Source organism: Dermacentor albipictus, chromosome 7 (assembly GCF_038994185.2).
Source record: "Dermacentor albipictus isolate Rhodes 1998 colony chromosome 7, USDA_Dalb.pri_finalv2, whole genome shotgun sequence".
NCBI lineage: Eukaryota > Metazoa > Arthropoda > Arachnida > Ixodida > Ixodidae > Dermacentor > Dermacentor albipictus.
In genome coordinates this window covers 96,329,882-96,401,970 of record NC_091827.1, presented here as the reverse complement: position 1 = coordinate 96,401,970, position 72,089 = coordinate 96,329,882, and the positions used below count along the sequence as shown (strand labels likewise).

General features: G+C 46.5%; 1 long non-coding RNA gene across 2 annotated transcripts; it reads left to right on the top strand.

The window, feature by feature from the left end:
* The first annotated feature begins 35,235 nt into the window (after positions 1–35,235).
* LOC135897112 (uncharacterized) lies at positions 35,236–68,084 on the top strand. Of its 2 annotated transcripts, none has more exons than XR_010562915.2 (5): positions 35,236–35,363; positions 40,245–40,387; positions 40,473–40,558; positions 43,617–43,703; positions 67,676–68,084. It is a non-coding gene; the product is annotated as an uncharacterized lncRNA (long non-coding RNA). The 2 variants fall into 2 exon arrangements; XR_011507497.1 differs by lacking the exon at positions 67,676–68,084 and adding an exon at positions 62,563–63,389.
* The last annotated feature ends 4,005 nt before the right edge of the window (positions 68,085–72,089 follow it).

Below are 72,089 nucleotides of genomic sequence, written 5' to 3'. Positions count from 1 at the left end.
CATCATTAAACAGCATTGCACTTGTATCAATACAAGCAGGGGGCTTGTAAATCTGCATATAGACACTTACATTTAATAAGAAACAAGCAGTGCAATAGAGTGAGAGGTGTATTTTCTTTCATATTGTAGCAGACGGCTATCCTGACTCCCTTTAGGATAGGATGCATACTCATACTGTCACGAGTGTGACCTAGCTGATCCTCGGGCAACAATCACGATGGTTGTCAGTAATTTGCAGATAGTTGCTGTTGCCTTGCTGCAGTGTGCCTGTACTCTATCCCAATTTACACCTCTGGAATATTAAGAAAACATGGATGCCTGTTGAGAAAATGTAGAGCAGAAAAACATGGACAGACAAAAGAAACTAGATGACAAACAAGCATTCGTATCATTCTTTCTGTCTGTGTTTTCTCTGCTCAGTTTGTCAACATGTGGAACAACAAGCCCAAACAGCCACAAGCTGAAGAACGCCTGGCTTTCGTCATTCCATCTAATACCTGGTGTCACAGAGCCACTTTCGATTGCAATCAAGCCTGATATGGATCAAATTTGATTGCAATTGACAGTGACAGCTGATAACACTGTCCAATTAAGTGATCCTCATGGAGTTTCAGGTGTTGCAGGTCCAAGGGACTTGTCAAATTTGTCTAATGTGCTGTAAAAATTTCAACATAAAACATTTTTTAAAGGAAAATATTTCGTTTGTCATTGTGAACAGGGCCGTTATCATCAGCTGATTGTATGACACTGTTCTCGACCTATTCTTGCTCCTCATTATTATTCGCTCTATTATGCTATTCCTTCATTCTCTTAGTTTTCTGTTTCATTTCTATATTTATGATTTCAGTAGTCTTCAGTATGTAAACAATTGTCCTAAAAAAATTCAATGCTACTTATAGTGCTTGGATCCACACTAACCTTTGGCTAAGCATCGAGACACTGTATCAAACAAATGGTAGTCAGCCTATGATCGCGATAAAGAGGCTCGAACGCGATGCGCGTATTATTGATCCTAATGGAGCAAGATCACGATTGAAAGTGACCATGTGGTACCGGTGTAATCGCAACGTGAAAATACAACGAGAAATCAATTGGAAAGCATTCAACGGAAAAATCATTGGCAGTGCACAACGGAAATTCCGTTGAACTCTCGTTGTGGTGAGTCAACTGGTGTTGAAATTCCATGTACTTTGACTTGACTCAATTATAGTACAACAAATCGACAATGGAAATTCAACACCCATTTTCGTAAGGGTGACACCTTGTTCAAACCATGCTGTACCTGTCTCTCGCAGACGGCGAGGTTACAGGACTTGAAAGCTATTTGAATGTCATCGACGTAGACAGAGTAAAAGATGGCGGGTGGTAATGAAGCACGAAGCGTGTTCATCTTCACGATAAAGAGTGTGCAGCTGAGAACGCCTCCTTGGGGTACACCCGTTTCTTGCGTAAAAGGCCGTGAGAGTGCATTGCCGACTTTTACCCGGAAGGTACGATTTGACAAATAGCTTTTTATTATATTAAGCATATTACCGTGGATGCCCATTTCTGACAGGTCTCTTAAGATTCCGTAACGCCACGTCGTGTCATACGCCTTTTCCATATCGAGAAATATCGATAGGAAGAACTGTTTATGTATAAATGCGTCCCGGATATTTCCTTCAACACGTACGAGATGATCGGTTGTGGACCGCCCTTCTCGGAAGCCGCACTGATGCGGATCAAGCATTTTGCTCATTTCAAGGAAATGGATGAGTCGCCGATTAATCATTTTTTCAAATACCTTACAAAGGCAACTCGTGAGGGCGATCGGGCGGTAACTTGCCACTAAGGAAGGATCTTTGCCTTGTTTTAAAACAGGAACCACAATGGCTTCTTTCCATGCAGTTGGGAGGTATCCTGCAGCCCAAATGGTGTTGAAAAGTGTGAGTAGTGTAACTTGGGTATCACTGGGTAGGTTTTTGATCATTTCATACATGAGTCTGTCTGATCCAGGTGCAAAGCTCTTGCATGAGCTCAAGGCAGCTCTGAACTCGGCAATACTGAAAGGGCAGTTGTACGATTAATTTTGTAGACATTTTCCTTTGAGTGGCTTACATTCTTCTATTTGTTTATACTTTAGGAAGGATTTCGAATAATGTTTTGAACTTGACACACTCTCAAAGTGTTCGCCAAGTGAGTCTGCCTGATGTTGCAGCGTATCACCCTGTGTGTTTACGAGAGGGAGTGAATATGTTTGTCTGCCTCTAATTCTATTTACGCGGTTCCAGACTTTCGCCTCATCTGTAAACGAGTTGATGTTCGATAAAAACTTTTGCCAACTCTCTCTTCTGGCCTGTCGGCGGGTTCTCCTGCCTTGAGACTTAACTTTCTTGAAGTTAACAAGATTCTCTGCAGTGGGCGAAGCACGTAGCAACCCCCACGCCTTGTTTTGATTCCTACGTGCGACTCTACATTCATCGTTCCACCACGGGACATGCCGTTTGCATGCCGAGCCACTTACTTCACGTATGCATTTACATGCGGCATCCATTATAAAGGCTGTGAAGTATTCCACAGCAGCATCGATTTCTAAAGAACACATGTCATCCCATGATATACTAGTTAAATTTCGGAATTCCTCCCAGTCTGCTGTGTCAATCTTCCACCTAGGAGCCTGTGGTAGATATTCATTTTCTTTAAGTGTTCTTAATAGTATGGGGAAGTGGTCGCTTCCGTAGGGATTATTTGTAACTTCCCATTCGAGTTCGGGCAGTATAGACGCGGAAACTATACTAAGATCTATTGACGAAAAGGTTCTGTTTGCAAGAGAGTAATATGTGGGTTCTTTCTTATTAAGAAGGCACGCTCCAGAAGAAAAAAGGAACTGCTCAACGAGACGACCTCGCGCATCAATACGAGAGTCTCCCCACAAGCTGCTGTGTGCATTGAAATCGCCAAGAACAAGATAAGGTTCTGGCAATTGATCTATCAAGGACTGAAATTTATGTTTGTTTAGTTGGTAATGCGGGGGTACGTAAATCGAACAAATAGTGATGAGTTTGTTCAGCAGGACAACTCGAACCGCTACTGCTTCGAGGGCCGTTCGTAGCTGTAAACATTGACACGCTATGCTTTTTTGAGTTACAATGGCAACACCGCCAGATGATGCCATAGCATCATCGCGATCTTTGCGGAAAGTAATGTGCTGTCGAAGAAAATTAGTGTGTTTTGGTTTTAAGTGTGTTTCCTGTAGACACAGCACTTTTGGATTGTGTTTTTGAATGAGCTCTTGCACGTCATCAAGGTTTCTGAGAAGACCTCTTCGGAGACTTAATTGCTGACATGCAACACCCTGATCGACTATTATGGCAACACCCCCCGAGGAGGAGAGTGCATCATCACGGTCTTTGCGAAAAGTGGCATATTGCCTTAGGAAGTTGGTCTGTGTTAATTTTAGGTGTGTCTCTTGAACACACAGCAACTTGGGATTGTGTTTGTGTAGGAGTTCTCTAATGTCGTCGAGGTTATGGAGAAGTCCTCGAACATTCCATTGTAGTATTTGTGTATCCATTATGCTATATGTGTAGGATGCTGTGTGTTTAAGAGACTGAGATCAGTTCACGAGCGCTTTGCAGGCGCCGTGACGGGAGTTTTGTCTTTTTTGGAGCGGTCGAGTGATGCTCGCCGCTCCTTCGGCGCTGGTGGCGCCGTCTGACTGGTCGTTGTGTCCATCGCCTCTTGCGAGGCGCTGGACACGCGCTCTTCCGAGCGCTTGTTTGGCGAGAAGGCCTCGGCACGCTGGACGAGGCCTTTGGGGGCACCTGCCCGGAGGTGGATGGCCCCTTCTGCTGGGGTGACGGAGCAGCGCTAGCTGCAACCGCCGTGGGGGCAGGTGGCATAACTGCCGACTCACTGCTTGTGGGTCGGACAGCTGCCGGGAGCCGTTGTGGCGCTGCCCCCTGACGCGCCACATCGGCAAAGCTGTTTGGCAGGTTGAACACCCGCCTGCACGCTTCTTCGAATGAGAGGTTCTCCTTTACTTTAATTGTTACGATTTCTTTCTCTTTTTTCCAGGATGGACAAGACCGCGAGTATGCCGCGTGGTCCCCATCGCAGTTTACACAGTGTAGAGGTTTATCGCAGGATTCAGTGGGGTGTTCGTGTGAACTGCACTTAGCACAGGTCAATCGGCCTCGGCAGTTTTGTGAGCTATGGCCGAATCTTTGGCACTTGAAGCAACGGAGAGGGTTAGGTATGTACTGCCTAACTCGTATCTTAATATAACCTGCTTCTATTGTTTCTTGTAGCACACTGGAGCCAAATGTGAGAATTAGGTGTTTGGTATCGATTTCTTTCCCGTCGCGCCTGATTCTAATTCGTTTTACATTGATGATATTTTGGTCCTTCCACTCTTGCAAAAGTTCGGCCTCGGTCAGGTTCATTAAGTCATCTTCAGAGATCACACCACGGATGGTGTTCATGGTGCGGTGTGGGGTCACTGAAACAGGAGTGTCCCCAATAGACACTAGGTTACTTAGTTTTTGGTACTGGTTTTTGTCACGTAGTTCTAGGAGGAGGTCGCCACTTGCTAGCCTAGATGCATTATAGCCTGTGCCAATAGTTTCAGTTAGACATTTCGAAACCAGGAAAGGCGAGATCATTCTCGTTGTCTTTCCAGATTTCTCAGAATGAATGACTTGATAGCGGGGAAAGTTTTCAGTGTGCCGGCCAAAAAATTTAAATACTTCTTCGGTGCGCCCTCGCTTATGAGGGCGATCAGGGAGTTTTGGAAAGGAATAATCCATAAGGGAATGTTCAGTTTTCGGCAGTAACGGCAGCCGCCCTCCATGGAGCCCAACAAGGGGACGCCACAGGTCTTATAAGAAACAAGTCCTGCGGACGCCAACTGTACGTTTCCGCTATAACCAAATATGTACAACCAAGGTTGATTGCACCACACATGGTTAACCCTTGCTGCCGGGAAGAGCGGAAGTAAAGAAGAAATGAAGAGAAGACAGGAAAGATCAAAAGTTAGAGAGAAAGACGAAGATTGGACAGAAGGACAGGAAAAGGCAACTACCGATTTCCCCCGGGTGGGTCAGTCCGGAGGTGCCGTCTACGTGAAGCCGGGGCCAAAGGGGTGTGTTGCCTCCGCCGGGGGGCCTTAAAGGTCCGAACACCCAGCATCGGCTCAACCCCCAGGATCCCCCTTTCCCCGGACACGGCTAAGCCACGCACGGTTAGGCGCGGGAGGGTCCAACCCTCATGTGCTCGGGTACGTGGTGTCGCAACACACCAAACGCCTGCTTGCGCAGACGCCCCTGCGGGAGAGGTATTTAATGTGCTGAATAAAAGTAAGCTTGGAGTCAACTATAATACCTAGAAATTTGTGTTCTTTGTTAATAGGTATTTGATGTCCACACAGTTGGACACAAGGATCTGGAACAAGGCCTCTCTTTCTAGTAAAAAGAACACAAGAGCTTTTGTGGGGGTTGATTTTAAATCCGTTCGTGTCTGCCCACTTGGAAACCTTGTTCAAGCCCTGCTGCACCTGTCTCTCGCATACTGCGAGGTTACAGGATTTGAAGCCGATTTGAATGTCGTCTACGTAGATGGAATAAAAAATGGCAGGTGGTAATGAAGCACGAAGCGTGTTCATCTTCACAATAAATAGCGTACAACTAAGCACGCCTCCTTGTGGTACACCTGTTTCTTGTGTGAAAGGTCGTGACAATACGTTGCCAATTTTCACGCGAAAGATGCGATTCAACAAATAGCTTTCAGTTATTTTTAGCATATTTCCGCAGATGCCCATTCCCGAAAAGTCTCGCAAGATGCCGTAACGCCATGCTGTGTCATATGCCTTCTCCATGTCAAGAAATATTGATAAGGAGAACTGTTTATGTACATAAGAATCACGAATATATCCTTCAATGCGTACAAGATGATCTGTTGTCGACCTGCCTTCTCTGAAGTCACACTGATAAGGTTCAAGTATATTGTTGAGTTCAAGAAAATGCATGAGTCTCCAATTAATCATTTTTATGCGAAGCATATTACGAGAGCTCAACCCAGCTCCTCAGGCGCGGCGGTGTCGCCTTCAATACCACGTGACACCGTGACGTCACGACAGAGGAGAAACGGGGCTCCAACTCGCGCCGTCACTCGCGGCGTCGCGGTGCTATATAAGCAGCTGCGCTTGCATCTGCTAGACACTCACGAGGTGAGATGCCTCCTGGAGACAGAGCTGCTCGTTGGAATGAGAAGCGAAGGTTGCGGCGTGCTACAGAGACTGATTTTCTAGGTGGCTTTGGCTCAACTCTTGCAAGATGGGCTGGGTGGGAATCGAACCAGGGTCTCCGGAGTGTGAGACGGAGACGCTACCACTGAGCCACGAGTACGATGCTTCGAAGCGGTACAAAAGCGCCTCTAGTGAATGCGGTGTTGCCTTAGAAACGAGCTGTTTCTAAGGCTCAGGCGTGCGTCGCTTGCTTAGGCGCACATTTCGTTGCCGCGCCGAACGCTGCGTTGCTCGCCGCTCACCGCGTCCAATGCGGGGCGCGTAGTCGCTGCGCCGTAGCCCATTGGTAGCCCATTGTCTTACACCGCTTGGCGGGTCGACGGGAACGCTGTCGCGTTCCACTCTTGAAGGCGAAGCAGAGTAACGCATGAGTTCTTTCTTCGTCTAGCCGAACCAAATATAGCCAAGCAATAGCAGTTCACCAGGCTAAACAGTGGTTCAACAGCTAAAATAAAGGCTAGTATGCTTCGCATCGTGGGCTTAACCTTAGCTAAGCCACAGCCATTTTTTTCAAAAAGCTTGCACATGCAGTTTGTAAGAGCTATCGGGCGATAGCTTGCCGCCAGGGATGGGTCTTTCCCCGGCTTCAAAACAGGGACCACAATTGCTTCTTTCCATGTGTGTGGAAGGTATCCAGCAGCCCAAATAGTGTTGAAGAGTGCGAGTAATGTAACTTGTGTGTCAGAGTGCAAGTTTTTGATCATGTCATACATGACCCGGTCAGGTCCCGGTGCAGTGCTCTTGCATGAAATCAAGGCAGCTCTTAATTCGGCAATACTGAATGGCCGGTTATACGCCTCGTCATGTCTGCATTTCCGTAAAAATGGCTTGAGTTCTTCTATTTATCTGTATTTAAGGAATGATTCAGAATAGTGTATTGAGCTCGATACACGCTCAAAGTGTTCCCCACGAGTGTCTGCCTGGTCTTGCAAGGTATCCCCTTGGTCATTCACCAAAGGCAACGGATGGATTTGATGCCCTTGCAGCTTTCTCAAGCCATTCCACACTTTTGCCTCCTGCGTGTAAGAATTAATGTTGGAGAGGAACCTCACCCAGCTTTCTCTCTTTGCCTGACGTCGCGTCCGCCTTCCCTGTGATTTAAATTGTTTAAAGTGTATTAGATTTTCGGCATTAGGTGATCTGCGCAATACACCCCATGCCTTGTTCTGTCTCCTTCGCGCCTCTCTACAGTTTTCGTTCCACCAGGGAACACGTCTTCTTAGTGAACCACCATTCGTCTGTTGAATAAACTTCTCGGCTAAATCAATAATAACAGCAGTAAAATATGCAATGGCATCATCTGTAGTAAAATTATTTATAAAATCTGGTGATAAATAAGATGATTCCTTAAAATGTCCCCAATCCGCCGATGCTAGTTTCCATCGAGGAATATGCGGAGGGTTCTCATGCAAAGTTGTCAGGTTTAAAATTACCGCGAAGTGGTCACTTCCATACAATTTATTGATCACGGACCATTCTAGGTGAGGCATAAGAGAAGAAGAACCGATTGCTAAATCTATTACTGAATATGTGTTGTGTTGGACACTGTAATACGTCGGCTCCTTCTTGTTAAAAATGCAGGCATCACAGGTCAAAAGAACATTTTTAATTAATCGACCTCTAGCGCCGCATCGCGAATCTCCCCACATCGTGTTGTGGGCATTAAAATCACCCACGAGTATGTAGGGGTCAGGAAGCTGATTAATTAAGTTATGGAAATCGGTTTTTTTAAGTGAGACTTAGGCGGTATGTATAGAGAGCACACAGTTACCAGCTTGTTAAAAAGGATTGCCCGAACCGATACGGCCTCAAGGGGCGTCTGGAGGGCAATCTGTTGACAAGCTACAGATTTATCCGCAAAAATTGTAACACCGCCGGAGGCGTGAGCCTCGTTGCGGTCTTAGCGATAGATTATGTGCTGACGTAAAACGTTTGTCTGTGTGGGTTTCAGATGTGTCTCTTAAACACACAGCAACCTTGGATTATGTTTGTGTAACAGTTCTTTAATGTCGTCGAGGTTACATAAAAGTCCTCGTACGTTCCACTGCAATATTTGTGCTTCCATTATGATAATGTGTTGGGTGCTGTGTGTTTAAGAGATAAGCATTAATTCACGGGCCTTTTTCAGGTGCCGTGACGGGAGTTTCGTCTCTTTTGGAGCGGTCGAGAGCGCCTCGCCGCTCCTTAGGCGCTGGTGGCGCCGCCTTGCTGGTGGTTGTGTCCATCGCCTCTTGCGAGGCTCTGAACACGCGCTCTTCCGAGCGCTTTGTTTGGCGTGAAGGCCTCGGCACGTTAGACGAGGCCTTTGGGGGCACCTGCCCGGAGGTAGATGGCCCCGTCTGCTCGATTGGCGCAGCAGCGCTAGCTGCAGCCGCCGGGGGGGGGGGGGGCAGATGGCGTTACTGCCGCCTCACTGGGTGTGAGTCGGACAGCAGGCGGAGACCGTTGTGGCGCTGCCCCCTGACGCGCCACTTCAACGAATGTGTTTTTTGGGCAGGTAGGATACTCGCCTGCGTGCCTCCTTGAAACTAATATTTTCCTTGACTTTTATCGTCACGATTTCTTTTTCTTTTTTCCAGGATGGGCACGACCGCGAGTATGCGGCGTGCTCACCTTCACAGTTTACACAATGGAGAGTGTTCTCGCAAGCTTCAGAGGTATGTTCGTGGGCACTGCACTTCGCATAGGTTTGACGGCCTCAGCAGCTCTGCGAACTGTGGCCGAAACGTTGGCATTTGAAACATCTGAGCGGATTTATTTATTTATTTATTTATTTATTTATTTATTTATTTATTGGTACCTCAAATACCCCATTTGGGGTTTTACATGAGGGGTGGGCATATTTACATAATATTTTCAATAAATGCCTTGAACGATGAATGACTGGAGTGGTGCACCGCTTCAGCAGGCAGATGATTCCAGTCTTTCGCTGTTTGAATGAAGAAAGAGTTAAGATGAGCGGAGGTGCGAGCTGGAGGGGGATAAACAGCCTTAGAATGGCCATGACGGGATGAAGTGCGATGCGCAGGCGTGATGTCGGTCTGATGAAGTAGTGAGTGATAAAATTTGTAAAAGAGGCACAGTCTTGCTGTTTTGCGGCGCTGCTCGAGGGTTGGAAGTTTCAGAGATGATTTAAGTTTAGTAACGCTAGTGTGGTAAGAGTAGTCAGAATGAATGAACCTTGCTGCACGATTCTGTATGGATTCTAGTGCTGTTGCCAGGTTAGATTGGTGTGGGTCCCACACTGAGCATGCGTATTCTAGTTTGGGTCGAACGATTGTTAAGTATGCGAGTAGTTTTACTGAGTGCGGAACAAGACGTAGATTACGGCGCAGGTAGTTTAGTACACGATTGGCATCATTGCTAATGTTGCAAATGTGTGAGGACCAACTGAGGTTATTGGACAAGTTAACGCCTAGGTATTTATATGAAGTTACAGCACATATTTCCGAACCGGCGATAGTGTAATTAGCTGACATAAATGATTGGCGACGATGGAAAGTAAGTAGTGACGTTTTGTTGATGTTGAGGGACATTAGCCAATTATTACACCATGTTTCAATGACGTTAATGTCGGACTGGAGGGCGCGAGAATCAGCGTCGTTAGTAATAGGACGATAGATTACACAGTCATCGGCAAATAAACGAATTTTGGAAGAACAACCTATAGGTAAGTCGTTAATGTATATTAAGAAGAGTAGTGGTCCCAGGACTGTGCCTTGTGGCACGCCAGAGATAACGGGTGATAAGGTAGACGAGCATTGGTTAGCGTAAACGAACTGTTGACGGTTAGTGAGAAAGTTGCGTATCCATTGAAGAACATGAGGGTTAAGATTAAGACATGATAGTTTTAGAAAGAGCCGTTCATGAGGAACCTTGTCGAAAGCCTTTTGGAAATCTAGGAAGAGGGCGTCTATGGGTATGTTTTGATCAAGATGCGAGCTGATGTCATTAACGAATAGGGCTAGCTGAGTCTCGCAGGACATGCCTTTCTGAAAACCGTGTTGATTTGGATTAAAGAAATTAGCGGATGTTAGGAAGTTTACAATATGAGAATAAATTATATGCTCCATTAGTTTAGAACAAACACTGATGAGGGAAATTGGACGGTAATTGTGGCACGATGATGATGATCCTTTTTTTGGTACTGGAATTATCTTACCTATTTTCCAGTCTTGCGGCACCACTCCAGATGATAATGATTGCTGAAAGATATGACACAAAAATACACTAGAGATGTGCGCGGTGTTCTTAAGCATTTTGGAATTGATGCCGTCGATGCCGGCTGAGGATGTTAATTTGAGGGATTCGATTGGCTTCGTTATACCATGTGCTTCGATTGTTATGTCAGGCATCGTTGGGTTGTTGAGGTAAGGACAGTCTGGGAGGTCAGTGTTAGGTTCAGAAGTGAACACGGAAGAGAAGACAGAGTTTAGTACTTCAGATACTTTATGGTCTGGAACACGGTTATTATCGTTATCACATAATAGTAATGGTTTACGGTTATTTGGGTTAATGTATTTCCAGAATTGTTTGGGATTGTTTTGCAGCAAGTTAGGGAGTGTAGTTGAGTAGAAGGTTCGTTTAGCTGTTGCGGCCAAGGAATCAAACTCCTTTTCAGTGACGTAATATTTTTCCCAGGCCGGAGCGGTATTGGAACGCTTGGCTTTACGAAATAATCCTTTCTTTTTATTATTTAGTCGTTTTAATGTGTTGTTGAACCATGGGGACGAAGGTCGCTCTGTTAAAATGATGGTTGGTATGTAAGTCGTAGTGAGTTCGATCATTTTATTTTTAAAAAGCGTCCAGTTGGCGTCTACTGTGCGCTTCGGGAAATCTATAATGAACCAGTTGTAAAACTCGGTTAGTGCATTGTTGATGCTGATGTAATCACCTTTATCGTAGAGTGTTATTTTCTTTTTTGATTTTTTGCAATGAGGTAGCTGCCAGGATAATTCTGCATGTAGTACCGAGTGATCACTTAGTTCTGGTAGATGTGTTATAGAAGAAACACTGTCGGGATGGGATGTTAAGATAAGGTCGAGTATGTCAGAGCACTGTTCGTTTTTCCGCGTTGGGGTAGATACTAGCTGTGTCAAACCAAAGGTGAGGCATGTGTTAAGAAAATTACATTCAAGGTTATTTTTAGACAGTGTTATGGCTGGTTCGGACCATGTTATATCAGGAAAGTTAAAGTCACCTAAGAGGAGTAGTTGCGCATGATTAAATGACTTAGTAACAGTTTGCAGTGCCTCGTGGAAGTGAATAGTGAAGGAAGCATCTGCATCGGGGGGTCGATAGCATACACCGATAATAGTTTGTAGGTATGAAGAACTGCACAATACGAATAATATTTCCAGAGGTGAAGTGATATTGATAATGGAGCAACAAAGGCTACGATGGGCAGCTATCAGAACACCTCCTCCGCGTTTGCCTACACGATCTCGCCTAAAAATGTCAAAATCAGGAAGGAAAGAATTAAGCTCTGTGTTATCGACGGTAGAATTCAGCCACGTTTCTGTTAGTACAAGAAGCTTACAATCAGAGGAATCGATAAGGCTACAGAGTGCTTCGCGTTTGGGCAACAAGCTTCTAATGTTAGTATAAACGAATGATACAGGGGTGGTATATGGTTTTGCGATAGCGCGTGATGGTAGCTATGAAGTTGAGGTAACTCTATTTGTAGTGTTATCATACTTGTAAGTTCTGTTATCCACGATTAGTTTATCGTACCGCAGTTTGAAAGGTTTCTGTTGCGACTTGCCGAACTCGATTAGTTGTTTACGTGCATGCCGGGTGTTAGCTGAGTAGTCTTCCGATATGCTGTAGCTGGACCCTCTAAGTTGTTTAGCATTTGAAAGAATGTGTTGTTTTACTTTGAAATGAGCTAATTTGATAATTATGGGTCTGTTTCTATTAGAGCTATATCTGCCAATTCTATGAGCGCGCTTAATATCTAAGGGATCCAACTTGACATTAAGGTTAGAAGCACAAAGTTCCACAATTTTCTTCTCAGATTCTTGCCACGTTTCACGCTCAGTATCAGATACCCCAAAAAACACAAGGTTAGAACGACGAGCCCTATCTTCTGAATCGTTTAGTCTTGATGAAATGTCGGAAATGGCTTTAGTGTTTGTATCGACCACTGTCCTGATGCAATTAACTTCGGTTTTTAGTGCAGTTATGGCGGAAACATCACCTTCAATTTTTGTTAGTCGCCTTTTAATGTCGTCAAAAATTTTGTCGTTCTGCGATAGTTTATTTCGAATTGATTTCATTTCACTTAGAAGGGATGCCTGACCTGAGTTTATTTCCTCCAATGCAGCCATTATGTCACAGGATGCCTGCGTAGAAGTGGAACGGGTGTTAGGGCCGGGATTTGATTCTATGTCGCCAGAGAGAGAAAGAAGTTGTAAGATGACATACGTGCAGTCGCGAACAATGGTAATGCAGCAGCCTGGGCTTGGCAGCACTAGCAAAGCGGCATAGCGGGAACGACGCGCATAAATAGCGTAATTAGTTGTTACCTGTAATGCGAAGAGGCGTCGGGCGTCAGTAAACCGCATTGTCGGAGTGCTGCCAAGCCCACTGATGAGAGCGAGGGGGTGACGTGTTTTATGCGTGAAGGTTGATGTCTGTTTCGATGCGTCGGCTGAGGCAAGGTTGTATGAAAACGATAGATGCGATGAATTTCCGTTCAGGGGCGGTGCGGCGCAGTAGTCAACGGCGCTTGCGTCGTTTTCGGAGCACTGGAGGGTAGACGAAGTTGGCCCGTCTGTAACACCAGCGCGCTCAGGGTAGGGCAAGCCTACACCACGCACGAAGGCATACAGCTGACTGTAGACGTGAGGCGGCGCTGAACGTCGGTCGGCATTGGCACACCCGGGCAGACGGTAGAGGATGCTCCGCCAGGTAAGTGTATCCCGCAAGCCAACACACCGTAAGCCGGGCGTGCCCGCAGGCCTCGTGACGGCACCAGGAGAACAGCAGGTGCCAACGGGGAAGCAGAAGCCTGTGAGCACCTGTAATGCGAAGAGGCATCGGGCGTCAGTAAACCGCATTGTCGGAGTGCTGCCAAGCCCACTGATGAGAGCGAGGGGGTTACGTGTTTTATGCGTGAAGGTTGATGTCTGTTTCGATGCGTCGGCTGAGGCAAGGTTGTATGAAAACGATAGATGCGATGAATTTCCGTTCAGGGGCGGTGCGGCGCAGTAGTCAACGGCGCTTGCGTCGTTTTCGGAGCACTGGAGGGTAGACGAAGTTGGCCCGTCTGTAACACCAGCGCGCTCAGGGTAGGGCAAGCCTACACCACGCACGAAGGCATACAGCTGACTGTAGACACTTGGGCACATACGGCCTAACACGGAGCTTGATGTACCCTGCCTCGATTGACTCGGCAGGACACTTGATCCGAAGGTAATTATCAAGTGCTTGGTTGGGATTTCTTCGCCATCTCGCCTCATCTTAATTATTTTCACATTCATTACATTCTGTTCACTGAAGCCCTCCAAGAGTTCAGCCTCAGTGAGCTCCAGCAAGTCATCGTCTGACACAACGCCGCGGGTGGTGTTCGTTGTACGGTGCGGGGTTACTGTTATGGGGGTCTCTCCAAATGACACTAGTTGCGGTAGTTTTTCATATTGTTTTACATCGCGGAGCTCCAAGAGGAGGTCGCCGCTTGCCATCCTCGACACCTTGTATCCTGGACCAAAAAGATCAGTCAGGGACTTTGAAACAAGGAATGGTGAAATGTTTCGCACTGCTTTGTTTGGCTTTTCGGAATGAATAACGTGGAAGCGGGGAAAATTCTGGGTTTGGCGTCCGAAAAACTTGAAGACATCTTCGGTGCGCCCTCGTTTCGGAGGGCGATCAGCAAGGGAGGGGAAAGAAGTTTCCATGAAAAATGTATACATTCGGCAACAGCGCTGACCGCCCACCACGGAGCCCAACGAGGGGACGCGGCAGAGCTTGCATACAAGTCTGCACGACGCCAGTCTTACGCCGTCACTATAACCGAATATGGTGTACCCAAGGTTGGATAGCCACACAGGGTTAACCCTTGCCGCCAGGAGAAAGGAAGTAAATGGAAAAGAGGAGAAGACAGGAAAGATCAAAAAGTGAGAGATAAAGGCGAAGATTTGAGGAGAGAAAGACAGGAAGAGGCGACTACCGATTTCCCCCGGGTGGGTCAGTCCGGGGGTGCCGTCTGTGTGAAGCAGAGGCCGAAGACGTGTGTTGCCTCCGCCGGGGGGCCTTAAAGGTCCAAACACCCAGCACCGGCTCAACCCCCAGGATCCCCTTTTCCTCAGACACGTCTAAGCCGCGCACGGCTACACGCGGGAAGGTCCAACCTTCGTGTGCTCGGGTAGGTGGTGTCGCAACGCACCAAACGCCTGCTGACGCAGACGCCCTTGCGGGGCACAGGTAAGATATGATTAGGAAAGGTGCCAGATAGAAAACGCATATTCTAACTGCGGACGTATGAATATTATATATGCTAGCGTTTTGATTTCCGGTGATGCGGCTTTGAAGTTGCGTTTTAAATACCCAAGGGTGCGTGAAGCATTAGAACAGGTGGCCTCAATATGAGTTGCCCATGATAGTGTCGATGTCATGTGAACGCCGTTATATTTGCAAGACGGGGCATGATTGACAGGAGCTGAATTTATTGTGTAGGTGTGACTTGTTAAGCTGCGGTTGCGGGTGAATGACAGAGCTTTTCATTTAGTAAGGTTAAGTGGCATTAAGCTTTTCTCGCACCATACCGCGACGGAATCGAGATCCTGTCGCAGTACGGTGATGTCATTCGAGCCTTTGATAGGGGAATATAGGATACAGTCATCCGCGAAAAGACGTAATTTATTCTTAATGGTAGCAGCCAAGTCATTGACGTAGATGATGAAAAAGTAGAGGCGATAAACCAGCGCCATGTGGCACACCTGATGTTACGCTGCTAAGAGATGAATTATGGTTAGTTGCAGATGTAAACTGTGTGCGCCCTTTTAAGAAGTGTTCAAGCCAGGTAAGCAAGCTATTTGTGATTCCGATAGATGCGAGTTTTTGAAGTAGGTGATTGTGGGAAATGCGGTCGAATGCTTTCGAGTAATCCAAGAAAATGGCATCAATCTGCAAATGAAGGTCCATGAAATTTGCCTCTCTCTATCTCCCCTTCTCTCCCGCCATGACAATAACCTAACCTAAGGCAACCGTGAGTGAGAAAGGCTCCTCGTCCGTTCCTATAAAGACAACGGGCTGTGAAAAGCAATGCTGCACGGTTATACTTGCCGTGACAGCTGATGGCCGAAAACTACCGTCGTTCGTGATCTTCAAGCGGAATACATTGCCCAAATTGAAGGTTGAAGGCCGTATTCACATCCGCGTCCAAGAAAAAGGCTGGATGAATGAAAAACACACTGTCTGTCGACACTGTCGACACTGTCTGGGGTAAGCGACCAGGGGCCTTACTGTGACTGCCATTGCTGCTGGTGTGCTCTACAGTTTCAAAGGCCATTTCGGGGACACCGTAAAGGAGAAGTTGCGGGACATGACCAACATGACTATTATCCCGGGCGGACTATCATCTGTTCTGCAGCCCTTGGATGTCTCCGTAAATAAACCCCTCAAGGACTACGTGCGCAAGATGTACGTGGAATGGATGGTCAGCGGTTGATGATGATGATGTGTGTTGTTTTGTGGCGCAAGGGCCAGGTTTGGCCAAAGAGCGCCATGACTGGTGGTAGTGTTAATGATGTATTATGGAAGATGTGACTTGGCTGTAAAGTGGCCTAAAAATGGTCGCTGTAAATGCGTAAAATCTATGTACTATAAAATTATGGCGATGAATAATGACTAAGACTGTGAAGATTAAAATCCATCGTAAAAGAATGATGCATTGTTTAAAATACCCGAGACGTTGAATTTCTTACAGCACTACAGCCTCGCCAGAGCCCTTGAACCACAAGGGCTTAGAGGCATGTGCTTATTCAAAATAATTATCGCAGCAGCATCCTCTGAAGAGAGGAAGTGCTACGAACGTGTGGGGCTAATAACATGAAACACAACATCTTCCAAAAAACCTAAGACGGCGTTGGTGTCAAAGAGTGGTTCTGGATCAAGTAACATAACAGGATGAAGGGGGATGTGGTGCCTGTATGCTAAGAGAAAGTGTTTTTTTCTTTCGGGTTCGGCTTCCCGACACTCCAGTAGGACGTGGAGGACGGTCAGCCTCTCCCCGCATCTACCACAGGTTGGTGGCTCATTTCCCGTGAGTAAGAAGTTGTGTGTGCCAAAAGTGTGTCCTATTCTTAGACGGCAGAATAGGACATCTGTCCTGCGGGATTTTGTTACAGAAGGCCAGAAACCTAATTGTGGCTTTATGACATGCAGTTTATTATTTATTTCTTCGTCCCACATGCGTTGCCTGTGGTTTCGTAGTTTCCTTCTTAAGAAAGGCTTCAGGTCTGTGACAGGGACCGAAGCAGTAGAGTTAGCTGCATGCGATGAGATTGATGTGGCCATCTGGTCTGCTAGAACGTTTCCCTCGATGCCCCTATGTCCAGGCACCCAGCATATGATCACATGTTGGTTAGATATATATGCTTTGCAGAGTGCGGAGTAGAGTTCAACAAATACTGGATTTTTGTGATTACAGAAAGACATCAAGGCCTTCACAACACTGAGGGAGTCCGTATATATAACTGATTTCGGGAGTTGTGATTTGTTTATATGCTTTACGGCCGAGAGCAGTGCGTAGGCCTCAGCCGTAAAGATACTAGTTTCCGGGTGCAGTACGTCGGATTCCGAGAAGGATGGACCGACGGCTGCATAGGACACCCCGTCGTGTGACTTTGATGCGTCGGTGTAGAACTCCGTGCAGGAGTATTTGTGCTGGAGTTCCCGGAAATGCATCTTGATTTCAATCTCTGGAGCATGCTTTGTCACTTCCACGAAAGATGTATCACATTGTATGAGCTGCCACTCCCAAGGAGGTAGCAGCTTGGCTGGATGCATTAGGCGAAGCTCGAGGAGTGGAACGTGCATTTCTTCACTAAGCTCCCTCACTCGTAGCGAGAAAGGCTTTCTTACAGAGGGGCGATTATGGAAAAGGGTAGTGCAGGTCATATCGTTAACAGTGTTAAAACATGGATGTTGTTGATTGGATTGTATTTTAAGGAAATATGTAAGGTTGATATAAGTTCTCTGTAGATGGAGGGACCATTCATTTGATTCCGCGTATAAGCTTTGAATCGGGCTCGTTCTGAAAGCACCAGTGGCTAACCGGATACCTAGATGGTGAACAGGATCTAGCATCTTTAGCGCGCTCGGGGCGGCAGAGTGATAAATAACGGCGCCATAGTCTAGTCGCGATCGAATGAGGCTTTTATAGAGATTCATTAAGCACTTCCTGTCACTACCCCATGTAGTCTGAGATAGAAGTTTGATTATGTTCATTGTTTTCAGACATTTTTCTTTTAGATATTTAATGTGGGGGACGAAAGTGAGTCTGTAGTCAAGTATGACACCTAGGAATTTGTGCTCTTTGCTGATAGGTATTCGTTGTCCACACAGTTCTAAGGAAGGATCCGGAACCAGGCCTCTCTTTCTTGTAAAAAGAACGCAAGAGCTTTTGTTAGGATTGATCTTAAATCCATTCTTGTCTGCCCACACTGAGACTTTGTTCAGGCCATGCTGTACCTGTCTCTCGCAGACTGCGAGGTTACAAGATTTGAAAGCTATTTGAATGTCGTCCACGTAGACAGAGTAAAAGATGGCGGGTGGTAATGAAGCACGAAGCGTGTTCATCTTCACTATAAAGAGCGTGCAGCTGAGCACGCCTCCTTGGGGTACACCCGTTTCTTGCGTAAAAGGGCGTGAAAGTGCATTGCCGACTTTTACTCGGAAGGTACGATTTGACAGATAGCTTTCTATTATATTACGCATATTACCGTGGATGCCCATTTCTGACAAGTCTCTTAAGATTCCGTAACGCCATGTCGTATCGTACGCCTTCTCCATATCGAGGAATATGGATAAGAAGAATTGTTTGTGTACAAATGCGTCCCGGATATTTGCTTCTACACGTACAAGGTGGTCAGTTGTGGAGCGTCCTTCTCGGAAGCCGCACTGATAAGGGTCAAGAATTTTGCTCTGTTCAAGGAAAAAGATGAGTCGCCGATTTATCATTTTTTCGAACACCTTACAAATGCAACTTGTGAGGGCTATCGGGCGGTAACTTGCCACTGAGGAAGGGTCCTTGCCTAGTTTCAAAACAGGGATCACAATGGCTTCCTTCCATGCAGCTGGAAGGTACCCTGCATCCCAAATGGTGTTGAAAAGTGTGAGTAGTGTAACCTGCGTGTCATTGTGTAAGTGTTTGAGCATTTCATACATGATTCTATCAGATCCTGGTGCGGAGCTGTTGCATGCGCTCAAGGCAGCTCTCAATTCGGCAATACAAAATGGACGGTTGTAAGGCTCATTCCTTCGACCTTTTCTTATTAGTGGCTTACGTTCTTCTCTTTGTTTGTATTTGAGAAAGGATTGTGTATAATTTGTTGGACTTGACACGCTCTCAAAATATTCGCCAAGTGAGTCTGCCTGGTCTTGCAGTGTATCGCCCTGTGTGTTTACCAGGGGGACTGAGTATGTTTGCCTCCCTCTAATCCTATTAACTCTGTTCCAGGCTTTGGCCTCATCCCTAAACGAGTTAATACTTGATAAAAACTTGTGCCAACTTTCTCGTCTGGCCTGTCGGCGGGTTGGCCTGCCTTCGGATTTTACTTTTTTAAAGTTGACTAGATTCTCTGCGGTGGGAGAAGCGCGTAGCAACCCCCACGCTTTGTTCTGTTTCTTACGAGCAATCCTACATTCCTCGTTCCACCATGGGACACGCCGTCTGCATGCCAAACCGCTTCCTTCAGATATGCATTTAGATGCGGCATCTATTATAAACGTTGTAAAATACTCCACAGCGGCATCGATTTCTAGAGAAGACATATCAGCCCATGAGAGTCTAGATAGATTTCGAAATTTCTCCCAGTCGGCTGTATCTATCTTCCACCTAGGAACTTGTGGCGGAAATTCATTTTCTTTAGATGTTCTTAGCAGTACGGGGAAGTGATCGCTCCCGTAAGGATTGCTCGTAACTTCCAATTTGAGTTCAGGCAGTATAGACGCGGAAACTATACTAAGGTCTATTGACGAAAAGGATCTGTTTGCAAGAGAGTAATATGTGGGTTCTTTCTTATTTAGAAGGCACGCTCCAGAAGAAGAAAGGAACTGTTCAACGAGACGACCTCGCGCATCGATGCGAGAGTCTCCCCACAAGGTGCTATGTGCATTGAAATCGCCAAGAACAACATAAGGTTCTGGCAATTGATCTACATAGGATTGAAATACATGTTTCGTTAATTTGTAATGTGGGGGTATGTAAAGAGAGCTAATGGTGATGAGTTTGTTTAGGAGAACAGCTCGAACCGCCACTGCTTCGAGAGGCGTTTGTAGCTGTAAACGTTGACACGCAATGCTCTTATGGATAACAATGGCGACACCGCCCGATGATGCGACAGCATCATCGCGATCTTTGCGATAAGTTATGTACTGTCGGAGAAAGTTGGTGTGTTTGGGTTTTAAGTTTGTTTCTTGTAAACACAGCACTTTGGGATTGTGTTTGTGGATTAATTCTTGAACATCATCAAGGTTTCTAAGGAGACCTCTGACGTTCCACTGAATTATCTGTGTATCCATATTGGGAGATAATATGTGCTGTGTGTACAGAAACAGAAGTAGTGTTTATGGAAATTACAGTGATTATATTACAGAGCCCTTTCGAGGCCCTGTAACGGGAGTTTTGCCCTTTCTGGAGCGTTCGAGTGAACCTCGCCGCTCCTTAGGCTCTTGGCGCCCCTGGAGGATAGGTGTAGTGTCCATTGCCTCTTGTGAGGCGCCGGACACGTGCTCTTGCGAGCGAGAGGTTATCAGGGAGTGTCCCGCCTTGGAGGGCAAGACCGCTGCGCCCAACAGCCCGGAGGTCGTTGGGGCTCCCTGAGGGATTTGGCTGCGCCGGCCGTTGCCAGCGCTGGAAGGGACCTGGGAGGTTGAGGCAGCCTCGGCTGCGCCCACCTTCGGGATCGATGGTCCCTTCTCCACGGTTGGCGGAGCAGCGCTAGCTGCAACCGCCGCAGGGGCAGACGGCGTAACTGCCGACTCACTGCGTGTGGGTCGGACAGCCGCCGGAGGCCGTTGTGACGCTGCCCCCTGACGCGCCACTTCGGCAAAGCTTTTCTTGGGCAGGTATGAAACCCGCCTGCGTGCCTCTTTGAAAGTGATATTTTCCTTGACTTTAATTGTAACAATTTCCTTTTCTTTCTTCCAGGATGGGCACGACCGCGAGTACGCGGCGTGCTCCCCATCGCAGTTTACACAGCGGAGAGCGTTCTCACAGGTTTCAGTGGTGTGTTCTTTGGCACTGCATTTAGCACAGGTTTGGCGGCCTCGGCAGCTCTGCGAGCTGTGGCCGAAGCGCTGGCATTTGAAACATCGGAGTGGATTAGGCACGTAAGGCCTGACACGGAGCTTTCTGTACCCGGCCTCGATTGATTCGGGCAGGACACTTGAATTGAAGGTGAGAATTAGGTGTTTGGTTGCAATTTCTTTACCATCGCGCCTCAACTTTATTCTTTTCACATTAACAACATTTTCTAGGAGCTCTGCCTCTGTCAGCTGAAGCAGGTCATCATCTGAGACAACGCCGCGTGAAGTGTTCATAGTGCGGTGCGGAGTCACCGTCACTTGTACGTCCCCAAATGACACGAGACTGGATAACTTCTCAAATTGTTTCAGATTCTGGAGCTCCAAGAGGAGATCTCCACTTGCCATCCTTGTTGCCTTGTAACCTTGACCAAGAGCCTCAGTTAAGGACTTTGAAACTAGAAATGGGGAGATTGTGCGTACTTGTGTGTCTGATTTTTCCGAGTGAATAACATGAAATCGTGGGAAGTTGGGTCTTTCACGACCAAAGAACTTGAATACATCTTCGGTGCGCCCTCTTTTCTGAGGGCGATCAAGGAGGGGTGGGAAGGAATTTGCCATAAGAGAACTTAGTTTTCGGCAATAACGCCAGCCACCCACCATGGAGCCCAACAAGGGGACGTTACAGGGACTGTAAAAACAGGTCCTGCAAACGCCAGCTGTACGTTGCTACTATAACCAAATATGAGATAACCTAGGTTGGTTATTCACACAAGGTTAACCCTTGCTGCCTGGAAATATTGGAAGTAAACGGAAGCTAGGAGAAGACAGAAAAGATGAAAAAGTGAGAAAAAGACGAAGGCTGGAGGGAGAGAGAGACAGGAAAAGGCAACTACCGATTTCCCCCGGGTGGGTCAGTCCGGGGGTGCCGTCTGCGTGAAGCCGAGGCCAAAGGGGTGTGTTGCCTCCGCCGGGGGGCCTTAAAGGTCCGAACACCCAGCATCGGCTCAACCCCCAGGATCCCCTTTTCCCCGGACACGGCTAAGCCACGCACGGTTAAACGCGGGAGGGTCCAACCCTCGTGTGCTCGGGTCCGTGGTGTCGCAACACACCAAACGCCTGCTTGCGCAGACGCCCCTGCGGGGGTGGTCAGCGGAGAGCATGGGCTCACTCCCACTGGCAGAATAAAGAGACCACCACTAGAGACGGTCTGCGAGTGGATACTCCCAGCGTGGGACCTGGTTTCTCCCAGTATTGTGGAGAAGAGCTTTAAGAAGACGGGACTGTCGAACGCGCTCGACGGAACCAAGGACAACGCGCTTTGGGAGGGCGGCGGCAGCGGCCGGGACGATGATTCCTAGTCGGACCTCTTGACCAGTTATTCCGACTACACCGTGCATGACCGGATCTGGCTTGTTAAAGTACGCACTAATTCTGTTAAATAAACAAGTACCCTTCATTTGTGCTATAATTTTTCTTTTATGCGAAGCATTTTGCTAGAGCTCAACCCAGCTACTCAGGCGCGGCGGTTTCGCCTTCAATACCACGTGACACCGTGACGTCACGACAGAGGAGAAACGGGGCTCCAACTCGCGCCGTCGCTCGCGGCGTCGCCTTCAAGGCTGACCACGTGACACAGTGACGTCACGACAGAGGAAAAACGGGGCTCCAACTCGCGCCGTCGCTCGCGGCGTCGCGGCGGTATATAAGCAGCTGCGCTTGCCTCTGCTAGACACTCACGAGGTGAGATGCCTCCTGGAGACAGAGCTGCTCGTTGGAATGAGAAGCGAAGGTTGCGGCGTGCTACAGAGACTGATGGAGAGCGGGAAGAACGTCTGGCCAAGCAACGTGCTCAGTATGCGGCTCGACAAGTTACTTACCGAGTTTAGCCACCAATATGCTTCGCATCTGACTAGGCTTAACCAAGCTAAGCCTCAGCCAATTTTCTAATGTATATACCGCGCGCGTTACTACGTATTTCACGTTATTTCGAATGCGTTTGCGAAATCTCCGCGTAATTTGCGCACCCTCTTTTTGGAGCTTTAAAATCGCGAAAAGAAGTGCGCAAATTATGTGAGTAAATAAGGTAGTGGTCTGCTCAGCATACATCAATTACTTTCTGTTGTTGGGCCACAAGTGGCCTTCAATGTACGATAGCAAATTGTGCACATGGCAACCACTAAATATTTTGCATGATGGATGCAATGGCTGTCTCTTTGATTATAGCTGCATCATTGATGATGATGATGTGTGGTTTTTTGTGGCGCAAGGGCCAGGTTTGGCCAAAGAGCACCATGACAAGTGGTAATGTTGACGGTGTATTATGACGATGTGACTTGGCTGTAAAGTGGCCTAAAAATATTCGCTGTAAAGTGCGTAAAATTAACGTGTTATAAAATTATGGCGATGACAGATGGCGAATACTATGAACATTAAAATCCGTCGTAGAAGAATGATGCAAAGTAGAAAAATATAGGATGTTAAAATTACTTGAAGCACTGCTGCCTCGCCAGAGCCCTTGAAACACAAGGGCCTAGAGGCATGTGCGATACGAAAAAGCTATCGCAGCGGCATCCTCTGAAGAGAGGACCCGCTACGAACATGTGGGGCTAAAACATGCAAAACAACATCTTTCAGAAAACTTAGCACTGTGTTGGTGTCAAATAAAGGTTCTGGGCCGAGTAACATAACAGGATGAAGGGGGATGTGCTGTCGGTATGCTAAGGGAAAATGTTTCTTTCTTTCATATTCGGCTTCCCGACACTCCAGGAGGACGTGGAGGACGGTCAGCCTCTCCCCGCATCTACCGCAGGTTGGAGGATCATTTCCAGTGAGTAAATAGTTATGCGTGCCAAATGTGTGTCCTATTCTTAGACGACAGAATAGGACATCTGTCCGGCGTGATTTTGTTACTGAAGGCCAGAATCCTAACTGTGGCTTTATCACGTGGAGCTTATTATTTGTTTCCGCGTCCCATAGCCGTTGCCACTGGTTCCGTAGTTTCCTCCGTAAGAAGGGCTTCAGGTCTGTGACAGGAACTGCAGCGGTGGGATTAGCAGAATGCGATGTAACTGACGTGGCCATCTGGTCCGCAAGAACGTTACCTTCGATGCCCCTATGACCTGGCACCCAGCATATGATGACATGCTGATTACCTATATACGCTTTACACAGAGCAGAGTAAAGTTCGTTAATTACTGGATTTTTGTGGTTAGAGAAAGCCATCAAGGCCTTCACAACACTAAGGGAATCCGTATATATGACTGCTTTCTGGAGTTTTGATTTCCTTATATGCTTCACAGCCGACAATAGTGCGTAAGCCTCAGCCGTAAAGATACTAGTTTCCGCATGCAGTACATCGGCTTCCGAGAAGGATGGCCCGACGGCTGCATAGGACACCCCGTCGTGTGACTTCGATGCGTCTGTGTAGAACTCCGTGCAGGAGTGTTTGTGCTGGAGTTCCCGGAAATGCATCTGGATTTCAATCTCTGCAGCGTTTTTTGTAACTTCCATGAAAGATGTATCGCATTGTATCAACTGCCACTCCCAAGGAGGTAGCAGCTTGGCTGGATGCATTAGGCCAAGTTCGAGGATTGGAACATGCATTTCATGACTAAGCTCCCTCACACGCAGCGAGAAAGGCTGTCTTACGGAAGGACGATTACGAAATAGTGTAGCATATGTCATATCATTAATGGTGTTAAAACAGAGATGTTCGGGATTAGAGTGGACTTTCAAAAAATATGTTTGGCTGATGTATGTTCTCTGGATATGAAGTGACCACTCATTCGATTCTGCATATAAACTTTGTACGGGACTCGTTCTGAAAGCTCCTGTGGCTAAACGGATACCCAGATGGTGAACAGGGTCTAGCATCTTTAGTGCGCTCGGGGTGGCAGAGTGATAAATGACGGCACCGTAGTCTAGTCGTGATCGAATGAGGCTTTTATATAGATTCATTAAACACTTCCTGTCACTACCCCACGTAGTCTGGGAAAGAAGTTTCATTATGTTCATTGTTTTCAGACATTTTTCTTTAATATGTTTAATGTGGTGGACGAAAGTGAGTCTGTAGTCTAGTATGACACCTAGAAAGTTGTGCTCTTTGTTTACGGGTATTTGTTGTCCACAAAGTTCTAAGCAAGGATCTGGGATCATTCCTCTCTTTCTTGTAAAAAGAACGCAAGAGCTTTTGTTAGGATTGATCTTAAATCCATTATTGTCTGCCCACATTGAAACTTTGTTCAGGCCATGCTGTACCTGCCTCTCGCAGACTGCGAGGTTACAAGATTTGAAAGCTATTTGCATATCGTCCACGTAGACAGAATAAAAGATTGCCGGTGGTAATGAAACGCGAAGCGTGTTCATCTTCACGATGAAAAGTGTGCAGCTGGGCACGCCTCCTTAGGGTACACCCGTTTCTTGTATAAAAGGTCGTGATAGTACATTGCCGACTTTTACCCGGAAGGTACGACTGGACAGATAGCTTTCTATTAGGTTAAGCATATTTCCATGGATACCCATTTCTACCAAGTCTCTTAGGATTCCGTAACGCCACGTCGTATCGTACGCCTTCTCCATATCGAGGAATATGGATAAGAAGAATTGTTTGTGTACAAATGCGTCTCGGATATTTCCTTCTACACGTATAAGATGGTCAGTTGTGGAGCGCCCTTCTCGGAAGCCGCACTGATAGGGATCAAGGATTTTGCTCTGTTCAAGGAAATTAATGAGTCGCTGGTTAATCATTTTTTAAAACACCTTACAAATGCAACTTGTGAGGGCTATCGGGCGGTAACTTGATACTGAGGAAGGGTCCTTGCCTTGTTTCAAAACAGGGACCACAATGGCTTCCTTCCATGCGGTTGGAAGGTACCCTGCATCCCAAATGGTGTTGAAAAGTGTGAGTAGTGTAACCTGCGTGTCATTGTGTAAGTTTTTGAGCATTTCATACATGATTCTATCAGATCCTGGTGCGGAGCTGTTGCATGCGCTCAAGGCAGCTCTCAATTCGGCAATACAAAATTGACGGTTGTAAGGCTCATTCCTTCGACCTTTTCTTATTAGTGGCTCACGTTCTTCTCTTTGTTTGTATTTGAGAAAGGATTGTGTATAATTTGTTGGACTTGACACGCTCTCAAAATATTCGCCAAGTGAGTCTGCCTGGTCTTGCAGTGTATCGCCCTGTGTGTTTACCAGGGGGACTGAGTATGTTTGCCTCCCTCTAATCCTATTATCTCTGTTCCAGGCTTTGGCCTCATCCCTAAACGAGTTAATACTCGATAGATACTTTTGCCAGCTTTCTCTTCTGGCCTGTCGGCGGGTTCTCCTACCTTGGGATTTTACTTTTTTAAAGTTGACAAGATTTTCTGCAGTGGGCGAAGCGCGTAGCAACTCCAACGCTTTGTTCTGATTCCTACGTGCGCTTCTGCATTCATTGTTCCACCACGGGACATGCGGTTTGCATGCCGAGCCGCTTAATTCACGTATGCATTTAGATGCGGCATCTATTAAGAAGGCTGTGAAGTACTCCACAGCAGCATCGATTTCTAAAGAAGACATGTCATCCCATGATATACTAGTTAAGTTTCGGAATTCCTCCCAGTCTGCTGTGTCAATCTTCCACCTAGGAGCCTGTGGTAGATATTCATTTTCTTTAAGTGTTCTTAATAGTATGGGGAAGTGGTCGCTTCCGTAGGGATTATTTGTAACTTCCCATTCGAGTTCGGGCAGTATAGACGCGGAAACTATACTAAGATCTATTGACGAAAAGGTTCTGTTTGCAAGAGAGTAATATGTGGGTCCACTTTTCATGTTACATGAAATTTTTTTATTGTTGTGGTAGTGCATTCATGTATTGTAACTTTGTAGCTGGCATGTAAGATGGTTAGTGAGCCCTTTTCTATATCTGCATCTTGCCACAGAGCTTTTGTTTCACATGTCCTAATACAACTACGTTACATTACAGCATTTTCAGAAATGAAGCTTGAAGTGCACTTTTTTCTTGTAACCATTAATAATTTTTTGCTCTAGCAATGCATCTTATTTTGTCATGAGTTGCCATACAAGATGCTCAGCACCTGTTTATGTCTACATCTTGCCACAGTGCATTACTGCACTGTTGTATATGATACTCAACATGCGCACTTTCTCTCGTCTACCATGCCACTTTTTTATTTGCTGTGGGACTTCATCCACATAGTGTGCCACTTTTCATCTACATCTTGCCACAAAGCTCGTTTCACTCACAAGGGGTGTTGTACCTACATCACATTGCAGTGTTTCATACCTGATGTTCAAAGTGCACTTTCTGCTAGATCTTGCCATTTTGCTTACATATGGTAGTGCAACAACACATTGTATTTTATAGCTGATATGCGAGTTGTTTAGTGTATACACATCTTGCTTATCAGTGGATATTGAAATAGAGGTCATATTTTCGTGCCCTGTATTAGAGCTAATTATAGGCTATGCTGTCTGTCATCCCTCATGTAGTCACATTGATATGGCAGAACTTTGCGGTAGTCATGCCAGTTCAAAACGTGCGCTTCTTATTTTTAAAGTGCACATTATTTCTTGTTTCTGTCTGCAGTGTGCCTTTTTTAATATGCCCACAGGCGACAAGCCCACTTGCGACAATTTATTGACAATGTATTTGAGATGTCACCTAGATCATGGATCAGGTCATTGCAATTCCAATGGATGATGAAAGCCATTGCAAAGCAATTGAAACATAACTTATGCGCGTGTGAGCTATAAAGTTATAAGTTACATGCAATGAAACGATCAGTACTCTAATGAAGGTCGGTAATCGTTCAGGTTACCTGTCTCCTTTTCGGCGCCGTTAAAAGAAGTGCAGATCAATTGGCGTCGATGACGCCGGGCTTTTCGGGTGGATCTCAATCGCCTTCTTCGAGGTGCTGGATGATCGAGAGCCAGGCGCCCAGACGGGCGTCTGAGGCCGTGGAGTACGGCTCAACTTTGGGATCTGCGGCACTGCGGTCTGCCGGCCTTCGATGATGATGGAATCTTCGATGATGATTGGGCAACACTGGCTGCAGCTATCAAAGGGGCGGATGGAGTTTCTATCGACAGCAATACGGAACATAAACCCTGTAGACTCCTGAAACCAGTGTAGCGCTACCCCCTGCCGCGTCACCTTTTCCTCCCTTCATAGGATGAAAACCTTTCCTTCACAGAGATTGTGGTGATTCCTTTTTCTCTTTTCCAGCAAGGGCAGCTCTGTTAGTAAGCTCGACGATCGCCTTTGCAATTGACACATTCTGTAGAAACATTGCAGTTAGAATGTTGGTCGTTGGTACTACACTTCGCACATGTTTCTTTGCCTCTACATGATTGTGATGCATGCCGGAACCTCTGGAACTTCAACCACTGCCTCGGGTTCGGTACGTGTAGTCTCACGTTGATATTCAAATATCCTTCGTCACGTGAACTGGGCACAGTGCTAGTACCAAAACTGAGTATCACATGTTTCATAGGAATCTGTTGGTCATTTCGCCGGAGTGTTATTCTTTGTACCTTAATGATGTTTTGCTCTTGGAATCTTTCAAGGAGCTCTTTGTCACTAAGGTTCAGGAAATCTTCAGTTATTACTCCTCTAAATGTTTTGTGCGAGTGATGTGCAGAGATTGTCACGTTAATGTCAGCGATACCGGTCAGCGATACTGCGAGCTTTTCAAGTTGATCCTTCTTTGTCAGTTCGAGGAGGAGGTCACTGGTTGACATATTTGAGGCTGTGTAGTTACGTCCAATCGCGTTTGCTAGGCATTTAGATATTTTCGTGCCTCTGGAACTGTGGCATCTAGTTTTCCGCGTCAGAAGGGCGTGATTGACGGCGCATAGGTGAAAGAGAGCGACGTCGAGGTGATGGGGATCGGTGGCTAGCTGAGAGCAGGGATTCGGGCGAAGTGTATTGTTGTAGCCTCGCTTTGCCGTTAAAGCGTAAGGATTCTACGCATGCAGGTGCATGGCATCACTTTAACAGACAAGGCGAAGGCGACAGAAACGTTTCACATGTCCTGCATAACCGCAAGAATAACATATAGGGCGATTGTCCGCAGTGAGCCATGGATTTGGAAAGTAGAGGCTGGTCGGCTAAACGGAACTGGTGGTGGCCGAACGATTGGTGACGCGGAAGTATAGGTTAGTTGACGAAGCGACCGGCAGCGACCACTTGTGCTTACGACAGGGGCGCAGACTCCAGAGATGGTGGACGAGCAAAAAGCAAAGTGTCAGTCTCTTATTGTATCGCTTGTCGTATGACTCGGGCCAGATGTGCCTTTGCTGGCTCGAGCGTGCTCAATAAAATGGAGAGCTGTCGGGAGACCTCCCCAAGTACGAGATGCTTGATCTGAATAAACAGTGTATTCTGTTTCCCCAGAGTGAACGCTGCGATCGAGTCGTTCTATTCCAGAGGGCGTCGAGTTTGGGCGCGTTACTTGCGCAATTCGTCGAAACTCTCGCACAAGCTGATATTTGCGACGGTTTGAGGGTGTTTGGCCAAGAACACTTGAAACACGCCATCGGCTACTACTTTGACGATGTGCTTGCTCTTATCCGACTCATGCATCAATGGGTTTATACGCTTATACAAGTCTACGACGTCTTCAATATAACTGATGAAGTTCTCACCGGGTTGTTCAGCACGAAGTCGCTAATCTGCGCGTGGCGCTTGCATACGGCGGGCTGGCCGAAGATTTACCAAAGGTTGTGTTGAATGACGCCCAGTTAATAATCCTCGCTTCTGATTTCGGAAACAAAGATTGGCGACACTGGTGTAGTAAAATATTACTTCGGTCAGCCTAGGCGCATCGTCCCATTTCTTGACTGTCCTTACGATCTGGTATATTGCCAACCAGTCCTCGATATATTGGCCGTCAGTCCCGCTGAACATCTCTGAGGCTGGAGGTAAGGTATGGCTTCGTAGTTCTAGGTTGAAGACTGGGAGATAACCCCACACCTCCGCCAAACTGTAAGCCGGTTAAATTACAAGCAGGGATATAGGCAGGTTGCGAACGTAGTTCCCGCGCCTACTAGGGCGCCCCTCGCGGCGGCGAGCGCGCAATAGGCAGGATACGACCAGCCCGCTTGCGTTCGGAAAGCCTGTCTCTGCACTGTTTCGCAGTAGCTGTTGCCTTTTCTGAGCAATGCCGCAGTGCAACCCGAGCTGTTGAGTAGTGGGCTGCAACAGCACGTACACCAACTCACGAGGAACAAAGCTTTACAGGTTTCCAAGCCGACGGTATGAAGCAGAACGGCGTCAACACTGGATAGCGCTCGTCTGACAGCATAAGCTGTTTTATGTTCCGGCGTTATGCCAAGTGCGTTATAACGCTGAATGCTTTGCTTTTACAGCAATGATGGCAGCAACGGGACACCTACAGTCAGTGGCGTAGCTAGGTCGTCTGGCACCTGAGGCCCATAGGTCTTCTGTCCCCCCCTCCCCCGGGTTTATTGGAGGAAGGTGAGGATATCAACAATTTCCGTGTGTCTCCAGACGTATATGACACCCCCCCCCCCTGGCCCCTTGTACCCAGAGCCCCTCCTCCCCCCCCCCGCCCTTTGCTACGCCACTGTCTGCAGTGCGTACCAGGAAATGCATCGAACAAAGTGGTTTGTTCCCACACTGTACCGCAGTAAAGCTGTGGAACTCTTTCCCAATCCTCTCCCATTAAAACAGCGCTAGGGCTTGCCGAGAGATTTGAGGAGGGGTTGCAGCCGGCTAAGCTGGCATACACCCTTCTGCGCCCAGCATATGAACGAAGGGCCGGATGAGATCACCAAAATTTTTGACAACGTGGTTTATTGGAACCTCCTTTGCACGCACTAAAAAATCGCAACATCAGAGTATCGCACTTCCGGTAATTTCGGCGAAAATATTTTCCCAGCGTAGTCTAACGCAACTGGTAAGTTCATCCCCATTTTTTGTGTTTGGGGAGAGCAACGTTAGAATACCTCTGGTAGGTCTTACGAGTCGTTCGTACGTCCTAAGTTCTTGGATTAGATGTTTTGGACTCGCATATGCCGTCCTGTATGTACAGGGAAACTACCGCGGCGTCCTTGCACTTCCCTGCGATGCCAGCACGGCAATCGCAGCTCCCCGCTAGGATTTGTCTGCTGTCGCCGATCTTCAAGAATCAATTTCGCCTACAATTTCACGCGTCCACACCGTAGATAACGAAGTAACTTACGCTGAGCTTTACGCATCTCGGTGGTGCATTATTTTTCGTTTGCGGAATAAACCTAGCAGTCACTTCCGATCAGCGCGAGTTCAACACTTCCCTCACGTCGTAGACGTGCCCCACTTCAAATAGACGACTTCCTTTCTCTAAATTCTTTCCACAAAAATAGCTATGAAGATCTTGTAATTACCGAAACCCGGTTAAAATTAATATCGGCACGCTGTTTCGCGCCATCGCTACCGTTTGACAGGACGCCAAACCCGCAGCGCGGGCTGCTGACGCCACGAGCAATCCTACCACATTCGCGCAACTATTCGTCAGATGGCGCTATTGGTCGGAACGACAGGGCGCCGCCTAGCACTTGCAACGTGCCCATAGTGCCTGCCTGCTCAGCGGTAACGTTCACGGGGGTTTCGGGCCTACCTCCACGGTCAGTGTCTCTGGGTCTGGATTTCGGGGGTCTGCTGGTGTTCCTTAGCAGGGCGCGGATCAGAGCTGGCTGCTTAGGCGAGTGATGCTTAGGCGGGTGATGTCGTGACCACCGTTACACTCCGTGCGACTTCGGGTAGCCGTCGAATGATCCGGCGCTTCCCCCGGCACTTCTCGTCGGTGTAGGGCGGGCTAGAGTAATTAGGGCGGGTGTAGAGAGTGTAGGGCGGGCTAGAGTAACTAGAGTAAGGAAAGCATTTTTGTGCCTGTTGGAATGATAGGTTGTGCCGATTCACATTGTCAAAAAGGAAATGAGAAAAGAAAAGACGGCGAAGTTAGCAGGGATAATGTAGCAATAAATGGGTTCCACCTACAATACCCTAGTGAAATCTTTAAATTGGCGCAGTCGAAAACAGGAACTTGTGGAGAAAAAGATGAACGACGCATTTAACGGGGGACGAACTCTCACCGAACGCTACAAAGCAAGTGACAAACAACATGCCGGGTAACTGGAGGACGCAACCACACTTGATGTTCTATGGAGCGTTCCAAATGCCTCCGCGTTTGCGGCTGACTCGTCTTGTTCATTGCACGTAGGAAGTCCACCTTTACCGTACCGACTTGCAATGAACAAGCCGAGTCTCAAAATTATTTTAAAACAGCCATCTGAACTCGTGAGACTCAGCCAGCTGTAAGGCCGCCAGACCTTGATATAACTGTTATGGAAGCATTGCTTCACATTAAGAAATGCCAGAAGAAGCAACCACCGCAGATGGTAGATCTTGTTACGCTATCAAGATCTGGAAGCAAGAGAGAACAGCATTTCTTAAAACTCGACATACTTGATGGAAATCGGTCCGGTGTACATATCTGGCTTCATTTTTACGAGTACCCTTGCTCCTAGAACCTATGGTTGACTGACGAGGATCGCATACAGAAGTGACAAGGGTCACAAATCAGGATCAAGCGACAAATACACGCGAGGCTCGCTACTTCATAAGCAGCCATACCTCCAAAACTCAAGACACCACAGAATCTCACCAATATGCTGAAGGAACGTTGTTCCTTGAATCAGGCGTTCTAACAGTACATATGCTTGTGAACCACTAAAACATGTCAGCATTAATGGACACTGGTGCTTCCGTGATCATAATTAATGAAGCTATAGTGGACTCACCCAGCATCATTTCTTTGAAGTATATGCGTGTGTGTAGCTACGTTCGTTCATCTCTGGGTTACCATAAATGCGGACTACAGCAGCTATTCAGTTCCAAGGACACAAGTTAAAGGTGGAAGTGCTCGCCATGAAAGCGCTGAACTTTGCGTTTCTTTTATCACCACATGATATGAACATAAGATCAGCAAACTATAGCATGACGAGATGACCATAGGACAACCTGACCAAGTTTTAAGTTTATTCAGAATAGGAAGACCACACAGGAAATATTGTACAAAACATGTCGATACCTAGCTCAAGGCTAGTTGGGATGCATGCTGGTTATTATTCACAATCACAACGGCATTACAGAAAAGTATAAATCAGTCATTTATACATAAATGTGTATTTACAAAGAAAACGCAGGGTACTTCTAATACTTGTATAGCACTTCTATAGTACTTCTAATAGTGTGTGTGTGTGTGTGTGTGTGTGTGTGTGTGTGTGTGTGTGTGTGTGTGTGTGTGTGTGTGTGTGTGTGTGTGTGTGTGTGTGTGTGTGTGTGTGTGTGTGTGTGTGTGTGTGTGTGTGTGTGTGTGTGTGATTGGCTGAGCACGCACGCACGCGTGACTACCTAAGGTGATATTCTTGACGAAACTTACAAAGCTGTCGCTTAGAAAGATATCAACCCGAGGCTGTTCCTATGACAATACTTCTATAGGTTGTTTGTGGCGCCGTAGAAGCACTCCCGCCCCAGCAATGCTGCTTTAATTATCAGAACGAGCTGTAAGATCCCCGTGGTTTGCAGCGCGGAAGGCATCTCGAGAACGCTTTTTCTTCATGCACAGCTTCCTAAAGTATTGCTCGACTCACACACGAACGACGTCATACGGGCGCTTAGAGACAACCTTCCGCCATAGGTAATGACGCTTGCCCGCAAGATAAAATTGGCACTAAATAACCAGCGCTGTTGTGTTCATTGCTGAGGCGATGAAACAGCTCTCCGCAGTACCCCCCCCCCCCCTCTGCACATGCAGCATCACTGCGTGCATAAAAATATTTTCACGGTGTGCTTCATTTCTTTGTTCTTTCATTTCTGAAGAAAAAAGTGGCAGTTCCCATTGCGCCTGGTCGCGGAATACGCAGTTGCTGGCACAGCAGGACGCCACCCCTGCTCGCTCCTTGTCTCCCATTCAGCCTTGACCTTTCGCGCGACTGAAGACTGCGCGAGTGCTTTGCGCTTACTTCCCTCGCGCGCGTCAAACTGGGCCGAGATTGCCGGCTCTCCTCGCGTGTTTTCACTCGCACATACAGCATACGGTACTCGGCGACTATTTCATCACCCTTGGACTTACTAAGGCCCATCACGGTGACCGCGACGCCGGCATTGCGCCAGGAGTGTCCACATAATTGCTATCGCAATAAACACAACAAATATGAGTTTTTCTCTACGGCATGTGGTCTCGGCAGATGATTGCGAACGAAGTTATTGCTATGTAATTGAAGCAGCCTATAGTCTGTCGTTTTCTATTCACGAAGCAAAATATCGCACAGTAGTGCAGAAAATGATATTCCTGTCGAATGCCTCTACCACGAATACCTGTACAGCGAAATGACCTGTATAAGAAGAGATTGATTGTGTCCGGGCCCAATTCCTTTATTTTACATCTATCGTGAATACATCTACAACGAAGACCACTACACGTGTGCCTGTATACAGACGCAATCTAGGCGTCCCGGATGGCTGATTCGTTGCTTTACGACAAACGGTGGGCTGCGGTGCCTGCAATGCCCTCCGCAGACATCACCAAGGTGCGCTCTGCACTAGCACTAACGGCAGTGCTAGCGGCGCTTTTCGCGATTTTGCCTGTCAGCAAGTAGTCGTCCAACACTGCTCCGGCAATCGCTTAACTCGTACGCTGCTTGTTTAGCCTTCATAATACTGGGTACGAGGACTGATGAACGCGTCGCAGTTGTTGACGACCTGGTGACATATTCAAAGCCACATAGAGACGAAAGAACATGAATGTCAACGGAGGCAACAGTGATGACAATCCTATAAACGAATAAATCATTTTGACGAGAAGGGAGAGAAGCTCGACCACATGCACTTTTAATTTCCCTAGCTCCTGCAGTTGCAGATGCTGCCAGAAAAAGTGTGCAAATTCAAGTAGCTACCTAATTAGGTCTCTCTTGGATTCATTTTTAAATAAAGGGTCTTTAGTTGAACGTGCTTGCACTGCTCTAGTGTGAGCGGCACAAGTTGCTGCCTTGACAACGAAGTGAGCAGTATAACGAACACTTTTGCAAGTTCATGGCGCGTCACAAACGAGGAGTGTGACTGTATGACGTTTATTTATTTAGTGGCCACATTAGAATAAACTCTTCGTTGTACGCACAGTATATTCCCTTTTTCGAGAGCGAAAGGTTGAAGAGCCGCTGAAGAACATAATAAATATGCCCGTCAGAAATCAAAAAGGCACGCTCAGGTGCTGCGCTAGCATTTCAGCACTTGATTCTCTAAAGTTACAGGTCGATATTCTCAAACAACTCTGCTCTTTCGACAGATAACAAAAGGTCACAGTTTGAGGACTTTTACAGTTACCTTTTTTTCCAATGTTCCTTTTCGAAGCAATATGACAACTAAAAAACCTTTAAAATGCCGCAGTTGTTTTCGAAGCAATTTCAGAGACCTTCTCGAGCAAGTATGCTGGCCTTAAGATTTTGTGTAGCCCTTACGCTCCTTGTCTTTAGCGTTAGGAAAGCATATTTGTTTAAAATCAAAGACCTGCGTGATGGTTGCAACACCACTGATCTCAAAAGGGTAAGCGAACTGCCCGCTATATTTTATCAATTTGAATATGCGATTAGTATTATAAGGAAGTAAAATAACCAAGTTGAACTTAATAGTCTGTACTTATTTCGTCACTTTGCAGGACGTACACGTGAGGGCATTATGCAAGTCAGAAGAAGCGCGTAGATAATTAAGGTCAGACCTCGGAGACACATATAAGGCTTTGCAATAGGCGTATGAAGGCAGCAAAACAAAGGATATTGACGTCTCAATGAAAATAACAGTATAGCCAACAGTTTTCGCAGATCAAGCACCTAGACAGGAAAAACACAGCGTCTGTGAAACATGAAAGCTGCAAAACTAGGAAACCAGGCTGAATTGGCTAAGCTGTGAGCGGTAAACAGGCGGGAACTTTAACCTATTACTAATTAGAAATTTGCAATAATTACGAAGCAAAAAATAAAAACGGAAAGAGTTAAAACTTACCATCAAAGGTATTCGGCATTGTAATTTAGAGGGTCAATGCAGTAGCTCAAATATAAAGCAAACATATCAGTAAGTTAGTAGGACGTGTTCCCGGGTTAGTCAGTTCATACTAAACAATTTCAGACCACGTTTCTGTATATTAGCTGTCATTGCAAGTGGAATGAACAATCGTGAGTCAGCGTTCGCCTTGGCCCTTTGCCTTTTTATTTCTACAGGGTGTCCCACCTAACTTTAGCCAGAGTTCAATATATGCGAATGCCACGTAGCTGGCCAGAATCAAGGTCATCTCGTTTACCGCCGCATACTCAAAATATTTTTAACATTCCGCCTAATTAGATATTTAGTCTTAATTAATTAATCAGCTTCTCGAATATTACAATTAGATGAAAAATGTCAATGAGGAAATTGTAGAGCGACATCAAAAACTTTCGATACAGCTTTCTGTTGCTCAAAACATGCTACATAAACGCGTTTTTCTGAGCCTGAAAGAATGCACGCAATGTGTATCGATCGGCCAATCGGTAGAGTTAGGTAGAGTGAGAAAAATTATGGGTATCAACAACCGACGGCAAACAACATTACCTTGGTTGTCTCCAGCTATGTGGCATTCACATGTTTTAATCTCTGGCTAAAGTTACCTAGGGCACCCTATATATTGTGTTGAGAGGCCGTATCTTTCATTGCCTGAAACTTTGCAATCATCAGTTAATTATATGATTACTTCAGCAGCAAAGTACCCATAAAGTGAATAGTACAGCAGCCAGTCCCGACGCATAGCCGCCATTAAAACCGTTCGGGGAGAAGAATTTGAAGCCCCATCAATATTTCGCGTTCAGCTTAGAAATATTATACAATATTTCTTGGCGGGAAAGCAACAGGCAGATAATAGTGTAAATCAGAAGTTTTCTGTGACGGTGCAAGCAATAGGGCTCGAGGACATCAGCGACGTGAGAAAGCAACGCCAGAGTGCGAAGCCGCTGCCATTTTACTACTGTAATAGGTCATCGATCTTAGGTCGTACAGATCAGGCCAGTAAAGTACGTTATTGACGCAACTGCATCTGTTCTAGCTCATAATATTGTTCTTCGCATTTCTACAGCCGTTTTCCCGTCAAAAATCGAGGTTACACGTGCGTTGCCGCTTGTTCAACTAAAGACGAGTCAAGACCTCTCCACTACCGACCGGTGTCAGTCCTTCCAGTATTTTCTGAGAGTTTAGAGAGAGCATTGTTAATGAGAGTTTCATGTTTTCGCCCTGAGCTCAACATTATGAAAAAGTCTCAGTATGTAATCCAGAAAATAGATCAGCTGAACCTGCTTCGTTTACAGCAAAAGGAAATGTATTGACACGTGTACTTGTTTTTATCGGGCGACACGTTTCAGCGCCTAACAAATCTTATCGCACAGCGCAGGACGCACCTGCAGGTGTTGTAAGTTTCTGGAATGTTATCGATGGTTCCATCCGCTGTCTGTGACCGAACCTTGTATTATCTGATTGCATGTGTGCGCGACGCGAGTAATGTAGAACTTTGTGGAACGCACGCGGGTCCCAGCGATTACTCTGGAACATTCGACGACTGGTGTATAAAAGCCGACGCGCTTGACCCGCTCATGAGATTTTCGGCGATCGCAAAGTATATTCGCCGCTATCGTTCTTTAAGTGTCGCCTGCTTTTGAGGGCACAAGTTCGCCCAATAAAACGCTAGTTTCTTTAATCAATGTTTTGCTGCCTTCTTCACCGTCACTACTACGTGACAGTATTCTCTGGAATACTCAAGACAGAAGTTTGGCCATTCGTATCATACATTCTATTTGGGCATTCCAGTACATTCACCGTAATATTCTCCAACAAAAGCTCAACCATTGTGGTACACAGGAAGAGGCCCTCGCATATTTGAAGAGCTTTATTACCCAAAGGTATCACTTCATTAGAGCTATAAGTGATGCAATGCCATCATGAATTAAAATATCCTGAAGGGTCCATCAGAGCAGCCTTGTAGGTGCGTTGTTGCTTAACTGGTATTTAAACGATATTCTCCAGATATCATGAGACTCTAAGTTTGCAGTTTACGCTGATGATGTCAGTATTTTCATACCTTCAAGAAAAGCACACGCTTTTGCCAAAGAAACCAAGCTCCAGAATTTTTGGATTCATGGGCGAATATTTATAATGTAAGAATAAATACCACAACGACAAATTTAGGGGAGAAATCTTTAGAGGTAACTAAAAATCGCCGTTTCGCCCGAAAGGCGAAGCATCGATTGCGATGCGAAAGTAATAGACAGGTGTGAAAAGTACGGATGGCAAGTTTATTGGCTCGTAATCTTGCAAACATTCGCTTACCTAATAAATTAACAATCATAGTGTCAGCGCGCACAGCCAAACATGAACACATCACACTGGATAAGCGCGGACACTCGCTGTCGAAATACTGGCGTGAGGAAGAGTGGCAGGAGTAGCGAGCGAATCGACGACCTTTGTGCTGTCCATGGCTTCAGCGTAAACTGAACCGATAGAACGCAGCACGCACAAATGTACGCGTCGTCGGAGCACCTACACTGTTCTGCGCAGCAACGACCGAAGTGACCTTCGTGATGTGTAGCACTTCAACACTAACTAATGCTAACAACACAAAGGTATGCGCCATCGAAGCGCCTAGACTCCGCCCTCAACGCAGATCGCTTGGAAGATAGGCGCACGTTGCCGCGGAATAAGCTGTATAAACCCGCCCGCGCTCTCTCCCCCTGGAACCGAGCGCGCGGCGCAAGACGCAGCGCTTCATTCCCGCTTTAAGCAATAGCGCGCGCGAAATTGAACCGACATCGTCGGCTCCCGTCGCACGTTTTTACTCGCACATACATCGTACGGCGCGCGGCGATCGCGATATCGCCCTACGACTTTATACGGAACATCACGTCGACGGCGACAGCAAAGTGCACTTATGGTGCCCATGTAGTTCCTATCGTAATAAAAACAAATATGTCGCAAATATGAAATTGCCCAACGCAGTTCAAATAGTTAGAGTACCCCGTTTATATCGTTCGGGTCTTTCTTATAAAGATAACGTGCAATGATTATGTGAATTTTATATTACAATCACCGAGTCATACAAAGAGCATCTTCCATAAAAACCGTGAAACACTTCAAGAATCAAACAAGGTGTTAGTTTACAAATCTTGTTATGCTTGATACTTAAACTACTGTCACTTGGTGCGAGGAGCCACAACTTATGCAAACGTACTGAGAATTCTAAAGATTGAAATAAATGTTCACCCGCGATTTCTAACCCACTCCTTCATGAATCCGCGTCACGTTTGCTCAAAAAGCATCGTATACTAAAACCTAGAAAATCATCGAAAGTAATCGAAACATTTGCGCAGTTGCTCTAGTCGTGCAATCCAATATTCCCTTCGTTGTGGGTATCGCGTCATGAGAACCCTCGTTAGTCGTCTCGTCTGCATATTGTAGCGAAGTTCCGCAGTCTTTAGGTATCAGACGCCTCAGCTCACCCGGGAGACGAAGATGAATGGGGATGAGCTCTGGCAGGGGCAAGTCCAAACGCGCAGGTACGACGACGAGTGTAGCATTTGAACAAATAGGTTTATTCACTTGGCATCTGCCGTAAGTTTAAACTGTTAAAAAATCTACAAACGACAATCTACAATCTACAATCTTCAATGCTTGAACGTATAAGAGTGCATTTTGTCCAAAAATTAAGCGCAAGAACAGTGCATATTTACGGCCACTTTCATAGCGCACATGTCAGAACTGGTGTCATTCTGAATATACATTCAAGTGGATACGCCTTGCAAACGACCCGGCTACAATTATAAATTACCATATTTACCGTAAAGTAAGTAATTAAGAAGTTAATTGATGAATTTCTGGTAATTAGTTGTATATGCATTTTGATTTCGCGTGCAAGTAATGTCCACCTCTCTTAATGATACCGTTAAAGGACTATAATTATGTTCTCTGCAGCTACGATTTTCAAAAATTCTGTCACACCGAAAAATGATCAACCTGCATAATACGAAACACTGCCCTGAAACAATAGGCCCAGCGTGCTGCAGTCAAAGGTGCCACAGTGTCGCTACATTTACAAATAAAGGGCATTTATTACACAATGAAATGGCTTTTTGGTTTTGAGAACGGTCTCTGGATAGATATTTATTATATTGACAATACGTTTTGGCGGAAACTTGTACATGGATATCCCCAAAGGGCTGTAAGTCGTGTGATCCATTACTAATGTACGCTGTCCCCTTATTAACCTGTTCCCTAAATTATCAAGTTAATTTGCGCTCTTTTAGTGCTTTTGCTTGCGCCAGCAAATGTGCATACTTCTGGGCATTACTTTCTTGAAAAATGTTTTCTCTGAGGCGCCTCTTATACCAGCGCCAAACGGTCGCAATTTTCCCGCAGTTTTGGAACACAACCGAGCCAATATGGACCTTTACTACAGCGGACACTGCAAATTCTAGCCTTTCTTGTCTAGTAGACGTCAAGGAAAATGACACTGGAAGTTACACGTATTTACGAAGATCTCACTACGCCTCAAGCACAAAGTGAGTCTTTCACACTGGATATCAGGAGTTTTATGCAGTGTTTGTCCATTTGAGCTTTTCCTTACAATAACCTATTATTTTCTAGAGAGAGGAAGACTGTCCAGCTCAAGGGGTATATTTCGCCAGGAAACGGCTTCGACCAAACAGCTATGCTCCTTTATTATACAACAAGTAAGACACCGCAACCTCAGTACAGTACAATTTATGTTGTTGTGACAGATATCCTGCGCAAAAAAAAGCATTTAAGGTCAGCGCCAAGCGGGAAGTTTAGGCTGAAACCAAATTCAAAGTTAATTTTAAAAGAATTTACTCATTCCCGGGGAAATATTAGGATCTTAAAGACTGTTCCAGATTTTCAATTTTAAGAAAAAATGGTGTCCTCCTAAGGGTCTATTTCTCGCTGGTCTCCGATTAGGAGTGCCGCGTGAAATGGCGTTTTTTTTTAGAAACGGTAGAACTGTGTTTGCGTTCTCGTTCTAGTTCTGAGCAAGGCACGAAAAATGAATAGCACAAAGAATATCTCCTCAGTTATTGCATTGCGGCCGTTCATTACCTAGGAGGAATTTGTGTTCCAGGAATGTGTGCCCAAAGGTCAGCACAAACGTGGTTCTTTGAAACCGAGTAGCGCAAGTGATCCGGCTAGTTGTTGAAATATATTGTGCGAAAGCGCTAATCCTTAGAGAGCGAGACAGGAACAGAAATGCGTTGCTGCCTTTCTCTGTGTCACTGTAGCAAAACAGCACGAGGCGACACGTACAGGACGTAGGAGAGACACGACAAGACGCGGAATTTGGGAAAACATTTTTGCCATGTGTACAACTACACAGGCCGGATTGCCCCAATATCACATATATCACATAAGAAGCAACAAGACAGACGTATTAAGTAAATCCACTTTTTAGGTGTCAAACATGACCGAAGCTGGGCTTACGCATTCACCACCCAATCTGATAAAATGGCAAGCTTCAGTGATCAATCGTGTGAGAGAGCGCTTAGCCATAACCACTTCCATAGCTTCTTCTGACTTAGGACATAACTGGAACAAGCGGTGGTGCATGGTCAGCGCCAGCATCTTCCCTTGTTCGCCATGTACGCGTTTCTTAGCACTGTTTAGCCGCAATAAATTTATACCTACTGGATCAACTTTCAATGCGTTTGCAGTTCTTTGTGTATGTCAGATTTCCATTCACTAAGCTTTAGCTTTATTACATGAATTGACATATTTGTAAGCCATCTTAACTACCCTTGTTTCTTGAGTCTTTCTTGTGCGCCATGGTGGCTTAGTGGCTATGTTGTTGCGCTGCTAAGCACGAGGCCGCAGGATTTACTCCCGGCTGTGGTGGCCACACCTAAATAAGGGCAAACGACAAAAATGCCTTGTGTCGTGTAAATTAGGTGCACGGTACAGGCCCCCAGGTAGTAAAAATTATTTAGGAGTCCCCACTACGACGTACCTCAAATGCAGAATGTTGTTTTGCCATGTGAATTCATAAATTTAATTTATGTCAACTTCAATTATTGCCCAACATTCTTCTTAAGTAAAATTCAAGGAGGATTTTTATATATCCTCCTTGGTAAAATTATCCTTATTACTTTTGATATGCGGCAAATAAGTGATGGTGGATCAATTTCACTTTGGCAGCGCTCGAGAGATGGAACTCGAAAATAGCATGTTCAGCCGCGTTCTCTTCCCAGGGGCAGAGACTGGATATTGACCCAACTTACCTTTGCAAAGGTGAAAAGCAGGTTGTTTTGAAATAGACCACAGCGGTGTGCAGGATGTTGTGCGCGTTTCTTCATCACAAACCTTCCACATTGAAGGCACTCGCTTACACTGATTGCCTGAAGGAGCCACGTTCTTTATTAGATCCGCAATTTTTTTCCCTTCATTTAATCACCCTTATTCGCCCGCATCCCATACGCCTGTATGCCCGAGGCGCGTGGCCCAATGTCCAAGTCACGGGCCTCATATTTAGCTTGGGCATCATTCTTGTACACCTTACGTTATCTGCGATATCGCTGTAATGCCTACTTTCTGCGTAGGGCCACAGCAGCCATTTATACACGGTGTCCCAACTATTAGGCGCCAATATTTAAATATCTGCACAGAACTAAGGTACTGTTGTTTGCCCTTGCTCACATTTAATCTGATTATTGTTTCAGCCTAATTGCATAATTATTCTTAATTAATTATTCAACTTCTCAAATATAGCTAGATGAAAGGTATCAATGAGGAAACTGTAGGGCAACATGGAAAACTCCCTATACATCCTTCTGTTGCTCAATACGTGCTACATAAAAGTATTTTTCCAAGCGGCAAAGAAACCCGAGAGAACACGCAAACTGCCTCGAGTGGCCAGTCACGCGGTAATATTCAAGTCTTCACGATATGTCTTCCTCATACAGGCCTATATAGAAAGTCATCCAAATATCACAATCATAGGAAGATGTTTCTGAACTCATGTAAACTTATGGTGCTAGGCATTATAAAGTATTATGCGAGTAATTTTCAATCCAACAATGGCCAAATTTTAGGAAACAAAATTAAAAAATGAGGTTGTAGTTTCGTATACTGAGATACAGAAATTGCTTCAGGAAGAATGATTTCCGTGTAAAAATATTTTTCACAAAAAACTTTTCTATTATGGGCAAGCAAGACCTCACCTGCTGGCATAGCAACAACAATAATTTATAAGCTGGACAATACCAGCTGTATTACGCTACAAACATTGAAACGATGCTTTCCGGGAATTTATTTATTTAGATTTGTTCCTTGGCGTCGTACGTTGAACATATTCGTCTTTTATCGAACATTTCATTGATGTACGTCTACCAGACAAAGGCAAAGTTTAACTGCTCGTCCCATCAATGATGTAGCGCTGCAAAACGTTCCCATCTAACCTCTTCTCTAAAGCAGAGCTTCTATAGGACTGGCTTTTTAGGGCTAAGTTACATGTTTTATCGTGCCCAGACCTCTTTTAATTACTGATTCTTTCAGTACCACTAATACCCAAGATTACTGCAATTGTTTGCCGCAATTTCCCACTGGTTAAGGTATAGCCACAACGGAAACCAATTTTTGTTATGCGTGTTGCTTTCCTATGTACGACGCAATACCACCCTGATTTATCTCACGCATCCCGATGAGACCCGCCAACTGATGACTGAACTTTGTGAAAGGTTCGCGAAGTCGTCATTCTGCTCTCTTTTGGTCGTTATTCGTTTCCAGATGCCACGCTGTATGCCGTGGAGCAATTACTGTACGAAAGTTACGACAGCAGCTGTGGTGTCATTAAGTTCTCTATGCATCAAACTGGTACGTATTCTGGGTAATATCTTGCTTTGCTAACACCCTGGTAAGCACTTTTTCCTTTATTGCGAGCGCCTCGTACAGAAATGTGAGCGCAGCATGACCTTGATAACCCCAAACACGCAAACGTGCGACGGAACTAGGGGGAGTGGAGAGCGCAGTTGTGATAGGGTACACACTGTTAGCAAAAATGTGCCGAGATTGGGGTTACCGCCTAAACTACGTCTAAGTACTAAATAATTACTGAGGCATGTTGGAGCAAATTGCGCTAATTTACATTGTTTGACAGCCACCTCCAGGAACATTTTAGTCACTGAAGTGAAACAAAAAAGTCATTAAAACTCTCGCTGTAGCTGTGAAATGGATTTTAATAATGTAGGTATTTTAAAACACCCTAATGTAGCCTGTCGTGAAGTAAACAATTTACCTAGACGTTTAATCTTGGTCTGACATTCCTGCAGCTGAAGAAAAACACAGAATTTAGCAACAGAGTATAGAGGGCTTTAGCTCTGGTAAAGTATTTGCTATAGAATAGGCAAATATCGAAGTTGTGAATATGAATAGTTGGTAATATTTTATTTGTGTTTGAAAATGAACTATTTGGTACTTTCTAATATTAAAACTAACCATATATTTCACAACAACCGCCTGTTCAAATCGGGCTTTTGCTCTTCAGACCTGCTGAATAAAGTATCGAAAATTATAATTACAAGTGAAACAGCGACAAAGTTTTGGAAGCAATGCAGTAACAAAATCGGTAATGCAAGCTTTCTTTTCGGTTCCGCGGTGGAAGTGTGGCGCTAGTTAACACTCCATGGGTGAAATCTTGCACACATACATAAATACCCACGAATGCATGCACGCGGGTACTGCCGTCGTCGCAGCCCATTTGCTTGTGCAACGCGCGCGTAATGCAGAGGTTGTGGATTGGGCTCTCACTGCCAGCAAGTTGAGTATTCCTCGGTTTCCCATTAGCTTTTCATTTTCGCACTTCAGTTAGAAACTACAAATAATTTATCCTATGCTTTACGTTTGTTCATTATCTGTTCGTTTCTTATGGTTCTGACTAACAAATACCAGACAGCATTCATACAAAGACGGCGCCCTTACAAAACCGGTCCCCTCCGTTCCCCTTCTTTTCGTCCAATACATGACAATCGGCTATATCGTGCTTATGGCCTGCCAAGTGTTCTTTCTTGATTGCAGCCTAGTCAGTTGGGAGTTTTATCTCTTACGTTACAACCAGTGATGTTTTATTTTTTATTGTAAAAGGCTCTGTATGCTATCTAGGCCACACAAATACCTTCTTATCGTTTTATTTTCCTTTTCCACAACTTCTGATATTTTTTCTACAACCGTTTATTATGCGTTTTTAAAAAGTTGGTCAGCTTCAAATGGTTGTTATTCTTGGAAAGCTTGTTTGCCACCAGGCGCAAAGGTGTCAAACGGCTCTTCGTGCAGTTGTTTTCATTACTGTTGTGATCTTGTGTTTAAAACGATCCTAATTGCGCGTGATAGTTGACTGTCCATTCAGTGCAAGCGCGTTCCTATTTACACTGAAACATATTCCTTATGTATATACGTGCGTCTGCGTTTGTCTATTGGCTATTCTATACTTACTATGCATATTCGATTGATATTTTTTTAAATGTCGATATTCGATCGCCTACCTCTAATATTTACATACTGGATTATGACAGTTTAACTTTTTTCCTTATCTTCACATTGTAAGGTTACAAATACAGCACGATTCAAAAGAACACAAGCAACGTAGTTTTCCTAGCAAGAGAATGCATTTAGTCTGCGTATTATGCCTACATATTTTGTGCTTCTCGACATTCATGGTGGCAGAACTAGATTTTGTGGGACGCGCTTGGTCGCATTTGGTTGACAAGAAATCACAATTACCCAAACTTTGTACAGGTTAAATACTACATTTTCGTCCTTGATCTACCTGAGAGCCGCCGTGAAGTACCGATTGGTCCGAAATCCGTGAGAAATGGAAGCGATTTGTTCAATCACGCGTGGTCGAGCTAAGCCGTTCCGATATTTACGCCTTTTAACGCGACAGCATTAAGGAACTCTTGTGGCAGAAAAGCCGGTGTCGTCGGCGTCGGCCGTGAGCGAAAAATGGCGGCAAGCAATTCATAAATAAAAAGAACTTGCAAGAACGGCTGGGTGGGAATCGAACCAGGGTTCCCGGAGTGCGAGACGGAGACGCTACCACTAAGCCATAAGTTCGATGCTTCAAGGCGGGACAAAAGCGCCTCTAATGAATGCGGTGTTGCCTTAGAAACGTACCGTAGAAAGTTGTACTGCGGTGTATATCGGTAATTATGAGCATGTAAATTACACAAGTCGCAGTTAAACGCGCAGCGAAGTACGTTTCCGCTACATTTCTTCTGCGCTTCGCGCGCACGCAGCGCCATCTTGCGGCAAACACAGAAGACTCCCTCCTCGCATTGCACGGCGCTGCCCCTACAGCTGGCGTGCCACTCACCCGCTTCTAAAGGACGATCCCATCGAGGCGTCAGCCCTAAGATCGCGTCCGCCTTCATGGCGCGTCACGGCCCGGCTGTCCGTGCCGATCAGCACGTTCGGCTCGCGTAGATCGTTTCTCCCTCCGAGACACCGAGTTCTTTTGTTCGTTCCGCTTGCCCAGGCGCACGTTTCGTCTTTGTGTGACTCAAGAACATGTCGAGCGAATGAGTGGGCGGTGTGAATGGGGTGCGATAACGCTATCGCGTTCCACTCTTGAAGGCGAAGCTTAAGTGTCCTCCAATTTTTTGCGTAGTCGATATTGTCACGTGGTAGTGACGTTAAAGAACACAGTAGCAGTACTGTGAAAGACAAACTGGCTTTTATTGGGCGAACCTGTGCCCACAAAACAGGGTACACTTAAAGCACAACGATAGCGGCGAACACAGTCGGCGATCGTCGAAAATCTGATCAGCGGGTCAAGCGCGTCGGCTTTTATACAGCAGTCATCGAATGTTCCAGACTAAACGTTGGGACCCGCATGCCTTCCACAAAGTTCTACAACATTCGAGTCACGCGATGAAATCAGATAACACAAGGTTCGGCGACAACACAGCGGATAGAAGCATCGATAACTTTCCAGAAACTTCTGTACATACAGGCGCGTCCCACGCTGTGCGATTACATTTGTTAGGCTGCGAAACGTGGTTGCCCGATAAAGATAAGTACACGTGTCAATACCCCCCTCTTAAATAGCATCGTCCCGATGCTACAAATATAAGAGAGCGAAACACAAAAGGACACTTATTAAACATAAGTAACAAAACAACGAAAAGAAACAAAGTCAAAGGTCAGTTACGCGAAGCCCCAAAGTTCATTAACGCTGGTAGTACGGCTTGAGTCGCACAACGTGGACTATTTCCGGACGTGAGCGGCGCCGCTGTGATAGCGAAATGCCGTCTGGCACGACCTCATAGTCCAGAGCGCCAATACGTCGGATGACCTTGTAGGGTCCGAAATAGCGTCGGAGTAATTTCTCAACGAGTCCTCGTCGGCGTATCGGGGTCCAGACCCAAACACGGTCGCCAGGTTGGTACTCGACGAAGCGTCGTCGGAGGTTGTAGTGTCGGCTGTCGGTCCTCTGTTGGTTCTTGATCCGCAGGCGGGCGAGCTGTCGTGCTTCCTCGGCGCGCTGGAGATAGCTAGCAACGTCAACATTCTCTTCGTCAGTTACGTGCGGCAGCATGGCGTCAAGCGTCGTCGTCGCGTTCCTGCCGTAAACCAGCTTAAACGGCGTGATCTGTGTTGTTTCTTGCACCGCCGTGTTGTACGCAAAGGTTACGTACGGCAGGACCGCGTCCCACGTCTTGTGTTCGACGTCGACGTACATTGCTAGCATATCGGCGAGGGTCTTGTTCAGGCGCTCCGTGAGACCATTCGTCTGCGGATGGTAGGCAGTTGTCCTCCTGTGGCTTGTCTGGCTGTACTGCAGAATGGCTTGGGTGAGCTCTGCTGTAAAAGCCGTTCCTCTGTCTGTGATGAGGACTTCTGGGGCACCATGTCGCAGCAGGATGTTCTCGACGAAAAATTTCGCCACTTCGGCTGCGCTGCCTTTTGGTAGAGCTTTAGTTTCAGCAAAACGGGTGAGATAGTCCGTCGCCACGACGATCCACTTATTCCCGGATGTTGATATCGGAAACGGCCCCAACAAATCCATCCCAATCTGCTGGAATGGTCGGCGAGGAGGTTCGATCGGCTGCAGTAATCCTGCTGGCCTTGTCGGTGGTGTCTTGCGTCGCTGACAGTCTCGGCATGTCTTGACGTAACGGGCGACGTCGGCGGTCAGACGCGGCCAGTAATACCTTTCCTGTATTCTCGACAGCGTCCGGGAGAATCCGAGGTGGCCAGCGGTTGGATCGTCGTGTAGGGCGTGCAATATTTCTGGACGCAGCGCTGACGGTACAACAAGAAGGTAGCTGGCGCGGACTGGTGAGAAGTTCTTCTTCACGAGCAGGTTGTTTTGTAGCGTGAACGACGACAACCCGCGCTTAAATGCCCTAGGGACAACGTCGGTGTTCCCTTCCAAATACTCGACGAGACCTTTTAGCTCCGGGTCGGCTCGTTGCTGTTTAGTGAAGTCTTCCGCGCTTATTATCCCAAGGAAGGCATCGTCGTCCTCGTCGTCTTGCGGCGGGGGATCGATGGGGGCGCGCGATAAGCAGTCGGCGTCGGAGTGTTTTCGTCCGGACTTGTAGATCACCGTGACGTCATATTGCAGTCTGAGGCTCCACCTCGCCAGCCGTCCTGAAGGGTCCTTTAAGTTAGCTAGCCAACACAACGCGTGATGGTCGCTGACGACTTTGAATGGCCTGCCATATAGATATGGGCGGAATTTTGCTGTAGCCCAAATGATGGCGAGGCATTCCTTTTCAGTCGTAGAATAATTGCCTTCCGCTTTTGACAGCGACCGGCTAGCATAAGATATCACCCGTTCATGCACGTCTTTCTTCTGGACTAGGACGGCGCCGAGGCCTAGGCTACTGGCGTCAGTGTGGATTTCGGTATCGGCGTCTTCGTCGAAATGTGCGAGTATCGGCGGTGACTGCATGCGTCGTTTTAGTTCTTGAAATGCGTCGGCCTGCGCCGTTTGCCATTTGAACTCGACATCAGATTTGGTTAGATGCGTTAGCGGCTCAGCGATGCGTGAAAAGTCCTTGACAAAGCGCCTGTAGTAGGCACACATGCCAAGGAATCTACGCACTGCCTTCTTGTCAATGGGCTGCGGGAACTTTGCGATGGCAGCTGTTTTCTGCGGGTCGGGGCGTAGTCCGGATTTGCTGATGACGTGGCCTAGGAACAGAAGCTCGCCGTAAGCGAAGCGGCACTTTTCTGGCTTCAGAGTTAGCCCTGATGATTTGATGGCCTCTAGTACTGTTGCAAGCCGCCTAAGGTGATCGTCAAAATTTCTGGCGAAGACGACGACGTCATCCAAGTAAACGAGACAGGTCTGCCACTTCAATCCTGCTAAAACCGTGTCCATGACGCGCTGGAACGTTGCAGGCGCCGAGCACAGTCCGAATGGCATAACCTTGAACTCGTAGAGGCCGTCTGGGGTGATGAAGGCGGTCTTTTCGCGATCTCTTTCGTCGACTTCTATTTGCCAGTAGCCAGACTTGAGATCCATCGACGAGAAGTATTTAGCGTTTCAGAGCCGATCCAATGCGTCGTCTATTCGTGGGAGGGGGTATACGTCCTTCTTCGTGATCTTGTTCAGACGACGGTAATCGACGCAGAAACGCAGGGTTCCGTCCTTTTTCTTTACCAGGACCACAGGGGATGCCCACGGGCTTTTCGACGGCTGGATGATGTCGTCGCGGAGCATTTCGTCGACTTGTTGCCTAATAGCTTCACGCTCTCGCGTCGAAACTCGGTAAGGGCTCTGGCGGAGTGGTTGAGCGCACTCTTCGGTTATTATGCGATGCTTTGCAACTGGTGTTTGTCGAATCTTTGATGAAGTCCAAAAGCAGTCCTTGTATCGTCGGAGAAGACTTCTGAGCTCTTGCTGCTTGCTTATGGGGAGACTTGGATTTACGTCGAAGTCTGGTTCGGGGACAATGGTCGGCGGGGTAGATGCGGCAGAATCTGTGAGGACTAAGGCATTGCTCGTTTCCACAATTTCCTCGATGTACGCGATTGTCATGCCCTTGCTGACGTGCTTGAACTCTTGGCTGAAGTTGGTTAGCATCACTTCCGTTTTCCCTCCGTGGAGTCGAGCGATCCCTCTTGCGACGCAAATTTCACGGTCTAGCAGTAGACGTTGGTCGCCTTCGATGACACCTTCTACGTCAGCGGGTATTTCGGTGCCGACCAAAATAACAATGCTGGAGCGAGGCGGGATGCTCACTTGATCTTCGAGCACACTCAAGGCGTGGTGACTACGAGGGCTCTCCGGCGGTATCGCTTGATCTTCAGACAGGGTTATCGACTTCGACTTCAAGTCGATGACTGCGCCATGTTGGTTTAGGAAGTCCATGCCGAGAATGACGTCGCGTGAACACTGTTGGAGGATAACGAAGGTGGCAGGGTAAGTCCGGTCATGAACGGTAATTCTTGCCGTGCAGATTCCAGTCGGCGTAATCAGGTGTCCTCCAGCGGTCCGAATTTGAGGGCCTTCCCATGCAGTCTTAACCTTCTTCAAGTGGGCGGCGATGTGTCCACTCATGACGGAGTAATCAGCACCGGTGTCCACTAAGGCGGTAACTGCGTGGCCGTCGAGAAGCACGTCGAGGTCGGTGCTTCTTTGTCTGGCGGTGCAGTTAGGTCTTGGCGTCGGACCACGGCTGCGTCGTGTTGAACTGAAACTGGAACGTCGCGTCGTCATGTCGTCTTTCGTCGGTGTAGTCTTGGTTTGCTGACTTCGTCGGGTCTGCGGCGTGTCTTCATTAGGTCGTCGAGATAGTTTCTTCGTCGTTTTCGTCGGCGGCGGAGGATCTTCGTCAGTTCGACGAACAGCAACCGCACCTCCATCGGTTGCTGCTTTTAGTTTTCCGGATATGGGCTCGCAGAGCGGCCCCGGGCTGGGCCGCTGTATGGTCGGCGCTGCGGTGACAGGTAGCGGCCTGGTGACGGCGAACGGGATGGTCGTCGAGGGTTCCACTGAGTGGCGGCGAGGTAGTCGGCGATATCGCGAGGGCGTTCACCTTGCTGCGGGCGCGGAGCGTTGACGGCGAAACCTCGCAGTCCCATCTCCCGGTATGGGCATCGGCGATACACATGGCCGGCTTCTCCGCAGTGATAGCAGAGCGGGCGGTGGTCGGGGGCTCGCCAAATGTCCGTCTTCCTCGGGTAGGTGTGCTGGGCGACGGGTGGGCGCGTTGGCGGCGGCGGCGGCGGACGACGGAATTGCGTCGTTGCAGGACCCTGGCGTGGTCGCGGAGGGGGACCTTGACGGCGTACGACGGCGGCGTAGGTCATCGCTTCGGGATGTGGTTGCGGTAATTGGGGTTGCACATCCGGGACTCCAAGCGACCGCTGAACCTCATCTTTGACGATGTCGGCGATCGAAGCCACTTGGGGCTGCGACGAAGGCATGACCTTGCGCAGTTCTTCGCGCACAATGGCCCTTATGGTCTCTTGGAGATCAACGGAGCCCAGCGCTTGGACGGCGCACTGAGACGTGAGCACTTGGCGGTTATATTGCCTAGTGCGCATTTCTAACGTTTTCTCAATCGTCGTAGCCTCTGTCACGAACTCAGCTACGGTCTTCGGCGGGTTTCGGATTAGTCCGGCGAAAAGTTCTTGCTTTACGCCTCGCATCAAGAAACGCACTTTTCTCTCTTCGGACATTTCCGGGTCGGCGTGCCGGAAAAGACGGGTCATCTCTTCTGTAAAGATAGCGATGGTCTCATTAGGTAGTTGGCCTCGGGTTTCCAGCAGAACTTCGGCCCTTTCTTTTCGGACAACGCTCGTGAACGTCCTCAGGAAGTTACTGCGGAACAGGTCCCATGTTGCTAGGGTGGACTCCCGGTTCTCGAACCAAGTCCTCGCGGCATCTTCCAAGGAGAAGTACACGTGTCGTAGCTTATCTTCAGAGGTCCAGCTATTGAAGGTCGAGATCCTTTCGAAGGTTTCGAGCCAGGTTTCAGGATCCTCCGACGTAGCTCCACGGAAGGTAGGGGGCTCTCTGGGTCGTTGAAGTACGATGGGTGAGACTGGGGCAGCCATTGTGGTTGTCTTGGCCACAATCTTCTTGGTCTTCTCAGGCAGAAGTCCGTGCTCCGGGGGCAGCTGTTGTAGACGACGGCTTACTCTATGGTCCGTGACTACGTTGGTGCTCTCTTTACGGTCCGGGCTTGGATCACGGCTTGTCGGGGGCGTGCGGTACATGGACCAAAAGCACCTCCACCAGATGTCACGTGGTAGTGACGTTAAAGAACAAAGTAGCAGTACTGTGAAAGACAAACTAGCTTTTATTGGGCGAACCTGTGCCCACAAAACAGGGTACACTTAAAGCACAACGATAGCGGCGAACACAGTCGGCGATCGTCGAAAATCTGATCAGCGGGTCAAGCGCGTCGGCTTTTATACAGCAGTCATCGAATGTTCCAGACTAAACGTTGGGACCCGCATGCCTTCCACAAAGTTCTACAACATTCGAGTCACGCGATGAAATCAGATAACACAAGGTTCGGCGACAACACAGCGGATAGAAGCATCGATAACTTTCCAGAAACTTCTGTACATACAGGCGCGTCCCACGCTGTGCGATTACATTTGTTAGGCTGCGAAACGTGGTTGCCCGATAAAGATAAGTACACGTGTCAATATGTCTTATTCGTCTGCTGTGTGCTAGATCCCAACAGAAAGTTTATTCCACTTGGTTTCGGTAAATTAGTTCTGACACGGTTGCCAAGCGCCTACCAAACAAATGGATTTAGTGACACCGCTGAACCCGCAGCGCTTAAACGAATTTAAATAGGTTTTGTAAATAATAAAGAAACTTCAATTTTGTGACCACACTGTTAATGCTATGATGACCACTGTGCTGTGAAGTACAATCACAAATTAAGGCTACCAATGTGAAGGCAACCGTTGGTTTAGCATGGTCACGGGGCCTATGTGTCATACAGCGAGTTTCAGCCGCTTGCATGTGGCTTTGGAATATCAGCGCGTTCTTGAAGGTCATTTTCAAAGCAATATCACTGACCTGTGTGTCGTTAAAATATCGCCAACTGTTCATTCAAGCCTGGCAGAGGATGCGAAGAGCTTGAGGAGAAATACGGCCTTTGCTGAAGTTAGTGACGACTAAGCGAGAGTAACACACGATGGTGTGGCAGGTGGGATGTAGAGTGGCCACGGCGATGGCTACTTCTTCAGCCGTCTCGGCAGTGTGGATAGTGACGCTGGAAGCCCGGTGTAGGTCTCCATCGCGTGTGGCGACGTCCACAGTTTGTGTGCCATACTCTGCCAGGCACCACACTCTAAAGACATCATGATCTCCCAGACATGGATCCCGGCCAATGCGCGCCCTGTCCACCCACGCCTCCCCAACCTCATTGACGTCACCTACTCGATTGCGCAAGGCCTCGTCAACCGCACCGGAGTCACTGGAGACGGGTTGGACACGAGCAACAATCTGACCAGCTATAATGATCTTGTTAAGGCCTTTTACCTCAGTCGCCGAACCTTCCCCCCACCTCACCCCAAGTTCAGCCGGGCACAGGCTACCACCCTGCGTCTGCTACAAACTCGTACCCTTCACCCGCGCGCCTCCACCTTACATTCCCTAACGTTTACACTACCCCAAGTGCCGGTGCTGTGGCACTCACCCGGCTACGCATCAGCATATGCTGTTGGAGTGCCCAGCACAGTACACACACGTTAACACCACGACCCTCTCGTCGAGGTTGCGTGAGGCTCTACGGAGCTCCACCCTCGATGACCAAACCTGGGCGACCCAGCACGCGCGTGGGGCGGCGGTCATTAAGTGCTGGTTCTATAATTAAAGTTTCTTCCTCCTCCTTCATTCAAGTCGCTAAAAAGGTCACTGATTGCTAGGAAAAAATAGAAGTTATTGATAGGAAAGACAGAGAGGTCGCTTTAGCTAGTGCGCTTTAGTCTGCTACTCTGCACTGGCGAAGAGGGAAGGGGAGTGAAAGTATTGGGAGGGATGCTGATGATAAGAGAAGTGGTGAGTGCTTTTGTACATGAGACAGTTGTCTCGCTAGAGCCGCTCGTCGAGCTTGTTGTCCTGCAGGAACTTCAACAATAATTTTGTTGCACGCATTGAAATTGCAGTGTCAGGCAATGGGGCGAGGATAGCTTCCTCCGACAGTAGTTTTTAAATAGCAAACATTGCCGTAGACAAACAAAAAAGTCACTAGCGACAAAATCGCTAAAATGGCAACACTGATAGCTTCCTCCGACAGTAGTCGCTAAACAGCAAACATTCCCGTAGACAAACAAAAAAGTCACTAGCGACAAAATCGCTCAAATGGCAACACTGATAAAATACCGGTAAATTACAAAAGCAGCATTGATTTTGTGTTTTCAACGATGGTTAAGTTAGACGGCCTCAAAAAACACAAGGTGATGCAAGTGACGGTAGATTAAATTTGTTTTGGACAGACTAGCGGTAACTTTCTCGGGAATGCAGGCTTGCAAGGCACGTCCCGCAGGCGTCTCGCACCGCAAAGCACGGGTTAGGCCGGCCTATTGTCATCTGCAACAGCACGTCGAGGCGAGGCGCGAAAGAAGGGGATGCGTGTTAAATAAACCGTATCTATGTGAGCCCAGTTCTGAGAAAAAACATGGTTTCAGCTGTTGTTTTGTTGTGTTTGTGCAATATGCAGCTGGCGGTTCCCGCTTTCACAAGGCTAGATTATGGGCATTTACGTGCCCAAACCACTTTCTGATTATGAGGTACGCCATAGTGGGGACTCCGGAAATTTGGGCCACCTGGGGTTCTTTAACGTGCACCGAAATCAGCTTTCACAAGTGTACGCGCGTAGGGGAGGGGAAGATAAATGGCCCACTTTTTCTTTTCAATTCTGACTGTGGGGGGGAGGGGGCATACCTCCCCCGAACCGGTAGATACACCTATGACACGCATGGTGTCACGTATGTACAGGCAAATATGAACACATCTCACTCGATGACCACGAGCATTCGCTGTCACAACGCTGACGTGATGAAGAGCGCCGGCAGCGAGAAGCGAACGTATTCAGGACCAAATAAGTGACAGAAGTCTTGAAACTTCTGGGAACCTCAATTGCACTAGTGACAGATCAAGTAGCCCGAATCAATGTCTCGATCAAGACTTGAAAGACTATGGCAAATTTGCACAGGTGGGAAATTTACTAGCAGTTACTGAGTAAAACCTGTGTGCTATATACACCCCAGTGATGAGTGCCGTGAAGAACCAATGAGGGCGAGACTCCACTGCAGAGGCTAGATCCCCATTATCAGGGTATCAAGCCGCTCTCTGTAGGCCAGAGTGATCTTCGTTGGGGCTCTAGGCGCACATATCACCATTCCTGAAAGAGGAGGGCAAGATTCCTCTTGCCTCCCCCCCCCCCGTAGATACGCCAATGATTAGCTGCCTTTACGACGTGCGAAACAGAAACATGCATAGAAAACCATCCGTAGGTAGTTTAAAACCACGTGATCCAGAACCCTGCTCAAGATCTCGTCATGAAGTACTAGCGTTGTGCTCCGCGATCCCTCACAAGATCTGTCCCTTCCAGTTAAACCTATACTCGGCGACAGGCACGGTTACGCTATCAGGAAACATGCCGTCGCGGCGCATCGACTAGAATACTGCTGTATTGACCTGGACGATAGCAACTACCCTCGGTTTTGCCAACCAACCTTCGACGAGGACGCAAAACAGTTAAATAAATGCTTATGAAAACTGTAAAGCCACTCCACGGAATATATTGTCGTGCCGCGTGGTAAATTTTGCTTTAAACCGGCTCCGGATTGCGACAGCCGATCAACTTGCATTATCGTCCGCTATATGACATCACGCTTTCCTAATTTGAGTTAAGGTTTCGATTTAGTGTTCATGCAACATACCTAGTTGTTTGCAGTATACAGGCAAGGGTCCCCAGTCAAACGACTGCAACGGGCCCCTCGTTGGCCGCCTTAACTTAACGGAAACGTTGTACCAAGTGTAGACGCTGAAGAAGAAAAAGTCGACGTAGACGGTTGTTCAAGAACGGTTGCTTAAACTATATTGGTGCTTTTACGCCCGTACCGTTAATTGAACCTCATCATCAGCCTATTTTATGTCCACTGCAGGGCGAAGGACTTTCCCTGCGATCACCAATTACCGCTGTCTTGCACCGACTCATTCCAAATAGCATTTGCGAATTTCCTAATTTCATCATCCCATCTAGTCTCCTGCCGTCCTCGACTGCGCTTCTGTTCTCTTGGCCCCCATTCCGTAACCTTAATGTTTCACCGGTTATCTAACCTAAGCATTACAAGGCCTGCCCAGCTCCATTTTGTTCTCCTAATATCAATCAGAATATCGGCTATACCCATTTGCTCTCCCATCCACACCGCTCTCTTCCTGTGTCTTAACGTTACACCTAAGAGAGTTCCTTCCATTGGTTTTGCGTGGTCCCCAACTTGTTCTCGAACTTCGTTCTTAATCTCCAAGTTTTGGTCCCATGTGTTAGCACCGGTAGAGTGCATTGATTGTACAAGTTCCTTTTTAATGATAGTCGAAAGCTTCCAGTCAGGATCTGACAATACCTGCCATACGCACTCCGACCCATTTTTATTCTTCTCTAAATTTCTTTCTCGTGATCAGAGTCCCCTGTGAGTAATTGACCTAGGTAAACTTACTCTTTCACGGACTCTAGAGCCTGACTGGAGATCCTGAACTTGTGTTCTTTTGCCAGACCATTTATCATTATCGTTGTCTTCTGCATGATTATCTTCAACCCCACTGTTCCACTAGCTCTATTAAGGTCCTCAATTATTATTTGTAACTCGTTCCCAGTGTTGCTGAACTGGACAACACAATCTGCAAACCGAAGGTTGCTGAGACATTCGGCACTGATTCCCACTCCTACGCCTTTTAAGTTTAATAGCTGGAATACTTCTTCCAAGCATGCATTAAATAGCTTAGAAGAAATTGTGTCTCCTTACCTAACCCCTTTCTTTATAGTAATCTTTCAGCTTTTTCTTTTTGTGAAGAATTAAGGCAGCTGTGGAATCTTTGCAGATATTTTTCAAGATATTTACGTAAGCATCCTGTACTCTGATTACGTAGTGGCGCTATGACTGCTGGTATCTGTACTGAATCAAATGTCTTTTCGTAATACATGAAAGCCGCGTAGGTAGGTTGATTGTACTCTGAAGATTTCTCGATTACCTGATTGATTATACGGATGTTATCCATTGTAGAGTATTCCTTCCTGAAGTCAACGTGTTCTCTTGGTTGACTATAGTCGTGTTATCCTTACTCTATTGGAAAGTATCTTGGCAAATATTTTTTACAATACTGGAAGTAAGCTTAGTCGTGAAGTAAGATATAGTCGTGAGGTATTTCGTGCAAGGGGCCGGAAGCTTCTCCAGCATGATGTCTCCTCCAACTTTGACAAAATCGACTGTGATTCCATCTTCTCCTGCCGCTTTTCTCCGTGTCATGCCTTGGAATGTCCGTCTAACTTCATCGCTAGTTATCGAAAGAACGTCTGTAACCTGTTCATTACTACTTCGGATGGAGGTATCATGGCTGCTCTGGGTACTCTACAGGTCAGTATATAATTACTCTGCTCTTTTACTATATCTTCGAAATTCCTGATGATATTACGCTGCTTTTCTTTTAGTGCAAACATCTTCGCTAGTCCTATTCCAAGTTTTCTTCTGACTGATTTCATGCTGCGTCCCTTTTTAATAGCCTCCTTAGTCTTCCTCAGGTTATAATTTCGAATGTCCCTTACTTTCTCATTGCTCATCATTTTGATAGTTGTGCGAATTCCATCTGATCACTAGTTGGGTCACTTTCATTCTTTGTGCTTTCCTTATTAATTCTTTCGTTACTATGAAGAGGTTACCTAATGGTTGCCTGATGCCTTACATCCCACGTCAATTGCTGCTGCTGAAGCCAGCCTAGTTACGGTTTCATTAATTTCTTCGTCATCTCCATCTCTCTCTTGTAAGCTGTTCTAAGGTTGCATATTTTTTGCAAGTACGAGCCTGAACTGGTCTGCTTTTAACCCTACTGCGTCTACGTTGGCCTGTTTCTTCTTGAACAATCACACTATTTCTCCCTTCATGCTGAGGTGAATCCTAGACCTCACTAACTTATGACCACTGCACTTTACCCTACCTAACACTTCTATATACTGATGCATGCTGGGATCGGCAGAAAGTATGAAATCGATTTCATTTCTTGTTCCACCATTAAGGCGTTTCCAGGTCCACTTTCTGTTGCTACATTTCCTCAAAAAGGAGCTAATTATTCGCAGTTCAATTTCTTCCGAGAATTCGACGAACATCTCCCCTCTAGCGTTCCGATAACCGATGCCATACTTGTCAATCGCTTGTTCTGTTCACCAGCCTGCTTTTTCCCCATTTTTCCATGGAATTCGCCCGAGACTATAGTATACTGAGTTGGCACATTACCCGTCGCTGATAAAATATCTTCATAAAACTGTTCTAATTTTTCATCATCGCGACTGGAGGTTGCAGCATAGGCTTGGACTACCTTCATTCTATACCCCCTATTTAGTTTTATTATGACTACTTGTGATTATAATTCATGCAGTAGGATTCGTCTTTGTTGCCCGCTATGTCGTTATATATTAGGAACCCTACCGCATATTGCTTCTTATCGGGAGTCCCCTATGACAGAGGACATGGCCATTAGCCAGCACTGCATAAGCCTCACCAGTTCTAACCGCACTAAGGCAAACGATATCCCAAACAATGCCTGATACTTCCCCAAAGATTCCTGCTAGGTTTGCTTTACTCGAGAGAGGTCGGGTGTTAAGTGTTCCCAGGGTCAGTTTCCATTGGCGTCTCCGTCCAAGTCCAGATATTCTTAGCACCCCCTGCTGCATTACATGCCTGACCGCTGCCTTGGTCAGGTGCTCCGCTGCAGCTGGGGACCGAGGGCCATTGGTTGATTGAAAGAGTCATAAGGGAGTTAGTGGCCAAATACTGCATTAAGGAGGCCAATTCTTGTTCTGGTGAGGGAGTGTCTTTTTTATAGCTTAGTGGGCCTTCCTAATTTGGTGGTACGTGGATTAGTAAAGTCCCGCTGGCTATCAGCACTTTCGCCGGTGTCAGGCGCCACTCCGTGTATCATACTTGGCCACCACGGAAGCAGACGAGCTGATAGCAGCGCATCCTTCTTTCCCCTAACCACTTCTGCGCATGCGGCACCCTCTCACACGAAGATATAAAAGCAACCACAATAAAGAGACGGCCAGTTTTTCGATGCCCAACCACTGTGTGTGTCGACTTGCTCAGACGCGCACGATACATGGTGTCAGAAGTGCCCGCAGCCGCGCGGCAGAAAGCAAGCCATGGACGCCTTAAAACTGCCCTGCCCACTACAGTTGACTGGCAATGTCAGAAGGCACTGGGAACTCTTCAAGCAAAGACTGGACCTATTCCTGATGGCTACCTCGACAGACCATCCCAAGACCGGAGCGGTCAAGGCGGCCATCCTCCTGAGCGCCGCGGGTGACGAAGCGCTTGAGGTCTATAACAACTTCACATTCGCCGAAGGTGAGCTCAAGGATGACTACGAGACACTAGTGCGGAAGTTTGACGCATACTTTATTGAGCAAGGAAACGAGGTTTACGAACGCCATTTGTTCCGTATGCGAGTCCAAGATGAAGGAGAGCGATTCGAGCGGTTTGTACGTGACCTGAGGACGCAAGCCAAACTCTGTAATTTCGGGGCCCTTGAAGAGTCTCTGATTAGGGACCAGATTGTATTCGGGACTAATAACAAGACTGTCCGAGAGAAAATGTTGCGGGACAAAACCTTGACTCTACAAAAAGCCGAGAACATATGCAAAGCAGCTGAAGCGGCGGCACAACAAAATGCTGCATGGGCCAATGAGCGCGTGCAAGTAGACTCCACTCGCCGATATGAACGAGGCAAAGAACAAAAAGGCCGGTGCAAGCACTGTGGTCGAGCGCACGCGCCGCGGCAATGCCCAGCCTACGGAAAAACTTGCTAGGCATGTAAAAAGCAGAATCACTTTTCATCATGCTGCAAGAACCCGCAAGTTCACGGCATTCAGGAAGATCGTGAAGACAGCTTTCATGTCCTTGACGTCAGCATCTGTGGCGTAAGCACAAAACCAGGGAAACACTGGACAGTGCGCGGCAAGGTCTCTGGTCACGAGATAGAACTGAAAGTCGATACTGGTTCCCAAGCCAACTTGATTCCGCTTAGCATTTTTCAGCGCATCTCGAAAGTGAACACGTTGCGCAAGAGCGCAGCAGTGCTGACTGCCTACAACGGCTCCGAAATCAAGCATCTCGGGGTCGCCACTAAAGCACTAGAGATGAACGGTACCACGAGAGATACTGCCTTCTTAATCGTCAAGAAAGGACGCCAAGCGATCATTGGCTTGAGCACATGCATCGAGTTCGGCATTGTCCCAGCAAACATCGACTCAGTCAGGCGAAGTGGAAAATCAGGGCCAGAAACGGAATTTGCACATATTTTTCATGGAACGGGCTGCGTACAAAGAACGTACAAAATGGTTCTGCGGCCAGACGCGGTTCCAGTCGTAGAACCTGCTCGGAAAGTACCTTTGGCACTGAAGCAACCATTGCGTGACGAGCTGGCACGCATGGAGAAGGCGTCCATCATCGTCAAAGTAGAAGAACCCACCGAATGGGTAGGTCGTCTGGTTGTGGTAAGCAAAAAGAACGGCGCTCTCCGAGTATGCATGGACCCTAGAGAAGTAAACAAAAATATATTACGTGAGCACTGCCCGATGCCTACCCGCGAAGATATAGAAAGTGAGCTTTCAGTTGCTCGATTTTTTTCGCGACTGGATGCCAACTCTGTGGTTTTCATCCGATACCCCTTGACGAAGCTACATCGCGCGACTGCACGTTCGCCACTCCCTTCGGGCGCTATCGGTTCCCAAGGCTACCGTTCAGCATTTCGTCTGCCAGTGAGGTCTTTCAAAAGACACTGACTCAGATCTTTGAAAGTATCCCAAGAGTACGCGTTTACCTCGACGACGTCCTCATTTGGGGTGCTGACAAAACCCAGCATGACCAAACGTTTGCGTGCCGCGCTAGAAAAGGCAGAAAAAGCAGGACTCACGTTTAATCCTGAAAAATGTGCGTTTGGTATGAAGGAGATAACATTTCTAGGTGACATAATCAATGAAGGCGGCGTGCGCCCAAGCCCCGAGTTGATTGAAAGCATCCGAGCCATGCCCGCACCGGAAGACAAAAATGCCGTGAGAAGAATGATGGGTGTCGTGAGCTATTCCCGAATGTACCCAGCTTAAGCGATAAAACGGCGTTGCTGCGAAGCCTCGTCAAGGACGATACGGTTTTTGAGTGGACTACTGCCCATCGGCGCGAGTGGTAAGACGTCTGCGAGGCATTAACATCGCCGCTGCTCCTGGCATTTTTTGATGAAACTAAAGAAACAGAGATCTCGGCAGACGCGTCAGCCATCGGCACTGGCGCGTCGCTATTGCAAAAACAGCAGAATGAATGGCGCCCAGTGATGTACGCCTCGCGAACGCTAACTGATAGCGAAACGCGATATTCGCAAATCGAGAAAGAAACGCTTGGCATAGTGTTCGCCTGCGAAAAATTTCACCAGTTTACTTATGGCCGCAAGGTCCTCATGGAGACGGACCACCGACCGTTATTGGCCATCGCAAAAAAATACATCGGAGAAATGCCACCCCGGCTACAGCGTTTCTTTGTTCGCCTTCTAAAATACAATTATGACTTGCAGTTCGTCCCTGGAAAGGACCTGCTCCTGGGTGACATGCTCTCCCGTGCGCCCTCCCTTTCACCAAACCCGGAAGCAATGGAGGACATCGAGGTTCATGCAGTTTGTCTAGTCTCGTGCATGGTAACCCCATCGACAAAACGTCGCCTTCAGGACGAGACACTACCGGATCCCTATCTGAGTGCTGTAATGCATCAACTGTCGCGTGGAACAACGGTTCAAGTGGAATTACGTCCGTTTACGGCTGAGCTATCTGTTATTGACGGGATACTACTGAAATGATGCAAAATTGTCATACCCAAGTCCATGAGGAGCGAGATGCTAACAAAGGTACACGCAGGCCATCTGGGTATGAGTAAGTGCAAGGCAAGAGCGCGCGCTCTTATTTTTTGGCCTGGACTAGACAGCAGCATTGAATCAGTGATTCGTTCGTGCAACGCATGCCAAAAATATGCGTACAAGCAGAGGTCCGAGCCCTTTATTTTGCGCCCCACACCTACCATGCCGTGGTAGAGTAGGCATCAACATATTCCATTTCGCCGGGAACAGCATCTAGTAGTGTTCGATGCGCACTCCAATTTTCCTGAAGTGGAAAAGTTATCTACAATGACGGCCCATGAGGTGGTACAAAAAACATCCGCGATATTCGCGCGCTACGGGATCCCTGTGCAAGTACTTACAGATAATGGGCCTCAATTTGCATCCAAAGAGTTGGCAGACTTCGCAAGGCGATATGATTTTGAGCACATTACATCAAGCCCGCGATTTCCGAGATCAAATGGACTTGCTGAAAAGGGAGTACAGATAGTTAAGCGCATTATGAAAAAGACCACTGAATCTTGCGACGATTTTTGGTTAGGACTCTTGTCTTATCGTGTGTCTGTACTAGAGGATGGCCATTCACCTGCCCGACTGTTACAGGGACGGCGCCTGCGCACCAACGTTCCGGAATACAGCACTGAGCTGGGATGCCCAGTAGTCAAGCATCAACAGCAGGCCACGGGCAAAACGCTGCACCCTTTGCAGCAAGGAGACACGGTACGCATACTGTACGACAACTGGTCACGTAAGGCAAGAGTGCTTCAAGAAGCGGCTCCCCGGTCCCACATCGTGGAAACAGAGGATGGAAGGCTTCTAAGGCGGAACAGACAACACCTGCTTCAAACGCGGGAAAAATGCCCCAGGGTAGACGAATATGACGACAACAGCAACGCTGAAAATAGTAGCTTACAAAACGAAAGACAGGAGTCTCCAGAGCAAGGCCAAAGTGCACCCGGGTTAACTGATCATCCGCAAGCCAACATACAGGTCGTCCCCAAAGTGGAGACATCGGAAGCAGAGCCCCGCAGGTCGACCCGTCAGAGCAACAAGCCTCAACGGCTGCAATACGAAGCGAATTTCCGTCAAGTCTCCTAGCTTTCTTTTCTTGCCTTGTGGTCATAAAGTCCTTTCTTTTTCGTTAATGGAAAGGAGATGTATCATACTTGGCCACCACGGAAGCAGACGAGCTGATAGCAGCCCATCCTTCTTTCCCCTAACCACTTCTGCGCATGCGGCACTTTCTCACACGAAGATATAAAAGCAACCACAATAAAGAGACGGCCAGTTTTTCCATGCCCAACCACTGTGTGTGTCGACTTGCTCAGACGCGCACGATACACTCCGAACCTAGAGACGTAGTGTACTGGAGGTGAATGTGCACTTGCCACCTTCAGACTAAAAAAAATAAAGAAAAACAAGGATTTCCACTTCCGACTATGGCAACCGAGCAACTGAGATAGCTGGGTCACATAACCCTGTAGACGGCGAAACCACCTTCTGTCGGAGAAGTCCAGCCTAGAGGATCCTACATGACTAAAGCCTCCCTTGAGTTATGCGCGAAAGACGTGATGAAATAATTACCAGAACGAATCGCGTGCCACGTCGTAGGCCGAGCCATCCAGTGTGACTAAGGTGCATTCGCACATACATATGTCTAAACACACACGCAAACTTTCGCTCACGGGCAAATTCGAAATCGGCGATTCAATGCTAGAATTGTACCTACTCTGCAAGTAATTCGCAATTATTGTCTCCCTGTGACCTACATTTTGGCACCTCTTGCCACTCGCAACAACGCTCCGGATTTGTAATACGGCCGTTTTCTGCAAATGTTTTCCAGACGCCCACAGATCAGTTAAGCCTAACTCGTGTGAAATCAGCTAAGACTTAAAGTCTTTAAGAAGCAATGGTACGCCGCCACCTCGTCCGTCATCAAGATGCCCAGGAACAAGAAAGTTAATTCATAGTCTGAGGTTGCTTCAGGCTACATGCGCAATTTTGAAAATGCGCGAGAATGGCGCATTCAAGACACAACAAAAATGTGCTAGAATGAACGCCATGAAATGACAATAAGCATCGGAAGCTCCAGGACAACGCGACCGACTCTAGCAGCATTAGCGAGCCTCATTATGCCTCGTAACGAAAAACGAGTCACCCTCATCGTCATAACACTCTTTAAAGTCTACTGTAGGACGAAAGCCTCTCCCTTCGATCTCCAATTAGCCCTGTACTGCGCCAACCGATTTCAACTAGCGCCTGCGGATTTCTTAATTTTGTCTCCTCATACAGTCTTCTGCCGTCCTCGACTGCGCTTCCCTTCTCTTGGCACCAATTCTGCAACCCTAATGGTCCATCGGTTATCTTACCTACGCATAACATGACCTGTCCACCTCCATTTCTTGTGTCTAATTTACAACACCTCCAGTGTTGTAAATTAGAATATATGCTATCTCCGTTTGCTCGCTGGACCCCACCCCTCTCTTGTCTCTTAACGTTACGCCTAACATTCCATCGCTCTTTGTGCGGTGCTCAACTTGTTCTGGAGCTTCCTTGTCCGTCTCCAAGTTTCTGCCCCATATAGTACCACTGGCAGAATGCATTGATTGTACACCTTGCTTTTTGGGAATTATGGTAAGCTTGCAGCCAGGATCTGATAATGTCTGCTGTATGCGCTTCAACCCATCTTTATTCTCTAAATTTCCTTCTCATGATCAGACTTCCCTATGAGTAATTCACCTAGGTGAACATATTCCTTCAGAGACTCTAGAGTCTGACTGGTGATACTGAAGTCTTCTTCCCTTGACAGGCTATTCATCCAAATCTTTCTTTTCTCCATATGAATCTTCAACTTCACGCTTACACTCTCTGTGCTAAGTCCTCAATCATTTGTTGTAAGTCGTAACCTGTGTTGCTGAACAGGCCATTATCAACTGCAAATGGAAGGTTGCTAAGATATTCGCCATTGATGCTCAATCCTAAAGCGCCCCCATTTAATATCTTGGATACCTCTTCCACGCATTCAGTGAGTATTGAATAGTGGACAAGAAAGTTAATTCCTAGTCAGAGGCTGCTTCAGGGTTGTTATACAAGCGCAATCCGGAAAATGCGCGAGAAGTGAGTATTTAAACCATCACAGTAAACGTATGCCAGAATCAACGCCATGACAAGCATCGCAAGCTCCAGGAGAAGGCGACAGACACTTGCAGCATTAGCGAGCCTTATTATGCTTCACAACAAAAACCAGTAATGGCTCACAAATCTTCCAAACTGCAAATCAGCTATTCGCATGCGTTTTCCCGCGGAAAAGTTGATACACGTTCAGCAAAGCTTGAGAGTAGGCTAGTTGGTATTCTATCACAATTAGCGTTGAAGCACGAAGGTCCGTCCTTTCGTTCATGTTATTTTTCTCGTTCGCACATCAAATCTGCTTGCGTCGGATTGTTGTGCGAACTGCTGTAGTTGAGGCCTAACATGGGACAGCTCTCGACTAACATCCGGGCATTTCGGAATATTAGGTGTTTGGTGAAGGTCGGGTGGCTTTGGAAGCTACACAGATACAGACAAGATCGCACTTGATAGACCGTTGTATGTTTATTTTCAGTGGTTATTGTGGATAAAGAGATGCAAATAACAGCTGTATATTTCGATTTAGGTAAACATAGGGCGGAGAATGAAAATGATAACCTTGAATTACACGTTAAACACGTATACAGCAGTTGTGTTACTGACAAACCGAAAACGGCGAAGAGAAGCACAGATAAAAGAAATTAGATGTATATAGTGAAACAATACAGGGGTATAATGTACCAGTAGAAGAATATCAAATATGTGAAGCAAGCACAATGGGTCGATAGTGAATTGATATGAAAATCGGTGCGCCGTTAGCGCATCACAGGAGCTTATCACGATATCACATTACAATTTCTCTGGCATAGCATAATAATCTGATAAATTATCTACGCTAGGCAATTATTTATACAATGAATATGATGTTGTGTGTAACGTCACCTTCAAACGCAGTGGCACCGTAACTCAATCAAGAAAATCTTATAATGCAAGTGTTAAATGTCTGTAACTCCGTAATGTCACAAATAATGTCTTATTCTGTTTGTGCTCCAATATCAAATGCTCCTTGTTAATTGTTTCATAGCCACATCGCTGTATGGTGTTGCGCTCTTACTGTAGGCTGTGTTTTGAAAACCTATTGTGTGTACGTCTGTTCTGTATATTTGATACAATGCAGACGTATTAACTTTTGTTATGCAAGAAAGCTGGGAGGTCGGCTTGAATGAAATTTATTTACGCTGACTGAGCATTGTGAAAAAGGAATCAGTAGAAAAAGAGAAAGAAAACGTTGTGGTAGTGAGGATGAAAATGAGGGTGAATAGTTATGCTTGACTAGCGAAGTCTCTTCAAACTTTAATCAAGACTACTGTTGTAAAATAACTTGATGATGACCTTTAAAACATCATGCCGATGGCATGGGTCTGGCAAAGGTCCCGAGAGAACCTCTTCAAAGGTTGACCGATGAACTTGGACAAGTGCTCTGCCAGTATTTGGCTATCCACATCATAGCGGGCCGATGCACAACACGTGTTCTGTAGTCTTGCATATATCGCAGGCCTTGCAGTCCTCACTTACTGGGCGGCTGATACGCATACCACTGCAGTGTTGAGTAGAAGGATGTGTTTTGGTACAACACGTTTCTGCGTCAGCAAAATTAGTGAACCAGATATTTCTGGAACGAAAGAAAAACGGTAAGGTTAACCCCAAAAATTAACCACCTAATGGAATGTTGAAACGCGAACTATGAAAATAAACTTAAAAAGAATGAACGTAAGGTGATAATAAAAAAACTTCGAAAATTGCACTGAACTTAGCGAAAGTACAAACCGAGAAGGCTGAGCCCTGCTTATAATATCGCAATTTTGTAGCAGAACAGTGTTGTCGAATGCTCCTATATCAGGCCAAAGCAGAAAACATGAAATCGTTGTTTCATTCTTCACCTTAAACCTGCAAAGTGTCCATCCACTTGTTCACCAATCGACGTACTCTGCTGCTCGTCGTCCACAAGGGCTCCAATATCGCCTGCGTGCGAGGTTAGCCAGTCAGCTATCAAAGGCGTGCCGCACGTGAGCTCCAATGGAGCGGTGTAGCATCTGTAAAATATTGTTATGATACTACACTGATTTTTTATATTCCTGTAGAAATCAAATTAACGTTTAAGAGGGTGGCTTGCTGGGCTAGTTGGTACATGGTTATACTTTTTCATTATTAATTTGTCATGTGTAATTCATTATTAGTGAGTATTTAAGAGGGAATTGGGATCTGCAGGGAACATTCATCATGCGCCCTGAGCACTACTTTAACATCAAAAGAAGTAGATGGAAATTGCGCTTAAATCGTAGAAATAATAGACGAAGCTAACAGCGGACCTACACAGCGCTAGCTCCCTATTGGTCTTGTCCTTACGAGCTGAAACTTCAATTACGTCACGAAGAAACACGGAGGAGCCAGTCGTAGCCATGCCCCGAACTTATACCGAGAAGGCCCAACTTTCTGCTTTCTTGACGCTCGAATACCATTTGAAAAAGCGATTCACCCTTGTATAAAAAGACAAGTGGTGTATTCTCGCCTGATTTATTGACAAATGTGCAAAAAGGCGTTCACAATGATACATCGTTTTCTCACTCTGTTTCCTTTTCTGTTGCAGTCCTCAGACTTGACCTACGAGTGAAGAATTCTGCGATACAGAAGGGACCCGACCCTACCTGTTCGCGCTATTTTCTAAAATCGTATGAGTACTACCAAGGAAAGCATCAGTACAGACTTCTGAAGAATATGACACTCTACAATTCTTCATGTCAAGCAATACTTCACTCAAAGTGGCTGTTAATCGACATGGGCACTACACTTCAGTATGTACTAAGGAAACAGGAGGCTGGGACTATATTTTTCAGGATTGTTTTGAATTACCGTTCTTCTCTTCCCCTTCGTCTCTGGCTTGCACGATTCCACTTCCTTTGCGCGGTATTTGGTAGGCCAATAAATCAATTCCTTATGTTCAGTTTCCTTGAAACTTGTGCCTCAATTCCAGGGACTTCTGCAAGTTTCACCGTTGGCTGTACAACTTGCCAAATTTGGTCCTCTCCTTGCTTCCTTATATAAATATTCTCCTTACTTTACTGAATAACGGAATGCCGTTTGTAACGAGACTCCAAAGTGCAGTCGTAATTAAAGCGGAAGCACCTTTTAGGAACGGATTTTTTTTTACAATGTGTTGTCCCCAACCCCAACAAAACTGAGCAAGAGGGCATGGAACAACACAAAGGGAAAGAATGGACCCATTTGTGCCCGCTCCTTCCATTTGTGCCGTCCCCCTTACACTATAACATGTACCTACCTCACAAATTTTACGCTATCTGTAGCCTGCAACGTCAGCCTCTCGCTAACGAGCCTTGACTGCCCTATGAGCAAAACGAGATCAAGATGAAAGTGGGAGCCAACGTTTCGATAAGTGTATCTTTTTGGAAGCGACATACGCTTTCCTCGCCACAGTATATATACGTAGGGTTCTTCTAAAGGGGAGAGAGGGTAAGGTGGGTGGGTGCTGCAACGAGCGAAGGTGTGTTAGCGGTGAGCGTGTAGAATTGAGAATGAAAGAGTGCTGTGCACAAGGCTGGTGACACGGCCATCTGTCAGCCACGTGTCAGCGGCCGTGTGCCAGCCGGCGTGTTACCGGCGTGCACATCAGCCCTCTATTTCGCTGGTGGTCGGGGGCTATCGTGTCTCTGAAAGAGATAATATAAATAGCGGCAGAAATTGGCGCTCGATAAAAAAAAGTAAGAAAATATTGAAATGGAAGAAATAAATCAATAAGTAAAAGGAAAAAAAAACGGAAAGAATTGAAGAAAACCCAAAAAAAACAAAAACACATGAAGAAACCAAACTATGTGCTGTTGCCTATGGCTTGAAATTTAGCATAGCAAACGGATTCTAAAGCTCCCTTTGAAACTTTTATGTATATTGGTTGCAATCTGTTGAACTTAAAGACAAAGTACGATTCTCTGTATTTTCTCTCTCGTTGAGAATGGAAATTTGGCTGTAAAATGCAGAGTGTAAGTTCATCTAAGTTAGGACCGGGTTGGTCATATATCTATCGCCCACGTTGCCCCTATTTTTTCTTGATTGTCCAATGTAACACAGAGCACGGAACTTGCACTTTCGTTTCTTCCTTCTCGCTAATCCCATCTCCTAAATGTAAACGTGTTGGCAATGAAGGCTTGTCTTTGGCTGGTCGAGGTCCTATCGTTAATTCGGGGTGTTTCCTAGCCGCTCCCTCAAGTAACAGCACACATTGGAAAACTGAGTAGTGCCTGATGACACTTATACCGCCACCAGCGTTGCTTTCGACGCAGCATACGCTACGGGTCCCTGCTTATTTGCTCCATAGCTAGGAGCCTATACATGGAAAAAAATCAATTCAAGAGTTTTTCATGCCATAAACACGACACAATTATCACGCACGCTGTAGCGGTGAACTCCATAATAATTTTCACCACTTGGAGTTATCAGCTTACGATCAATGCACTGCTCATGAGCACCTTTGCATTTCGCGCAACTGAAATGCAGCCACCGAGGGCAGGAAACCATCCCGCCATCCGCTTAAGGTTTTTCAGATGCACTATGACATTTAGTCGATGTCGCTGCAGGAAACACATTATTGTATATTACAATTCTCAAAATGTGAGCCGCATTCCGGGGAAGATGGTAATCCATTACTCTAGTATTATTGCGCAACGAAAAATACATGGACGTAAGTGAAGAACGCACACCAAGCGCAATAATACTATAATACACATGTATAATACGAATGTATTTCTCAAAAAGGAAACTTTTTTCAATTTTCGTCCGATAGACAACAAGTGGTCGATGCTGTGCTAAATCTCGAGCCAAAAGTTGTTTTCATAGTGGTGTGTCGGCCCTTCAAAAGCACGGAAATAACTATGCTGAACGAGTTTAAGTAGAAAATACCGCCATTATCCGCCTGGTGTAGATGCGGGGCACAAATGTCTCGAAACAAAACGTTACGGGGAACAGTCGGGCAATTGATGGGTGATTCAGGCTTTTTTCCAGTGAGCTTAATGTTTTTCCCAAAGCTGCACAAAATAATGAATAAGTTAGTTAGTTAGTTAAATGGGGTTTAATGGCGCAAAAGCGGCTGAGGCTATGCTGCGCCAAACACGAGGTGTTTTAAAATCCAGTGAATGAAGGAAAAGGCTCTGTTAATAATCTATATTTTATGTAAAAATCCAGTGTCGTCTAAAAATTTACGGACGTCACAAAATGGGACCAGTGGATCATCGCCTAAAATTAGAGCAGGGTGTAATGGTATGTGTTGTTCATATAATTTTTTCAAGAGTGCTCGTCTGTGTGTTTCAATCTGCGTACATGTGAGTAATATGTGCATAACTGTTAGTGGCTGTTGACATTTCTCGCATGTTGGTGTGTCTTCTTTCCTAAGTAGGTAATTGTGTGTGAGGTGTGTGTGCCCGATGCGTAGTCGGCACAAAACTACTTCGATGAACCGCTCCTGATGATAGCATGACTTCCACTCCCCAACTATGGGTTTCGTGAGATGTAGCTTGTTGTCGGCGCAACGGTCCCATTCGCGTTGCCATTTTATCGTTAAGGCTTTTCTAATTGCGCGGATGCTATCTTTGTATGGGAGTGTTGTGTGTGTAATGTCTTCGTGTGCTGCCATCAATGCATATGTATCAGCTGCTTCATTACCCGGTATCCCAACATGGCTTGGGACCCAGCAGAGACGAATTGACCTCCCGTATTCGTTAAAAGCCACCATGTTTAAAATGTCTCCGATCAGGGGTTCACACTCAGATTTCAGATGTAGTGCCTTCAGTGTGCTTAAAGAATCTGTGTATATGACTGCATTTGTGTGTTTATCAGCGATAATTTTTTTCACAGCAACCCATATAGCGAAAACTTCGGCCGTGAAAACAGGCGTGTTGTGGCAATCGGATACTTTTTTCCCAATTTTCCGTTGTGACCCCCACACCCACGTGTTCTTTCGTTTTGGAGCCATCAGTGTAATATTGCACGTTATTTTTATATTTCTCCTGAAGTTCACGGAATTCTTGTGTAATGTGTTCGCGTGGGGTGTCTTTCTTCTTTAAATGTGTCAATGTCCAGTCACATAACGGTTCAAAATCGTACCATGGGGGCAAACGCTGTGGCTTTCTGGCAACCTCGAGGACTTCGCAAGGAATGTCATAATCCCGGACATATTCCTCATATCGCAGGACAAGCGGTTTGATCATGTTCGGTTTATTTGTATAGTGTAGGCGTGAGTTGCATTGTGTGAGGATGTTGTAGCATATGTGTTGTGGTGATGACTGAATTCTTATTACGTAGAAAAAAGTGAGTAATGCTCTGCGCTGGTGTAAGGAGGGTTCATTACACTCAACATATAAACTTTGAATAGGTGAAGTTTTGTAGGCACCACTTGCCAGTCGCAATCCAAGGTTATGTACTGGATCAAGTCGTTGGATGTAGGACTGTCTGGCTGAGCCGTAAACAATAGAGCCGTAGTCTAAAAGGCTGCGAACAAGAGAGCGGTAAATACGTAAAAGACACGTTCGGTCGGAACCCCAGTGCTTATGAGATAAAACTTTCAGGATATTCAATGTTTTATTTGCCTTAATCTTTAGTGTTTTAATGTGGGATAGGAAGTTTAGTTTTTTGTCAAAAATTACTCCCAAGAATTTATGTTCTTGTTTTACCGGCAGCGCGACATCATTAAATTTTACATCCGGTTCTAAGTACAACCCTCGTTTTTGCGAAAAAAGCACTGTAACAGTTTTCTGAGTAGAGAAGCGGAAGCCATTTCGCTCAGCCCACTCCATTAGTTTATTTATTGTTATCTGGAGCTGTCTTTCACATGTTCGTAAGTTTGAGGCGCGGCATGCTATTTGCAGATCATCGACATATATGGAGTGCATAACGGAGGTGGGAATAACTTTGTTGACAGAGTTCATTTTTACTATAAAGAGTGTAGTGCTAAGTACGCAACCTTGTGGCACGCCGTTTTCTTGGATAAATGTGCGCGA